Source organism: Populus nigra, chromosome 1, assembly GCF_951802175.1.
Source record: "Populus nigra chromosome 1, ddPopNigr1.1, whole genome shotgun sequence".
In the NCBI taxonomy this organism is placed as follows: Eukaryota; Viridiplantae; Streptophyta; class Magnoliopsida; order Malpighiales; family Salicaceae; genus Populus; species Populus nigra.
Window position 1 is genome coordinate 38671994 of NC_084852.1, and position 63537 is coordinate 38735530.

At 33.1% G+C, this 63537-nt stretch overlaps 7 protein-coding genes across 10 annotated transcripts in view; 5 read left to right on the forward strand and 2 right to left on the reverse strand.

Moving 5' to 3' along the window:
- The first annotated feature begins 4840 nt into the window (after nucleotides 1–4840).
- LOC133675166 (inactive poly [ADP-ribose] polymerase RCD1) lies at nucleotides 4841–13573 on the forward strand. 2 transcript variants are annotated; one of them, XM_062096459.1, is made up of 8 exons: nucleotides 4841–5209; nucleotides 6409–6527; nucleotides 8344–9605; nucleotides 10441–10682; nucleotides 11142–11302; nucleotides 11979–12164; nucleotides 12255–12350; nucleotides 13227–13573. In XM_062096459.1, exons 3-8 carry the CDS (start codon nucleotides 8470–8472, stop codon nucleotides 13272–13274), a joined length of 1869 nt encoding a protein of 622 aa, XP_061952443.1. In that variant the 5' UTR covers nucleotides 4841–5209; nucleotides 6409–6527; nucleotides 8344–8469; the 3' UTR covers nucleotides 13275–13573. The 2 variants fall into 2 exon arrangements, with proteins under 2 accessions (XP_061952443.1, XP_061952449.1); XM_062096465.1 differs by lacking the exon at nucleotides 6409–6527.
- Nucleotides 13574–15506: 1933 nt separating this feature from the next.
- Nucleotides 15507–19767, forward strand: LOC133675183 (uncharacterized). Its single transcript, XM_062096475.1, has 5 exons — nucleotides 15507–16590; nucleotides 16683–16807; nucleotides 17136–17755; nucleotides 18878–18995; nucleotides 19449–19767. Exons 1-5 carry the CDS (start codon nucleotides 16516–16518, stop codon nucleotides 19489–19491), a joined length of 981 nt encoding a protein of 326 aa, XP_061952459.1. The 5' UTR covers nucleotides 15507–16515; the 3' UTR covers nucleotides 19492–19767.
- A 549-nt stretch (nucleotides 19768–20316) lies between these two features.
- LOC133675191 (uncharacterized protein At1g32220, chloroplastic) lies at nucleotides 20317–23650 on the reverse strand. Of its 2 annotated transcripts, none has more exons than XM_062096492.1 (7): nucleotides 23407–23650; nucleotides 22988–23090; nucleotides 22809–22897; nucleotides 22568–22623; nucleotides 22182–22328; nucleotides 21331–21456; nucleotides 20317–20804 (listed from the first exon to the last, which is right to left on the reverse strand). In XM_062096492.1, the coding sequence occupies exons 1-7, from the start codon at nucleotides 23508–23510 to the stop codon at nucleotides 20524–20526; spliced, it is 906 nt and encodes a 301-aa protein (XP_061952476.1). In that variant the 5' UTR covers nucleotides 23511–23650; the 3' UTR covers nucleotides 20317–20523. The 2 variants fall into 2 exon arrangements, with proteins under 2 accessions (XP_061952476.1, XP_061952467.1); XM_062096483.1 differs by having other exon boundaries at nucleotides 22988–23096; nucleotides 23407–23648.
- Nucleotides 23651–23926: 276 nt separating this feature from the next.
- LOC133698471 (dolichyl-diphosphooligosaccharide--protein glycosyltransferase subunit DAD1) lies at nucleotides 23927–27008 on the forward strand. The gene is made up of 5 exons (XM_062121397.1): nucleotides 23927–24198; nucleotides 24281–24328; nucleotides 26017–26104; nucleotides 26185–26228; nucleotides 26611–27008. Exons 1-5 carry the CDS (start codon nucleotides 24115–24117, stop codon nucleotides 26692–26694), a joined length of 348 nt encoding a protein of 115 aa, XP_061977381.1. The 5' UTR covers nucleotides 23927–24114; the 3' UTR covers nucleotides 26695–27008.
- Nucleotides 27009–27409: 401 nt separating this feature from the next.
- LOC133681779 (uncharacterized) lies at nucleotides 27410–28449 on the reverse strand. The gene is made up of 3 exons (XM_062104918.1): nucleotides 27961–28449; nucleotides 27695–27835; nucleotides 27410–27604 (listed from the first exon to the last, which is right to left on the reverse strand). The coding sequence occupies exons 1-3, from the start codon at nucleotides 28447–28449 to the stop codon at nucleotides 27410–27412; spliced, it is 825 nt and encodes a 274-aa protein (XP_061960902.1).
- A 14704-nt stretch (nucleotides 28450–43153) lies between these two features.
- LOC133675202 (glycerol-3-phosphate acyltransferase, chloroplastic) lies at nucleotides 43154–50977 on the forward strand. 2 transcript variants are annotated; one of them, XM_062096513.1, is made up of 13 exons: nucleotides 43154–43732; nucleotides 44642–44739; nucleotides 45129–45215; nucleotides 45313–45410; nucleotides 45812–45869; nucleotides 46476–46577; nucleotides 46672–46733; nucleotides 46822–46932; nucleotides 48317–48395; nucleotides 48849–48968; nucleotides 49040–49153; nucleotides 49665–49823; nucleotides 50006–50379. In XM_062096513.1, exons 1-12 carry the CDS (start codon nucleotides 43435–43437, stop codon nucleotides 49797–49799), a joined length of 1362 nt encoding a protein of 453 aa, XP_061952497.1. In that variant the 5' UTR covers nucleotides 43154–43434; the 3' UTR covers nucleotides 49800–49823; nucleotides 50006–50379. The 2 variants fall into 2 exon arrangements, with proteins under 2 accessions (XP_061952497.1, XP_061952488.1); XM_062096504.1 differs by lacking the exon at nucleotides 50006–50379 and adding an exon at nucleotides 50529–50977 and having other exon boundaries at nucleotides 43155–43732.
- Nucleotides 50978–63038: 12061 nt separating this feature from the next.
- LOC133675237 (uncharacterized) overlaps nucleotides 63039–63537 on the forward strand; it is a 7024-nt gene continuing 6525 nt past the window's right edge. The window contains exon 1 of the mRNA XM_062096556.1: nucleotides 63039–63537. This exon is cut by the window's right edge and continues 257 nt beyond it. Coding sequence (XP_061952540.1) covers nucleotides 63469–63537 — 69 coding nt within the window. The 5' untranslated portion in view covers nucleotides 63039–63468.

Genomic DNA, 63537 nt, shown 5'->3' on the forward strand with positions numbered 1-63537 from the left:
TCGGGCTCCCCAGCCACCGACCACCCTCCCGGCCATCCTCCGGTCAGAAACCGCCACCAGCGCCACCCTAGAGCCACTACCAGCTGCTGCCTCCCTCCCTGTCATTGATAACAGCCCTGTACCGTGAGAAGAAGCAGAAGAAGCAACAGACAGAGGAAAAGCAGAAACAGAGGAGAAGCCGCCGCCTGGAACCACCGGAAGACCTCGTCGGCTGCCTCACCACCGCCATCAGCATCACTAGGAGTGTTCGCCGTCGTCTTCAACATTGTTTCCGCCACCAGGTTTGTCCCCTTTTCTCGTCTCTGTGCACAGACCATTTTCACGCATTTTACTGTTCAAGTGAAATATAATTCACTTGAACAGTGAAATGCTATTTCACTGTTCATATCAAATATAATTCACGTGAACAGTGAAATGCTATTTCACTGTTCACGTGAAATATAATTCGTGACCTGGTAAGGCCTGCTGGGTTTAGCCCAGCCACATGGGCCGAGCTGGGTCCGGCCCAAAAAAATAAAAAAAAATAAAAATTCTTCAAAAATTATTTCAAAGAATATGTGATTTTTCTGTAATTGTATTACTGTATTTTGATCAATATTGGTTTGTATTTTTATACTGTAAAGATACAAATCCGGTATTAAAATACCTGGTTTTCATCAAAACGTCAAAGATTTTCAAAATAAAAAATGTCTTTTGCTTTCAAAAATTTCCTAAATATTTTTAAAAATATTGTTTATTTTTTCTGCATATTTTTATCAAAGTGGATTAATATTTGGTGGTATTTTTATACCGTAAGGATACCAACCCAGTATTAAAATACCCGATTTGCGTCAAAAAATATACATAATTAAAAAATGTTTTGCTTTAAAAATACGGCCTAGTCTCTCCAATATATATATATAAATATTATAACAGCATATTTTCACACAACAAAGGAAATTTCAAAAATCAATATATGTATTAGCATGCATTTTGGCTTTAATAACCTGTTTATTCAAGCCATGAGAACTAGGCCAATATTTCAAAAATTCTAAAAAAATCTTTTTGTCTTCTTTTAGTATTTGGGATTAAGAATTTATACATAAAATGTATTCCTGATATTAAAAATATAGCTTTTTTACATAGACATTAGAACGGTTAGGTTTTACCCGATAAGATAAGGACCTCCTTATTGAGGAGGACTTTTCTTGAACCATGGACGACCCAACAACTAGGAAACACAACGAGACCTTGAATTTTATCAGACAAATAAACAATGCAGCTTACCTTAGGTAGGGCGTATTTGGGGTGCTAATACCTTCCCTTTACGCAACCAGTCCCCGTGCCCGATCTCTGAGACCAGTTAGGGTTCCTAGTGACCAAGATACTAGGTGGCGACTCCCACACCATTTTTCACTGCTAAGAGACAAAGAACTCCTTGTCTCACCATATTTACTAGATATATACCCCCCATCACAACACCTGAGGGAGGACGATCGCCGCGACGTCGCGCACCCCGCGACAAAGAATTTACCTCCCCGGCAACGGCGCCAAAAACTTGACACGACCAAAAGATTGATGTTTTTTCCCAAGTGCAGGAGTGTCGAAGTAATAAATAACCCGGCAAGACCGGGGTCGAACCACAGGGAGGTTAATTGTATAAATTATAGATAACAATAATACAAAAGTAACAATAACAACAACAACAATAATAATAATAGTGTTAATAATAATAGTGAAGAAGAAGAGGAAGAAGTCGATGAGAACTTTGAGATGGCAGATTAACGTAAGAATTAAACAATGATAACAACAAATGTCAAGGTTAGAGGATCCACTAATGGTATTTCAAACAAGTATAGTATAAACTCTTATTATTCAATTGGAAACCACACACAAGGAGGTTCCAATCAGATTATAAATTGTTAACATGATTATATTAGCTATCTTATTCGAATAATGCTAATACTTGTAAATGTTGTCAGGCATTCATGATTATAACTTATGTCAACAACAAATCAAGTTCCTTTCATAGCTCAGGTGTCGGTTATACCATACAGTATGGGCTATGAAAGTGCCAAGTATTTGTTGTACCAAGTGTTATACAACATAAATCTAGATTAACCATTTAACAAGCAAAGTATTAAAAGTGAACAAGATAACAAATATAAAGCATGTTAGTATCCAACATTAAGGTCCATGTTAAGTTTATATTATACTTATTCTTACACCATTAGTGTACCCTTTTCACCTTGACATAATTAACTTAGCTAGACATAATGAAAGAAAGAAACATAAATAAACAAGGAAAGGAAATGAAAAGCATAAGCAAGAGATTAATATAAGCAAAACTTAAGCATTACAAAATATAAAGAAAGAGCAAGAGCATGATCTTGATCTGAAAACCAAGATGCCTAAATACATGGCAAATGCCTCCTTTTATAGGCCAAAATTCGGAACTATTGATTTGTTGACTAATTGATGAGTGGGTGGCCACATCTTGACTTGGTGACAATTCTTATCTTCTTGTCTGCCAAAAACATCATTGATGACGTCATAATTTGAACAAACTTGAATCATGAAAGTTCTAGGAAATTGTCTCATCTTTCCAGGGTAAAAATTTGAGATCATTTGGACTTCTAGAACTCGAGATATGGGCTGAACACTGAACAGTGTCTGGGCTGCAGGACAGATTCGGACTTCTTCGTTGTTGCTACAATTTGGACTTGAAAACGGCCTTTTTAAATCTTGGGCTCCACATGAAAGTTGTAGGCCTATGTCTTATCTTTCCATCCATATAAAATGGACCTAAATCCAAGATCTACAGCTCCAGATATGACCCAATTACCGAACAGTGTTCCAGTTTGGACTGCACCAGCATCTCTTTTCTAAGTTTGGTCATCTCTTTGTCCTTTCAATTTCAGTACTTCAACTCATCAATCAATTCTTTCATTTATGTGATAGGCCTGCATTTAAGATGAACATTTACCATAAATTAAAGGTATCTTATATAATTAAATATGTTATTATAAAACATGCTTTAGTTAAGGAGTTATTGATACTTTAAGTGCAAAATGATGATATAAAACCTTGATAAAAATGTACTTTTAAGTACTAATCAGTAGGTTAGATTAAAAAAAAGAATAAATGTAAAAAATAAAATATAGGCATTGCTAATGTATTTCCAAGCATTGAAAAACTTTGATAAAAAAAAAAGATAAGATGATTAGGATATAAAAAATTAAAGGATAAAAAAAAATACTTTAAAATCCACAATTAGCTTACTTATGTTCGATCACGTGTCAGATCAAAAGCATGAGTTAGATTAAAAGTAAATCTTGATTGCAAAAATATATATTTGTTGTCAATATTAACATCATGATAAATTTCAAATAAAACTAAAGATCTATTAGATTGGGTACATTCTTAGTTTGAGTTTTAAATTATCAGGTTAAGTTGACCTTTATATGATTCGATTTACCAAGCAAATCATAGCGCGACACAATAAACCTAGTAAAAATTTGATTTTACTTTAAAAAATATCAATGATGATATTTTGTCGGTGTTTTTTAAATATTTAGATGATGATGTCCTGAATCAACTTGAGTTAACTTACTAAATACATGATTTAGCTGAAACAACTTTATTTCTTGAAATTAATTTTTATACAATTACACCAAAACAAAAATAGGTACGTGCAAGGAAACATAGAATTTACTTGCCTATATTTATATCAAAAAAAGAAAAAGGGAAGAAATATGCATAGAAAAAGGAAACTACATTGTTGTCTATTAGTTTTGGACCTGAATCTTTAGAAACCACCGTCTTTTGACCGCAATATTTCTTTTGTAATAAACTACATTGTTGTTGTCTATTAGTTTTGAACCAGATCTCTAGAAAGGTGCCTAACAATATATTATACAATCTAACACAAGTTAACACATTAAAACACACACTAACAATATAGTATACAATTTAGCATAAGTTGTCGTAAATATTTGAGATATACTACGTGATGATCTATTGGTACGATAATTATTATTTTTGTACGGTGTTATAAACCTAAAAAAATCTCAATATTTTAATAAATTCCATGCAAAATTACCCTCTAGTAATCCTATTTTTTATGAATTAACCGCGTTCAAACTTAAATCACATGACTATATACACACCAAAAAAAAAAATGAAAATGTTTTCAGTTGTTCAAAAGTTGTCCATCGAAGGGGCTGGATTTATGTTTAAATAAATATATTTCGAAAATAATAATCTCCATTTTTGTTCCGTTAAAAAGAAGACGAGCAGCTGATTTTGAAACTGGGTGTCAGGAGGAACCCCACCAACCGTTGTGCAAAGACCGTATCGGCACGTACCCCTTTCGTATTCCGATTAATAAGTTTATTTATTTATTATTTTATCGTTCCGTTGGCATCAAGAAAAGAAAGATTGACATGGAACACCTGGCAAAATTATCTTCTACGCCCGTGGGACCCACCTAGTATTCATTAAAATCCCAACACCGCCCTCTCCTTAATCTCGTATTACCGAAACTACCCTCATTAATAATTAAACTCCCCTTTCAACCCCAACATAACTACTGATCACATCTCACCCTTTCCTTAGTTTAAAATAAGCCGACGCGTACTTGAGGGCCTAGCTGCTGTGGTCAACCGTGTGACTTGTTCCGCCCCCGTTCCGGGTTCGACCCTCTATGTGCACGCCTGTCACCCCCGCGGTGCCTAACTTGCCCCTGGGCTTGCAGGATGTCCAATGGGCCGTGGGGAATAGTCGTGGTGCGCGCAAGCTGGCCCGGACACCCCACGTGAATCAAAAAAAAAAAAAAAAAAAGCCGACGCACACCAACTCCCAAACTCCACGTAGCCCTAACATTATCTCCAAGGAACGTTGGGGGGCATTTTGAGTGGTCTTTCTTGCTTTCCGCGCAAGGAAATTAAAGACACGCGCAGCAGGGCGGTGAGTTGATTCAATGCATTAGAGCGAGAGAGAACCACAGAAAACAAAAAGGACCGCCGACTTAAAAATATTACCCCGTCAACGCCAAGGTTTCTCTTAGACTCATCAACGGTGTCGTATAATTGCACTGTTCCTCTTCTAGTGAGTTAGGGTTTTCTCTCTGTCTGATAAGCGCACCGATCTCTCTCTTATGTCCTTACAGAAATTTAGAAAATCAAACCTCGCTAGATCAAAGTAATTAGTCTCTAGGTATCGTTGACAGGTAATATTGTTTCTATTTTCTCTCTCTCGTCCTTTTCTCTTGTTATGATTCTTTGATCTTGAGAGACAATTGAGTAGATCGGGTTTGATTTTCACTTTTATCTGTTTTTTCTAGTTTGTTTTGTTGATTGATGTGAGTTTTATGCGTTGATTTTGAGGAATTTTGTTGTTACCTGTGGAATTTATTTTTCACCTTGGATTAGGGTTTTGATTGTTTCGAGGTTGAAAGTTTTATTTTGTGAAAAATTGTGTGATCGAGGTAAGATCAAGGTCAAGAGTCTTAAAAAAGGTTAATATTATTTTTTTAAAAAAATTGAGATGATTTTGGGGTTATGATCTGTTTGTTTCTTTGGAGTTGAATTATTAATCCTTTAGATTTTTTTTGCCTTGCTTTGATTTAGTTTTTAATTCATAATACTCTAAAAATTAAGAGAAATTTTGACTAAAATATTGAAAAACATAGGGGCCGTGGCTGAAGTTTATGGACGATTTGGGTTCTGATTTGTTTGGTTACAAGAAGATGAATTGAATTTGTTTTCCTAAGAATTAATTGTGCTTTGCTTTGGTTATGTATTCCAAATAACTGAAAAGTTGAATTTTGTTGGTTGAGCAAGCAAATATACTGAATTAAATTAAGACTCCAAATAGAAGAATACACTTGTGTGCGCATGTAAGTGCGTATGCCCCTCTGTTGAAAAGCAAATTAGTTATTGGAATTTGAAGCAAAGGTTTTTGGTTTTCCTAAGAATTAATTGTGCCTTGCTTTGATTATGTATTCCAAATAACTGAAATGTTGAATTTTTTGGTTGAGCAAGCAAATATACTGAATTAAATACGTGATTATCTACTTAAATTAAGACTCCAAATAGAAGAATACGAGTGTGTGCGCATGTAAGTGCGAATGCCCCCCTGTTGAAAAGCAAATTAGTTATTGGAATTTGAAGCAAGGGTTTTGTGTTTTCCTAAGAATTAATTGTGCTTTGCTTTGATTATGTATTCCAAATAACTGAAAAGTTGAATTTTTCGGGTTGAGCAAGCAAATATACTGAATTAAATACATGATTATCTACTTAAATTGAGACTCCAAATATAAGAATACGAGTGTGTGCGCATGCAATTGCGTATTCCCCCTGTTGAAAAGCAAATTAGTTATTGGAATTTGAAGTAAGGGTTTTGTGCGCTGTTATTTCGATTGTATAGGAGCGGAGCTACTCAAGGCAGTAAAATAAATAACGAAGTGGCTACATCTGTAATTTCGATACGATTATATTGAAGGGGAACATGTACAAAATGAACATTAACAGCAGTATTATTATTAGGTATGTCTTTCTTTTTGCTTATTATGTACATTTAATTGTTCTCTTGATTCTTTGTCTGCACTTTGTAATTGAAATCTGAAATCTCTTTTTTATGCAAGCATTTTTTTTGGAATTATATTTCTTCTTGATGTGAGTAGTGGCAATATTTGCATGGAAAAGTTTTCTGCTATAGGTCTCACAATGTTTACCATGCATGTTTGTCAAAAATCTATTATGTAAGCATTTCTGCTGGCATTTTATGCTGTTTTCAGGGAACTTAGTGTTTTATACTTCTATGGCATATTCTTCATTCAGTATATTTTTTTATTAGGAACCCTTTGTGCCAGGCTTCTCTTATATATTTGAGAAACCATAATGAAGCCTGAAAAATCTGGAAGTTGTTCGTTTATTGACCATGTGAATGGAGATATTCTGACAACGTCCAAAATAGCAGCCTCAAAAATACCAAGTTAAAAGAAAGTGTCATGGTCAATGGAAATTTTTCCATGCAATTTTCTTACAGAAAGTTTTTAGCATGCTGTTCCTTGAACCAATGCATGTTAGAGAACAAATCTGCTGTAACATTTTCAGTCCTCTGCTCTACCAGCTGTGTGCAATCCCAAGCATTTGCGACACATCCAGCTCTTCATTTCTTTAAAACTCATTGGTTCATTTGCCTAAACCCTTTTGTTGGTGGATAGTCTTGACTCATATATGTGATTTAAGTTGTGATAAAGAAATAGGTAAAACTTGTTATGCTCAAAGCTATCAACATGTGTGGTTTGAGCTGTGATAAAAATAAAAAAAGGTGACTTTTTTTTCTCTCTTAGCTTTTCTTGCTTTTGTCTAATATTTTGGAGTACGAAAACCAAATATTTCTAGTCTTAAAAGTATCTGTTTGGTTGTTCAATTAGGCTTTCCAGTTCAGTGACTAGAACTTCTTCACTGCCTCTGAGTATACATCCAATTCTAGGAAACACTATCTTCAGTTATCTTTGTGGTAAGAGCTATGACCTCTTGTGCTGTTGGCCAGAAGAATAAAGCTGCCTGAAGGCATTGATTCTTTATTGAATTAGTTGATCCTAATTATTCTTTTCTATCCTCCTGTAGTCATCTTGTTTTGTAACTTTGAAGTGTGATTGTTTAATGAATCGATAATTCATTTGTTATAGGTGTGGAGGCAAGTTACTAGCAGATTTCTATATATATTAGGGAACAGTTACTGCAACTTCCATGCAGTTAGTCTTTGAGTGAAAGTTGTTTTAGGGTAGAAGACCGCATGCGGAGTCTCTCATTTGCTATAGGCATCAAAGCAGGTTACTATTACTTCGACATGTATTAGGAGTGGCTTGTACAACTTCCCTTTGGTTATTCTTCAAATGAAAATTGTTTCTGGTTAGGAGACTACATGGGAAAATTGTTTCTGGTTAGGCTATATGTTGCTTGAATGAAGATCGTTGTCATATTTATAAATTGATTATTGCTCCTCAAAGCAGATTGTACCTTTTTAAGGTAGATAACATAACATGCTCTCCTCTCCATTTCATCAATCACCATGGTTGTCCATTTAGTTAGACTATGATGTTGAACTGTTTTAAGCACTCTGGCTTCTGTTTTTCTGCTTCGAGATCCAAAACTATGTGCTTTTCCAGGTAAAGAGGACCGCAGTGATTTGCTACTTGCTTAACAATGTGGCATTTACTGGTACATGTATCACACTGGATTGATTGCATCCTTGTGCATGAATTGGTTTGTAGATTTGTATCTTTTGTGTATAATGTGGTGCTGTGTGGATTTTACATGTGATCAAATTTCCTGACAAATGTTTGTTATCCAGGATTTGCCAGTCATCTTCAATGGCATCATGTCTTTGAAACTGGTTGGAGGCTAGTTTTGTTGCTTCTTTTTAGCTTTGAACTTTTGGATTTAAAGCTCTTGATAAGGATTAATATAGTAGGTAGAAATGGAAGCCAGGATCGCAAAGGTGTTGGATAGTAGTCGTAGAGTTATGCTCGGGGTGAAGAGAAAACGAGCATCCCGCTATGCAGCATATTTTTCTGGTGCTTCTCATACGGTGTTGCCTGAGTGGCTCTCTCCGAATTCAATCCATAAGCCAGGGAAACGCAAGAAATTGGATGGAAGCCAGAGCAAGCCTTGGAGCTGTGGGCATCCTTCTAGACGGTCTTTACTTCGGTGCTACTCAAACTTCACGAGGACTGGGGTGCCACAGCGTCTGATGTGTTATCAGAATGAGGAATGGACTGATTTCCCTAAGGATCTTGTTACTTTGGTTAGGAAAGATCTTCAAGGGAAGAAGGCAGTTGTTGAGGTTGAGTTGGAGGGCCGCCGCTATGTTATCGACTTCTTGCATATGTTGCGAATGGACATGAAGACAGGTATTCAGCAACCAATTGCCTGGATTGATGAATCTGGTGGCTGCTTCTTTCCAGAAATCTATGCTGATGAAGATGAACCACATCTGTGCTGCCAGCATGATTGTGTGAAAGATCAAGGGTCCATTTTTCAGGAGCCTCCTGGGTCCCATGAGATCAAGCTGCAGCTTGAAATTGATATAAATGGAGGGGATCAGTCAAAGTTGGAGTGTAGTGGAGAGTCAAATGGTCTTGTCAAGCATATCCAAATTGCTCAAAAGCCTACGAGCGACCACCATCTTGTAGAAGTGGGGGATAGTTACAACAGGAAGACTGGTGAAAAAATTGTTGAATCTAATGACGAAAATCAACAGATTAAAGCAAATTTAGTCACTGGGACCGAATCTATTACGCAAATGTTGGATTCTGATACTGTGAAGAAGATCTTTGTTACAAGTATGAACCCTTTTGGTGGTGCAGACATAGTAGATATTTATCGCTGCTCTAGTACTTCAATGCCAGTTCGATTTGAGCTTTTCCAGAAGCAGATTGAACTAACAGGGAAATATCGTGGAGATGCAAATGTTCGATATGCTTGGCTTGCTTCTTCCAAAGGAGCACTCTCCACTATCATGACGTATGGGCTTGGACATTGTGGGCCATGCACAACAAAGTCCGAACATGGCATTGGCGTTCATCTCTCTGCAGCAAACTTTTGTCACACCAGGTTGGATGTTTTTCCTGTTTTATCATTTCATCTAATGTGGGAAAAGCCAGTTGTATTCTAACTATAACACCAGTAGATCATCATGTTAAACAGGGAATTAAGTTTTTTAAGGTAAAATGTTCACTTTCCTCTAGACAGTAGCTCTAGATTGGCTAGAAAATTGTCCTCTTCTTTTAAAAGAAGAGCTCCTTTTGCTTGTCAGTCTGATTTTGGAAAGTTAATTTGGAGATTGCTAAACTTTCCATGCTATTCACCAATGCTATAAAATTATATGTTGCTCGGAAATCTTTTATTGTTCAATACTGTTATCTTATTAGATTTAGCCAAATTACTTATAATAGGGTTGTTATCAGGAGCTGCCTATTAATCCTCTCTTTTGAAGACTCTAACATGAACACTGATAAAGCTTCATTTTTTAGTCTTCTCATTTGCTAAGTATGAAGATGCAAATGATTTTTTTGTATATAACCTCATGCATTTCACATATCATCCATCTATTAAATTGGTGTGGAGTTTCCTGGTTTGTGTTTTTCTTGTTAAAAATTTCTGAAAAGGAAGAGTTTGAGTTATTTATTCCTTAAACAGTTTAATCCAGATCAATGCCATGTGTTACCTTGAAATGCTTCTTCAAACCTTTTGTAGTAAGAATTACTAAAAAGATATTTCCATGTTTTGCTGCCTTTACAATGTGCCACCTGCACTTGAGAAGTGTTTGTGATGCTTTTTTATGATAGTTTTCTTATATGATTGGTTTTAACTTTGTTTTACTATTGAGGTTCCTTTTCTTTTTAATACTGTGCTATTGAGGTGGATTCAACTTTTGGTTTGTTTACAGTGCTAATTATTGTGATGTTGACGAAAATGGAGTGCGGCACTTGGTATTTTGTCGAGTAATAATGGGAAATATGGAGCTTCTTCAGCACGGGAGCCGACAGTTCCATCCCAGTAGTGAGAATTTTGATAGTGGAGTGGATGATCTTGAAAATCCAAGAGAGTATATAGTCTGGAATATGAATATGAACACCCACATTTATCCAGAGTTCGTTGTTAGTTTCAAGTTCACTCCCAACTCAGAAGGTGATATGCTACTTCTTCTAGAGGTGTCAGTTTTGGCACAAACAATTTCAACACACACACACATGCACGCATGTATGGCATATAAATATATAGATGTCTTCTAGGATTTGAATGAAATCCTTGCTCTTGTTGGATTTGTGCTCCTCAATCATTAGTGATTTGTTGGATGGAGCATGGCCAATGTATTCTGGTGGTTGGAAACAAGTGCCATTTCAACAGTCCAACCTCCTTTGATGCTGAAATTTAAAAGGATGCTAGTTTTAAGATGAGGTTTCATCCATGATGGGGAAATATCCTTTTGGCCGGGTTCTATTACATTCATGAGATCAATCAACATGTCAAGCATTGATTCAATGACTTTGTCAGCAGCCTTATCTGCAGATGCTGTATGGATACCTCTGATTTTCTTTTTGGAACTTTTTTAGCACTTTGCTATAGCACTTTGTGTTTTTTCTGCAGGGTTTTTGGTTGGGAGTGAGAGTAAGCATTCTGTTTCTGGTGTTACCACTTCTTCTAATGGAGGTCAGGGATGTTTACCAGTTGAGTCCCCTGCAGTTGATCTGAATGTACCTGTAGAGTCTTCTGCAGTTGATCTTAATGAGTCCCCTGCTGCTGATATGGTATGGGTACAGATATTGTTCTGGCACTATCCTTTTTTATGTATATTTGTTTGGGTTTCTTTATCCATTGTTTTCTATGCAATACATAGCAGGTGAAAATTTGATGTTGGTTCTGCTTGTTCTATTTGGGGAGACGCATGTTTCTTCATTTACCTGCAAAAGTATGGTCAATTTTAGACAAAAAACAACTGAACTTATGCAACAGAAAGCATAAAATATGAAATGAAAGTTGAATGGTTTAGAGTTAATACTTCTAAACTTGAGTCTAACATAGAGCTGCTTGTGCAATGAGAAGTTCTGGAAATAACGGCGACTGTTGCGGAGTAGTACATACCTTAAAAAGGAGTGTGACTGAGAAGGCTTTTACTCTTGGTAATTATAAGGGGTAGATGGTATTTGAAGAACCAAAAGCATATCGACTATACTTTTGGTTTTGAACTGTGCAAGCTAGAATGATAGATGAACTGTTTAAATATTAAAAGGCAATCAAACAGTTTCTTACATTGGAACGTGCAAGCTAGAGTATATGGATATGGTTGCCTGGACATTGTATGTCTTATTTGACAAGATTACTAATTCAGTATTGTTGACTAGTTTCACTTGGAGCTTTTGGCTCCTTATGTATGTTTATAACTGTGCCTGAGCTACTTAACGGTCAACATTTGTCATCTTCAAGGGAAGCGAAATTCAACCAGTTTCGGGTTCTGGGAGATCTCTTGGAAAATCACCAAGTCTGAGTTCAAGCAATACAAGAACCCCTAAATCTCCATGGATGCCTTTCCCTATGTTGTTTGCTGTGATTTCAAATAAAGTTCCAAGCAAAGACATGGAACTCATAACTAACCATTATGAACTGTTCAGGGTATGTAAAATGGCATGCTCTGCTGTTATCTTCTGTTCTAATTCAAATGTTTATTATGATTAGGTGATCACCTTTTGTTTTCCTTTTCAGGAGAAGAAGATAAGCAGGGAGAATTTTGTCAAGAAGTTGAGGTTGATTGTTGGAGATGCTTTACTGAAGTCGACAATAACAAGTCTTCAAGGCAAGGTATGTTATAATTTGTGTTCATGTTTTGCCGTATATTGGAACATCCAGTGCTAGTCTTCTGGTGGTATGATTATCAGGTGCATCTTAACTTGCTTAGCTGAAAATTCCTTAGTTTGTTCAGGGGCAGATTTGAAGAGAGCCCCAGCTAAACTATTGGCTACTAAAAATCTAGAACTTCTATTGATGCAGTTTATTCATTGATAGGTTCATTTCCATTTGATTTCAGTTAGAAGTGGAACTTTTGAAACTGATGAACATATGACAGACTTATTCTGCTGCTGCTTATTTATCTAGTTTGTCCCAATGCTACTGTCCTGTTTGTTATGGGAATGTCTTCTGCAACTGTCAGAATTTTAAGTTTAATGGTCTGAATGTGGTTTTGATATTGTGAAAACATATTCCATAATTCATGAACATAATCTTTTTAAAGCTATCCTTTCCTTGTATGTCTCTATGAAATGGACTGCTATGAGGAGTATAGCATTGCTCATTTACTTCATCTTCAATATTTTGGTATTCTCTATGTGCTTTGTTTTGGGTTGGGGAACAGAATTGCTTTCATCTTCAATCAGTAACCTAAGCTGCCTTAGGTTGCATACCAAGTACATAAATACTGACCTGTGGCTACAGTAAAAATTTCTAAGTTAAGGTGTAAAAATTAAAAAAACTACAGAAAAAGAATGGTGCTGGTAAGCCATCCCTGTCATATAATATTTATATTGGCAATTCATACAGAATATATATAGTATGGGAATATCTATTTGCAGGATTAATATTTCTCCATAAATCCGTGTTCTGTCAGAATTAGGAGACTGTCCATTGTGTGAGGGAATCTTGATTTTAATCACCTGACACAGCTTTTCTGGCTTTATGCAGTTGCCATCGAAGTGTGAAGTCGCTGTGGCTAAACCAGCTGAAGGGTAAGTGGTGTTTTGAGCACAGCCAAAGCACCCTTAATGCTGCTGTTTGTCGGAAATTGAGGTGAAGTTTGTTTGATGCTTGCTTGCTAGAATACGTCGACATGAATTTGTGAATATCCTGTCAAAGGACTGTAGGTCTTAGTTTATCTAGAAACTGCTAGGTTATTTCGTTAGTCACCCTTTTGTTAGTGATGGATTACTTGACTTGCTAATGACTCTACTTATTTGTCTTGTATTGCTGATCATGTCCCAGCTTGGTTAATAAACATTTGGATTGTTTTGGTGTGGTGGGGTTTTCCTTAATTGGTGGTCTGAAGCTACTTTTCAAAAGAAACCGCGCATATTATTCTTGAAGAAACTATCTAACAAATCTTGAACTGGGTGGTGGTTGGTGAGAGGTCTGGGTAGCAGGATTGAAGCACAAGATGTGATCCTAAAAAATAGAGAAAAAAATAGCATGGTCCAAGAAAAAGCAAGCCTACACACGCTTAGACTTGGAGGTAGCTCGGAATCGAGTTACAAACAATGATTTACTAAATTTTTGATATTTAAATTAAGTTTTTTCTATATGCTTATATATTAATAGTAATATAAATATATTTTTGATGGGTTGATATTAAAAATAATATTTTTAAATAAAAAAATATTTTTTAATATATTTTTAAGTAATTTTTTTTAAATAATTAATATAATGTAGCTCCTGTTTTTTCAATAATTTAAAAAATAATTAAGACATTGTTTTGGGTTATAATGCCTTTTTTGTAAGTATATAAAAATTTGCTATCAGCATCATCAACCAGCTCTTACTCTGACACATGGATGACATGAATGCCCATGGCAAAGAATTTTCGTTGATTTTTAATGAAGATAGAAAAAAAAAACTCCAGAGTAGAAAAATAGCTCTTCTTTCTTATGCAAGGGTTATGAAATTATTGATGATTTTGAAACTGGTTTCTTTAATTAATTAAAATGTTTCTAACCTCTATTCTTTCTTTATTAACCACGATATTGTTTTCTCGGCTTAAAAACCATATTAGATGATATTATTATTATTTATTTAGGCTTTGATTTTTAAATTATTTATTTTATTAAAAAAATCAATATGATTTGCCAAGATTAAAAATAAAAGAGTGCAAGCTTTAATTACGTCCCTTTCAATCCTGCTATTCACTTTAAAATCCCGCGATGAAGAAAAATTTAGAAGCCAGAGAACAAACTCCATAAAATAAATTTGGGTGTTATACTAACCTTTTCAACATTTGTTATAAAAAATGTTATAGTAAACTATAAATAGTTATGAGGACACACATTATGCAAAATGCATCAGAAAAACGTTATAAAGTTTCGTACAGGAATTAATTTTAGAGAATTAAAATATTAAAACAAAAATGAATATATTAAAAACACACACACAAAAAAGAATGCGTTAGGCCTAGGTGGTGGGTTGCTTGGCCCATACTTGTGCCCCTAGGCGGGGGGGAGAACGCGTCATCCACCAGTGAATGAATGACACATTGCTTCTTGTAATAACTCTGATGTCCTTTTGACCATTGAAAGATCAAGGGTTGTTGGTTTTGGTCCCCATAATCCATTTTGTTTCATTTTTCACGCCAAATATCCATAAATCATCTAGAAACTTCTATATACTCATCTCTAACCTTGAAATACATTTTAATCAACCAAAATTACTAAATAAATAAATAAAAATTTGTTTTATCGAGCACGATCTACTCTTACCTACCGTGTCAGAACCTATAAACACCATCGATAAAACTCTCCTTGTTAGGGCAAATCCATCGACGTTAATTTCGGCGAGCTTTTGTGGATGGAATGTAACTGGACGTTGTTTTCCCTCTCCTTCATATCCTCTGCCGCTTGTTTCTTCTATCTTAATATTCATGAACTGTATTGTAAGACAAATAAAGTTTAGGTATTAGGCCACACAAGCCTCGAAACCCAAGAATCAAAGCGAAATAATGAGCTTTGACACTTTTTGGTTTTTTATTTTAAGATTTTCTTGGTTTGATATCTAGATTCGGTTTTTGCAGTTAAATTTATGTGTGGTTTAATTTAATTTAATTTAATTATTATTATTATTATTAATGCGGCTACTCGATTAAAGGGGTAGAATTTGTCACTACTTTTATTCTTCATTTACAAATGGTGAAGGTAGGACCGCAATTGTAAAGAGAGTGAGCAGAGTCACAGAGACCATGGCGTCAAGTTAAGCTTTTGATGGGAATCTTCCTTCTTTGCTCTACTCTGAGCAATTTCATAGTGAAAACGCAGTCACTCAAAGCGCATGCCTAGAAATGAAAGTGCCTCTACATACTCTTAAGGGTGATAAAACAACAGTGTATACCAATCATTAAAGCAACTCCTGTGATACGCCTTATCAGGAAGGGGACACGTATCTTTGTCCCAATTCTTCAAGGGTGGACTTTGTCGGTTAGCTTCCTCCACAATCTTATGGAATTCAACTGGCCCACCTGGTGGCATTCTTATCAATCTCAGAGGATGCTTCCCTCGAACTCTTCTTTTGCTACTGATTTCCATGACAACACGATCAGGCACCACGAATGAAATCCCAAACCTTCTTGGCTGAGCTCGAATTGCCCACAAGTTAACTTGCCTCCTTGTTTTTTGTTTTGCTACACCCACAGGTTGCATGATACATATATCAGTGATATCCAATAAATCAAAAGGAAGGTAATTAAGATCATAGGCTAGATTTGATGGCCTTGATTTGGTGTTGGATGATGATTAAAGAAATTTGCAGAGTTGGGTTTTGGTTTTGGATGAACTTGCACAGCTTTTGGGTGGGACTTTTATAAGCATACCGCGTGTTAAATCTGGTTCTACAAAACATTAAAAAACCAGGGATGCAAGTTCATTTCTGATAGCTTGTTCACTGGTTTTGCTAATGGTTTTATAGCAAAAACAGGCACACTAATCACTATGGCTGGCGCTTGCCCTGTAAGTTTCGACAACTGACCGTGCGCCAAAGTCCAATGGTCGAAGTAGTTGGGGATGAGGAATATATGGGCCCCCCAATAGATTGTTTCAATGGGCTGACAATGCACAAACGGTCACACTTTGGGCCTAAATGGGCTGAATTTCTTTGAGATGGTCTCCTAGGGTGGAGTTCACAACTTACATGACTCCGCATGCAGGTAGGGAGTAGGGAGCAGGGAATTAAAGAGGTAGGGTAATTGAGAACTGGGAAGAGAGAGAGGGGAAAGTAAATGGGGAAGGAAGGGGAATTGTGGGATGATTCAGCTCTCATCAACGCCTTCGACGATGCCATGTCTAAGTACAAGGTCCCCTCTCCTTCTCTATATACTTTTCACTTCTTCTTCTTCTCTTTGAGTTTTATTCCTTGTTATTAATTTTTACTTTTCTAATTTTGCAGAAAATGCATGGAAAGAAAAGAATCCACGATAAATCAACTGATGGAGGGAAATTTGGTGGCGGCACAGAGGATGAAAATGCCTCTGCTATTACTAGGGTCGATGAAAGTCTGGATGGGACTGTTAAGTAAGTACTGTGTACCTATAATATAAGATAGCTTAAATCCCTTTTGGTCCTGCAGAGCTTTATTTTTTTCTCCTTGTATTTGTTTTTGAGTTTTTGAAGAATAAGATATGAGAATAACATTTAGAAAGTTGATATTTGAGAAAATGGGCATGAATTTACTTGCAACATTTTCCTATTCGGTATTGATATGAAGCTTAAGTTGAATTTTATATAAAATATAATTTGAGTTCTTGATTGAGAGTGCTTATTCACCTACATGATTCTTTCATTTTTATGGTATGTGGTTTTCTGGGATCTGTTTTCATTTCTTGTGATTTTTAAAATGTAGGGAGGCAGATGAGAACAGCAATGTTATATCGAATACTGTCACAGAATTGGAAGAGACTGAAAACCTTGCACCGGCCAAATTAAATAATTGTGTAGATTCACTTGGACCTGAGCCATATGTAGATCCATCAAATGGTGGTGTTCACGCACAAACTCTCAGTGGTTTGTATTCACATGGTGCAGAAGATTATAACCAGTTACTCGGCCAGTACTATGAGCTTGAGGAGAAGAGGCAAAGGATTCTACAGCAACTTAATCTGCATGGTGGTTATAACTACCAATATCCTGCTGAAGGTTCAGGTTCTGGTGGTTATTGGGGAACCTGTTCTGCTTCTCAAAATCAGTCGGTTGCTGCAACCCAAGCTTCACTCTCCCCTCTCATCTGTTCTTGTTGCCCTTATGCTTGTCATTGTTCAGTGGCTCCATGCTCTTCATTCTCATCTTGTACTTTTGGTGGGACATCTATTGGTAAAGCATGTACTGATTCTTCTGCCATGATGAACCCTGGAAAGTCTTTCCCTCCCATAGATGATGACATTGTGAAAACAGCAATGGATGCTGCAGAAAGAGCAATGTCATCCATGACAATGAATGCTCATGTTGTCAACTCCGATATACAAGGTAAACATGGTTTTTTGAAAATGATAAAAATGTCAATCAAGAAAAGAAATGTTTTAGAATTTAATCAGAACTTTGTGGATAATATGACAGTATTAAGCAGTCGGCTTTGAAATGGAATGTCATTTAGGTTTTATTTCAAGTAACTGGAATAGCGGGCATGGCCGAAACAAATCCTCAGATAGTGAAATGTGTTTTATTTAAATTTTGAAGCATATTTTTACACCTAAAGTACCCCAACCTCTCTTTCTAGATACATACATGCATATATTCGAATTTCTATACATGATGAACTTGCAGTTTAGTTTCTTTAGTTAGGTTGTTCATGAATTTAGTTTCTTCAGTTAACTAGTTGTTTTGTTATGTAATAAACTGTTAGTCTAGAAAAACCGTGCTTGCTTCCCAGTTTTCAAGTGATTTAAGTTGTAAGATGGAGTTTTCTGGTTACTTATATAGTATAAATTGACTTAATTATGAAGGTCTCCGATCCTCATCTTGCTACATGAAAATATAGAAAGCAAGAAAGTGAGAGAAGCAATCACTTACCGTATATGAGTTATTTTAAATTTGTGCATCAGTTTGTAAAGGAGAATACTTCACTGTGACAGTTGTTCTTTTTTATGTTACTTATATAGTCTTTAATTTGAGAGTTTTGGTTCTCATAAAGGAACCATTTACTTTTACTGGAAGACTTTGGCCGGTTGATCTTGAGCTTCATAGGACCTTCTCTGACACCTAGTATTAGCCTTCCAATTTCCATTCAACTCTGAAAAGATTTAAATAATAGTTTCGCTCTTAGAAGAAAAGTTTCTGTTTTCAAAAACTTAAATAAGTGGACATCCTTTTTCTTTCACCGTCCGTTTTCAAAATTTTTTACTTATTTTTTCAATAGATTTCGGCCCATGTAATTCAGAGGAACTGAAACTACAAATAAAATCGTAAATCTGGGGAGAAACTCTAAGTCAATACTTTGAAACTGAAGTGGCAGATGATCTTTAATTTTTTTAACAGAACTAGCTTATATGAATGGTTGAGAGAGATACATTTGAATATGCTCAAGAAATGAAGCGCCCGTTGGATGTGCCTTTGTTTCACTATTGTATTTTTTTTCCCACTATTTTGCAGGCAATAAAGCTGAGAAAAGGAAAGATAATGAAGGAGAAATAACTCAAAATACAAGCTCTGAAACAGATCTGACAGTTGTATTAAACGCTTGGTATTCTGCAGGCTTCTACACTGGGAAGTAAGCAATTTTTTCATGTTTGTTTTTATGAATAAATTGCTTTCTGAATATCATGGTCTATATTGGAAAATCTAGTTCCAACAGAATGCTTGTCAGGTAGCATGTAAATGGAAAAAATTGATCCACAAAAATTCATGTGATCCAATAATAGCTTAATTTGTCGAGGGGAAGCAGAGGAAGCAGAGTGGATCTGCATGTGGCTAGCCATCAAGGGTTCTGGCACTCTGCTAAGAAAAATCTGTATAAAAGAGCAACGTTGATCATGAATTGACTGACTTGAATCCTTGGTGTCTGCTCACCAAAGAAATTTTTGAATCCAACTGATTAGATTCTCTGGTATCAACAAGTATGGCGACAAGTGATGGTGACCTTGAAGTTTTAACTGATGGTGACAAGTGATTATACAATGTTATGTCCTTTAACTTATTGAAACTTTGGTGTTCTCTGATATAGGTATCTTACGGAGCGATCCATTGCAAAGAAATGGCATGGCTAAGTATTCTTTATCCATGCAGAGCAGAGGAAAAGTGGTTTTGCAACAAAATTTTGGTCCAATATGGAACACTAGTTTGTAATTCCTTAGTCTAGATTCTGATGTATCACTGATTTATAGTTACCAAAATCGAGCTCAAAAGAAGCAACTTTTGTGTTATAGCTACAGTCGCATAAGTTGGGGTTTTATAACACTTTTCTGTACTCATTACTTCCAGTCAGGAGAAATTATATGGCTCAACTACATGTGAGGGTAGTCCCCTCACAAGTAGATTCACAATTATGCTTGAAAAAAAAAAAACAAGATTCACTAGGAAAATGCCTCTGTAAGGGCATCCAAATCCCAAAATATTATGACATGACCAATTGGTAGTTTGCTTTGATCAATTGTGACTACATTCCCTTTTTGGAGAGATCCACGGTGGTTAATTCTGAGGGAAATTCCTGTTTCAAGTCGGCACTTTAGCCTTGATTTACTGAAAATTTTGTGTAGGCCTTCTCGTTAGTTAATTTGCAGTTTACTCCTGCTAGCGAGCGACCTTGCCTGATTCCCCGAATTCAGAGATATCCATCGTCCAACATGATGCCAAGGTCATTTTCTCCCATGCTTGTACCATGTACTAGAAACCCTTCTGTTAATTGAACACTTCTATTTTCGATTTCAATCAATGGAGTATAATTTATCTAAATTAAACGGTGTGAATAAAATTAAAAGGAAAGTTGATAATAATGAATCATATAATAAATTGAAAAAACACATTCCATTTTGACGAATTATTGAAAACACGAGATGCAGATAAAAATTGCCCTACGCTATTGGAAATCTGTAGAATTCAGAATTGTTTGTGTATTCACTTGTGCTTGTGGAGGAAATTTGAGCATATCATTACAGCTAATCCATCCATGGAAAATATCACATTTGTGGATAACACTTGGTTTTGTATATATTTAATTCAGGCAAAGTTGAGGTAAAAGGCATTTGTTAGTAGATGTGTTGGTTTTGAATAATCTTCTCTTTCTTGCTCTGGAAATCAATTCACACTTTCACCTTTGCTGCAGCTTCCTTGATTTGTTCAATTGTGAATACACCGAAGAAGTCATCATCTGTCACTGCATTTACTACAGCAAGCGCAAGATCATCAACATTAACAGGTGGTGCCAACAGGAGATCCGATGCTGGAAGGGAACTTAAGGGTTTGGTGAAGTTCTCAATAGCACTGAGAATTCTCTCTGCTGGTTGCCCAATCAAATCCAGAGGAATCTCAAAACCATCAACCCTCCTTTTTCCATAGATGAAACCAGGTCTTAACACTACACCTGAGGAAATTCAAATTCAAGATAAATGAGAAGCAATACAGAGGTCAAAAGAATTGCTCGGAACCATGAGTGGAAAAAATGGATTAGCTAGAAGGCAACCCCTTCAATAAGGAGGGGATGAATTTTAATACAATCCCTCTAAGTTAAAAAAAAAAGTCAGTATGATGATAGCATTGATCATGCTCCCATTTTTTTGCTGAAAACTCAGCAGCAATCAACTACTTCACATTAAGTGCAGTAGCAAGTGCATTAAAAACATTCTATTGATCAGCATGCAGCAAACATGAGCACGCTCAATGTTCACTAATCATTCGCTTAATGATTTCTTTGTGCTCATTGATCTCGTAGTTAGTTGATCTTAAGATGCAAATGACTAGCTTAGACAAAATGCTTTCCAAACAAATTTCTACTTTCTCACTTGCTTTTCACACAAAACCAGTAACCTAATACTACAATGTACACATTACAGCATTATAAAAATTTTGGAAACACGACTACAGTTGGAAAAGGCCCATTATGAACTTACCCGAATTAGGATATTTGGAGAGAACCTCTGACTCTGCCTTCCTCTTTCCTGTGAAGTATCCAGTTGACAGTACAAATGATGGTAGATTGTAATCATGCACTGAGATGAAGATAAACTTGGGAATTCCTGCAAAAAGAGAGAATTAAGGTTGTAAGTAATCTGCAGGAATAAAATTCTAGATTAACAGAGGTTTATGGCATCTAACCAAGAAATCTTAACAGACAACTATGTTTTAATCAAATGCTGGCATTTTTTATTGGTGCCATTATTAAAATAAATTAATCCAGATTGGTAGAATGTTCTCAGTCCACAATGATTTTGTTACTTATAGTCCTCGGGAAAGGAATATAAATGCCTGCTTTAGTTTCTTTCTAGCATATTTCATTTCTGTAATGTTCATTACAGGGTCTAAAACATTGAAACTTAAGAAGCCAGTCAGTGTTAAGTAAGAATTGCTATTCCTGCTCTCAGATTTGTGCCCTGGAGGCCATAATTGAAATAGAAAAATCCATGAAAACACAGCCACCATTTCAATCTCAATGCTGCTATCAACTTCTCTTCTATCATTTCTTCTCTTTTCTCTAAGATATAAATACACAAAGTTGTGTCTTTGTTTAAAACTTCCACCGCCTTTTTTCTCCATCTCCTTTTCTGTTAAGTCGAAATCTATCCGTACATATACTTGAACCTAATGTTTTCTTGCAACCAGCACAGATTTTAAGCAAGTCCCCTCCTGGCCCTTCTTAAGGGGTTGGTCACAAAAGTCAACAGGCAAGTCATTAACTGGGAATAACTGATTGTTTTGCAAATTAAGACAAAGATTTAAGTTCACCAGAACTGACAATTCTTACCAAATTCTTTGGCAGCATTGACAGAAACAATGTTAGCCTCGCCATTAATTCTTTGCATCTGCTCCTCGCTACCAAAACCTCCAATTGTTGAAACAACTGCAGTGGCCCCAAATAGTATCTCATCCCAGTTTGTATAGAAAACATCTCCTGCATGATATGAAAACAAATGCATGAGATAAAACTAAGCAAAGTGTAGACTCCTAATCAGATCAAATTTAAGATAGTAAGAGCACACAACCAATTCAGAATTATGCCGAAATCTTAAAAAAAATTCCAGAACTGATCTAAAAATCTGCTTAAGGAACAAAGGGCTCGTTGATTATGATCCTATAAGCTGATTCACCACACATCAACCTATTATAGACTGGGTAAATTATAGAACATGCCTGGTATCCAAGTAACCTGATCTATCCATGAACCAGGGTAAGTAGGGCGCCCTGACCTGTAGAATGAATCAGAGTTTCAGACATGAAAAAACTAAACATGATAAAGAAAACAACAAAACTGTAAACAAGTTTGTTTACAGGTAGCCAATGTTTTGACATGGGTAGCAGTTACATAACAAAGAAATCCACATAACCCCAAAAGAAACATGTACGCATCAGTTATGAGGAGAAGATCCCTCACCTGCTTAAGCTTATAACTTCTATGCCCTTGGACACAGCAGCCTTGCATATGGCAGAACCCACAAAACCACTACCTCCTAGGACTACAACCTACTAGGAAAAGCACAGCAGTGGGTAAGTAAAAGAGACCAAATGTGAGCTAAAAAGAAAATAATACAAGCAAATAGAAGAAAATTTTACCCTTTCGGTCTTTACATCAGCCACAACATCAATTGTTGTGGATCTGAAGTCATCTTCTACGCCCGCTTCTGCATAGCTGCACTTTACAATAGACTTGCACAAACTGGAACTAGAGAGTCACGATGCTTAGTTATTTTCAGTCTTAAAATCATAAGAAATCCACACCCAAAAATAATTAGTGTATATATATATATATGCATGCAACGATATTTAGGCTTCAATTTCACTAAAATGCAAGCTAATTGTTATGATAATCTGTCCACTAATTCGACTTAGAATTTAATAATACGCTCTCACTTACACAACCGAATTAATGGGGAAAAAAAAGAGCAAATAAAATTCACAGCATAGACAATAAATTTCATTTCAAAATTTAGCCTTCATGAAAAATATAAAATAAAAAGCAAGAGAGAGATTACCGGTGGTTAAGAGAAAGCGAACTTAGCCGAGAAGGAAAGAAAGCTCGAGAGGAGGAGGAGGAGCCAAGGGTGGGAATGGTAGAGAAGGATAAAATGGACGCCATTTTTTATAATTAGTTTTTGGAACCTGGAGGAGTTTTATAAGTCGGGCAGTTCAGATGAACAACAACACACAGAAAAAAGTAGTACAAAATCTAAAATAAGGTTAGGAGATTGTTTGGCTTGTCTTGGAACTTGGTTCAGCGTGTTTTTGAATAATTTAATTTATTTTTTAAAAATTAGTATTTTTTTTGTGCTTTTTATTATTATTTTAATTAAAAATAAATTTTAAAAAATAAAAAAATATTATTTTAATAAATTTCTTAATAAAAAAAACACTTTGCCGTCCTTCCGAATAGACCTAAATCAAGGAAATACATACGTTAAAAAAAAGACCACGTGTACAGTTTACTTGAATGACCACACACGAGTGACCTGATGGACACACACGCTTAGGACTCGAGAAAATAACTGTACTTACGCGGCAATCCCTGCTCGGCCTCTTTCTTTCGACTCACAAACGGCGTCGGTTTTTTGTTCCACTGCTACTACGAATTTTACAATTCCCTGCATTTGCGTAGACAGACTCCCATAATAAAACAAAGAAAAAGTTGGAAGCTTTTTTCGCGGCAGTTATAGTCTCTGTGTGTGGACTGTGTGAGATTGAAAATGGGGAGAACTACCAGCAAAGACGCACAAGCACTCATCCATTCCCTTCGTTCTGCTTATGCTGCCACTCCTACTAGCCTTAAGGTTTCTTTCGCTTTCGCTCTCTTTTTATCCCTTTTTTCTTTTACCATGAAGTTCTAAAATTGACTTCTTTTTTGGTGTCCAGATCATCGATCTGTATGTGAGTTTTGCAGTTTTCGCTGCTATAATTCAGGTACAACTCGTTCTGATGCGGTGATTTTGAGTTTTAGTATCTGTTTATTGTTTCAATGCCGTGGCAATGTTAGGATTTTGATCTTTGACAGTTCGATTGGATCAGTGGATGATGAATTTGATACAGAATAATAATATGGGATTCATTCGGAAACTTTAGGGTTTATTAGAAAGAATAGAATAAACTAATATGTGCGGTAAAATGTCCTTGTATGAAATGTTTTGTTAACTGATGGTGTGAGTCCATCAGTCAATTGCGTTTCTTTTTTATGTTTCTAACAAGGTGTAATGTTGACTTTTTTTCCTGTTTCCCAACTGTTGAACAGAGCCTAGTAGCGTTGGTAATTTTCCCTAATTGTGTGAATACCGGAGTGTTTTTTTGTGTTTTTATAAAGTTTAGGGTTGGATTGTGGAAAAACGAGGGAGAAAGGCTTGGAGAGCCAAAAAGTTGATGATTTAGGTCGTGATACACGCAACTATTGGTTATATTCATGTTCATAATGTCCTCTCTATTATTTTTATCCTATTGGTCAATGGAGCTGTCTTTTGTTAGCTCGTATGAATTTCTGCTACACGTTGCATCACTTTGTTTTCATTTGGTGCGCACTTCCTTGTGTTCCAGTTTAGCATTGGATAGTTAGAGCCAATAAATTGGATGTGTCATGGGAAAGAGGGAGGAAGAAAGTCTTAAACAAGAATAACCAATGAGCACTGCAACATGCTTGATGACTTCCAAATGCTGTCATTTTTCCCCATCAAAGAGCTCATTTTTGCCAGATTTAAATTTAACTGGAATTTAGCAGCATGCCCTTTGGTATTAGATTTTTTCTTTTTTTTTAAAGACTGAAGAACTCAACGAATGATGTATGAAGAAGTCTTAGAGTGGATAGAAGGGAATAAAAAGGAGAACAAAATTCTTTGAGATCACTATCATTCCTTTAATTATTAAGCAAATAAAAAGGTAACAACCAAATGCAGTTTTAGGTTCAAAAATTATAGATGGATCGCTAATCTGTCAAACAAGTTGGGACACCAACAAGATTTTATGTACTGTGTATACGCACTGTATGCACATTAAACTGCATATATACCCCCTCCAAACAGCATTAAAGTTCCTCTTAATGGAGGTTACCTCGAATCATCCATGTACATGATTAGATGTATGGTGCCCTGTTCATGGAAATATTGTAAGAGTGAAAACTAAGGACAATAGTGCACAAAGGTCATCCATGCTAACCTCACACCCTTCCTCTGGTTGCTGCCTTCCAAAAGCTTCATTTCCCAGTTTCTACTGGGGGAAGTGATGCAATTTCCAAACTTGCTGGTTCAACATTTTCAATTTCTCTGAGCCCCTTTGTGAATGATTTTTTTTCTTGTTGAGTTGGAAGAGCGTAAGTAATCTAATCCGGTTACTCTTCCTAGAATTACATGTGTTTTTTGGTATCAAAGATGAACTGCTTGTTTGAATTCAATGAGACTCCCATTGACCGATTTAGGGTGATTTTATATAGAATTTATCTATTGTGCTGCTAGCACATACTTTGAGCCATCAAAAATATACCCCCCTTCCCCTCTCTATTTTTGGCTATGTTATGATTATGATCCACCTTTTGATTTGTTCAATGTAAAGTTTGGTTAGTATGTTGTCCAGCTTGGAAGCATTTTAAACTTGTTTTTGGTGATCAACAGGTAGTTTACATGGCCATTGTTGGGTCATTTCCGTTCAACTCTTTTCTCTCTGGAGTACTTTCTTGTATTGGGACTGCAGTCCTTGCTGGTAAGTAATTATTGCATAGTAGGGAGGGAATCATTGTCACATTTCACAATAGAGAGATTAATTTGTTTCACTTGTCACAGTTTGTCTCCGTATCCAAGTGAACAAGGAAAACAAGGAATTCAAGGTAACTATTCTGTTCATTTTTCATCTTGTGGTTTTAATCCTTTTCTTAGAGTTTTGTAGAGCTGTGCTACTCTCTTTGGTTCATGCTTTTAAACACTTGCTCACTTAAGGTGTCCACTTCACCACCATTTTTCTTACTCCAACGGATAACTGGTCATTGATTTGGAAAAGATACAACAAACTGAAAAAAGTTGATTTGGCATTTGGCCTAAACTTTCTATTTTCTAAAGGCAGTTACCAGTTTGAGTTGAGTATAACAAGGAGTCATTATGCGGATAGTTTAAATGAGTGAGTGTTTAAAAGGAAGTAATGAACTGAGTTGATGGCATTCCTCATTTTTGTATTACAAACAGATAGTTGATGTTTCTTTCAACCATTTACAGGATTTACCACCAGAGCGTGCCTTCGCTGATTTTGTTTTGTGCAATTTGGTGCTCCATTTGGTGATTATGAATTTCCTAGGTTAAGATCAAGCCCTTCTGGTCTGCAGGATCCATGTTTCGTTGGGCTGTAACTGTGAAACATGTTTACAGAGTAATTCCATCTATTCAGCAAATTTTTCTTAGGACATGGCTTATTCTTGAATTGCTGACTTGCAATTGATATTTTTGTTATTTATTTGTTTGCAATGATGAGAAGTTTGCATTGCTAGTAAGAAAATGCAATTTGAGCATACTGAAAAATTGCAGTGATCAAACCTTTGTAATAGATCCTTAGCTAGGAAAGTTTGTCCTTAAAACTGCTCCTTCTCCCTTTGAATAAATGTTATGATTGTGAGGCATGGTTAGTGTTCGCTTGGATTAAAACAGAAAATTTGTGTTTTTGGCTAAAAGGCCATATAGTCTGGCTTGACTCAGTGTTCAAGGGAAGAAGTCAATAGTTGTTGGCATTTCAGAACTCATCTTGAATTCATTGATTGCTTACACGTGTATAGAGGAGATGGTTAAACCGGAGCCCTATCATCCCATGTGGTCTAGTTGTCGAGATGAACCCAGGGAAATAAATGAAAAAAAACTGAACTTTTAAGTGGCATAAGTAACTCTTTAACAATATTAAAATTTTCAATGTTAGCAAATGCTATATAGTATGATATGCAAATTCATTCTATTGGTTTCATCTAGCAACTTTAGTCAGATAGAATACTATAGATGAACATTCCAGTGTTAAGGAGCTTGAATTCTATCATTCTTCTTCGAATATTGTGGCTAGAAGTGCCCGCATGGCATCACCATCACCATGTGTTCCTTTTTCTTGGTGCTTATGAAGTATAATATCAGTCGTCTTAACTTCAGTTTCTTCTTCAAAAACTTCGCCGGGCTTTGCAAATCTCCCGCGAACACGAGGTCTCCCCTCAGCTATGGTTTTTCTGCAAGCATACTGTAGCAAGGATCAGTGTCGATTAATAAATGCACAGTTTCTGAATATAGGGCTAAACACATGCATAGATAGTACGGAATATACAATAACCTTAACGTTGTTGTTATACGTCCTTCGGTTTTTCTTCTTCAGATACCTTAGAATTCTCTCTTTCCTCTCTTCTGCTGTATACCGGACAACACTTTTTGTCTCGGAGTTTTTAGTTGACGCCGTTTGATCGTATTCAACTTCCTAAATAACAATTTATAAACCATGAGCGCCAAAAAGAAAATCTATATGCAAGGAAATTGAGCACAAAAAACATCTTGTATCAAAATCCTATATACCAGCACGCATAGGAGCATATACTTGCATACCCATTTTTCTCCGGAAAGAGGGCAAACGGGCGTAAAATTTGGCATAACCTCACCAAAATCCTCCCTATACCCACAAGCATCCGGCAATCGGAACCCGGCATCGAAATTCTGAATTTTAGCAATGTCGGCCCTATGCCCCCCCATTTTATAATCCATTAATTTGGGTAGTACATCTATATCCAAAATGCCAGTGGGTTGAGGCAATGAATTGGTTACTGGAATCGGGGACATGATCTCAGATTCCCCCAGAAAAATATCAAGTGCATCCTCATTTCTATGATCATACAACACTGGAAAGTTGCCATGATCTTGATGATCGCCTAACACTGCACACCTAAAATTAGAAATTGCGCAGCTTGACATATATGTGCTAGAAAATGAATCAGTTCTAACATAACTTTGATCTTCCTCAGCCATTATTGATGTAATCTCTGAAAAATCATCTGGAGAAAATTGATAGTCGGAAAAGAAATCAGGAATGGAAGCCATATGGAAGTTGTTCTATCATGCTAGGGAGTGGGCTTTTTACCTTGTCCATCGCCAATATTTATACAAGTGTGGAAAATGGAAGGGCTCTAGGGAAGTTGTTCTTCCCGGAACTGTCCGGTAAGGACATGGGCTTAGCTTGAGACACAGTTGGTTAACAATGGCATCTGGCTAACAAACTGAACTGACACTGTTTGTAATTAGCCAGCTAAGCTGTTTTATCAAAGCTGTAACAGTGTGTTGATTAAGCTGTAAGCGCGTAAATTTTGCAAATCATAACGAACAAATTTCTAATTCGCTTTGTTTGATTTGTCCTTAGCCATAAGGTAATTACCCCCCTGTGTTTAACCACATGTTCAAGAGAAATTTCATGTTTTTTTCTTTCTTTTTTGGGCTGGCTTGCCAACACATTTTGGGTTTTGATGGTTTTTGGTTCAGTGGATGCCCCTCAAAAAACTTGACTTGATAAGCCAACAAGATCTATTAATTATACATCTTAGGTTTAGATTCAAAACCATTAATTAATTATTTGTACGGTCATTAAATCTGTTTTAAACTTCCTATCGATCAATTTATATAGTGAAAAACAGCCTTATGGGTGATGACTCGTGCTATAATACAGGGCATAGAATTATACTAGTCGGCACGCTGGTTGAATAATTTTTTTTAACGGAAAAAAATAAATGTGTAGATATTATTTAAATAAAAAAAAACATATATATAAAAAAGAGTATTAATTAAATAAAAATATAGAAAACAAATAAAAGAGACCAGTGTTATTAGATCCGGAAAACTAAAGCATGTGCGTGCCTCATTTTAAAAAGTGCAGGCGATGCGTCGACTGCCTTTTCAGTTTTCGATAATTAGAGGGGTGGCCAAAACATTAGGAAGGGTGTTTTTTCATTCAAAAAATATAATTTTCAACTAATTTTTACACTAAAACACTTAAAAAATCCATGTGATGTAAATAAACTAAAAATATCAACAAAAAACACATTAAAACTCGCTAAAAATACAAATCCAAACTAAGAACAAAATCCCCTTCTAGACTTAATCTCGTTTGTTTCAACAATTTCAAGGGAAAACACCTTAATAAAACTCCCTCATCAAATAAATCTTATTATACCAAAATCGATTATTTTTATAATTAAAATTGGTGTTAATTGATATTTTCTCTCTCTACCACCATAATTAAACAACTCTCTCTCCTCTCAAACTAGGGATTAAAAATAAAAAAATAAAATTGTGGATAAAAACTAGAATGTGGGTAAACTGAAGGGACCAAAAATTCATTATTTGAAAAGTAGAAGGACCAGAGTGAACTTTTCACCCTAATTTTAAAACTACCACCCATTTTCTCCACATTTTTCACCTTGATTATCTGTCATTGAATCTTTCCCTTTCGCAACAATTTTTTTTTTTATTTTGTTATTGATTTGGCTCTATAAAAGCTAAATAAAAAAAAGTTAAAGGGATAAAAAAAGATAAAGTATTGTAATAATCCATAGTGCTTTGTATCTTGGTCGACAATTTATGTTGTTACATTGTTTTTTCTACACGAAGTAGAGTTTTTTGTAATATTTTTTTATAATATGAATTTTTCAGTTTAATGTTATTCTATTTTACATTCTCAAATGTTTTTTACTAAGTGGATTGTTTGTCTTTAGACAAGCTAAGTTGAATGATTTATATTAAGACAACTCCCACATGATTTAATTTTAAATCCAGGCTAGATAAAAGTTGGCCATAAGTTTTTTTTCCTAGTTGGTGGATCAATCAAGTCGACTAGATCATATTATAAAAATTTTCACACGGTTTAATTTTAAACTCATGCTAGGTAATGCGTTAGATCTGAAGGTTTCAAAGTTGATCCACTAGATCAAGTTTAAAAATAATATCAAATAATTATTTATAGCCTAAATTTTTTTTTTATGTTCAAGATATTTTTTGACTTGATAAAAAATGTAAAGCAAGAATGTAAACCAGAATAAAACTAGTTTCGTGACTCAAGCTCCGTTGCGGGTCATATATTTTTATTTTCTATAAAATAATTGTATATGCATGTTTTTTTCAACGCATTTTTGTAATTTAAAAAACCTAAGTTCAAATGAAAAATTTTATGCATGCATGTAATCAAATAAATCAAGAACTACATGTGCGAATAAAATAAATAAAAAGTCATTAACGATGTCTAAAAATAAAACTTGAAAAATCTAGAAACAGGTGTAGATCAAGATATTTAATCTCAAAAAACGAAACATTTACCCGGTTATGTTTGCGAAATTTGTTTATTAAAATAATTTTTTTATTTAAACAAACAATAATAGAAATAGAGATACAAATTAAATTGATCGAATAAAATAAAAGGAGAAAAAAACATCATGCAATACTACAAATATTAGAAATATTATCCAAAAATAAAAAAAAATAAAAAATAAAGTTCATCCATACAAAAGATAAAAAAATATATATATGAATAAAAAAAACTCGTCAAATTTAAATGCATAACTAAAAAATAATCGTCAGTTAAAAGAGATTCTCCAAACAAAATGAAATAGAGAAAGGGTACTAATTTAAATATAAATTAAAAAAAATAGAGAGAAAACTATAAAAATAATCATTAATTAAAAAAAAAAGCAAAGACGAGGCGCTGCTAGGCCTGACCCATTTTGTTAGGGCCCATGTGCTTGTTCGGAATCCGATGATCTCTCTCTACCACTGGAATTCAGTGATCTCTCTCTCTCTCTCTCTCTCTCTCATCTCTCATTTCTCAACTAGAAACTAAAAAATAACAAAAATAATTTTTTGTACCAAGATTGAATTGGAAAATATTGAGATACTGAAATTGTATAATTTGCATGATTTTTAAAGTTCAAGGATCAAAGTATATTTTTTAAGAAATTTATGGCATGTCATCCATGTTTGGTGCTTTTTTTATTTTGATCAATTTTCTTCGTATCCCATTTTTTTCATAAAAAATCAAAATCAATTTGTTTTTTATTAGGACTAAATCGTTAAAAAAAAAATTTAAGATCAAATTTAAAAAATATAATATTTTACACAGAGAGGATGAACAATGAAGTTTTAGTAAAAAGCACATGCTTTTAGAGTAATCCTTAATTATATAATTAGTAGGTATCCAGTTCATTTAAAGTATGAACTAACTTTGTATGCGTTGATTAGTTGGGGTAGTAGATTCCAATAAACTAACATTAGAGGGAAGCGGGTAAAATAAAATTATCCTTCCCTATTGGAACAACTAAGAAGGGAAATGTAGGAAAATAAATCAACTTTGTTTGAATAGGAAATCTTATCCACTAGGTCTGATGAGTGTTAATCAGTACCCTTGGTCTCTCAGCTTGATTTGTGATCTCTTCAATCTTTGGATGGATTCCCACGTATACAGGAATGGCCACAGATTGTTTTCTTTATTATTATTATTATTATTATTATTATTATTATTATTATGATATTATCTTCTGGGTTGACGATGGATGTTCTCTTCCCTGGATTCATTATTAATTTCTAACGAGTCCTTCCGTTTCTATGCTTTACGTTTGTTAATGTTGCCCTCAAGCTCATTACCGAGTGCCTTGCTAGATTTCTTTTTGCTGCTTTTGCTTTTTTACCTGGATCATACTGTTTATTTGGTCGCTGGGTTCCGATAATATTTTGATGCTCAAAGATCCGGCCACCACGGTTTCTGGTTTTTCATTCATCTGGGGCTGTCTGGAGTTGCTGACCCTATTGTTAATGCCCATGATAACTTCTTAACGGCTGTTCGGTTCTGTGATCGAGCCTGATCTGGTCACTTGTTCTTAGCTGCTCGCATTGACAGAACCAGAAATGGTTCTGATGGCTTTCTAAAAAGTCTTCTCTCTTCAACGGAACAAGTTCACCAGTGACTATTCTGCAGCCGCGAACCAGACAGCGGTGGTCTGGTTATGAGCTTTGATGGATGCCTAAATCCTATCAATTACGTTGTGATAGATTCTTGTGCCAAAAAGGAGATGAATAATTGTATGTTTGTCACAGGTCCCTACCAAATACAGGGAATCTATCCATTCATTAAAAAAATATTTTTTTTCAATTAAAAAAAAATTCATGGAGATGATTTTTTTTAACAAAAATAAGAATTATATAAACAATACATCTATTTTAAAAAATAAAATAAAATCATAATTTATATATTTTTGATAATCTAATTGTATAATATTAATTTTATTTTATTTTATTAAAAATAAAAATTATTATAAAACAGTTACATTGTTAACTAAAAATATTTTATTTTATTTTTCATATGAAAACAGTGGAAAACTTAGAGAAAATGTGTGAAGAATCTTTAAGATATATTTTTTAAATTCAATATAAATTTAGAAATTTAGAAAACTAGTTTTTTTAAATTTCTAGATATAAAAATATCATATTTAAACATAATTGTTTTTTTTAATTATAACTATAATTGTTTTAAAAATTAAAATATTTTTCTAGTCCGTAAAAGTTCCCCGAACACCACATAAAAGTTGAGGCGCTACGTTACAAATTCTGTGGCAGTGGGCTAGGACTCAGTTTCAAAAAGGCTTTTTCCTTTTTTTTTTTCGGTCCAATGAAAGAGTGAGATAAACATGTACAAAAGGGCAAGTGGCAAGCGGCAAGCGGACAAGGAGATGTTTGACCAACACATTCTATCGTTTGTTGAAAAGATAGTGATTAAGGCAATAAAGCAAGTGACATGTGAAATGCCTATGAATTATATGAAATGCATTGATGCCTAATGTGTTGGAGGAAATGCTTGGTTTACTATGCAAATTGGATAAATAAAACTGTTATTGCTTGCGGAGAATCGTCACTCCTATGACATTAGGTTGAGTTTTGATAAAGTCATGAAAAGATTTGACATAGAAAAACTAATTATTTCGAATGTCGACCCAAGTTAATGAGTGGTTCCTATAAAATCGATATCATGTTGGGATAAAAGATACTCTAATTTTTAAGTTAGTATTTGTATGTGTAAAGAAACTAATGGATGAGGAGAAAATAATGTAAAAGGTGCAAGGGAACGTATTTAGACATTACAAGATTATGGACCTAGTATGCCAGAAAGATTATCTCTTATTGGTCTGGTAACTAGGTTTATTTATATAATCAAGCTTGTAATTTTTTCATTGAGGAGGGAATCGTATCATTAGCTAATCAAGGTGGCTCGCTCATATGTTGATGTGATATTGTGTCATGGGTTTTATGCTTGGTACAAGATTTGAGGGGAAGTTGACATGCCACATCTGTGTGGTAGAGCATATTTATTGTCATTGGTGTTCATTTGTGCTAGTAAACGTAGCAGAAATGTAGCTATTTGTGATTTTAAAAAAAAATGTATGTCTTGCAAAAAGTTATATGTGTTGTGCATTAAAAATGTCAATATCATGAAAAATAAATGTGAAAAAAAAGGAAGAGAAAAGGAAAAAAATGTAGAGAAAAAGATGAAGATCGTATTAGTCGTTGGGTCAAGCCTTGTCACTAAAGCCTAATAGGCAATAAGTAGGTTTGGTGTTTGGGCGCTAGTACCTAGTCACCCAAGTCTGGCCAAAGAGGAAGAAGAGAAATAGGAAAACTTGCTTGATTTATACAAATATTACTTGTATGTTTGCGTGAAAATATTATTATGGTTGAGTTTACATGAAAGATTAATGCTCGCACCTTTATGTTATGCATACTGGCTTTTGCTAATGTTTTAGAAAACAGATGCTTAAGCTTTTTAGAGACAAGTGGTCTTGAAGACATGAAGAATGATCCTTGATCCTTTTGGAGAGATAGGAGGCAAGTTTAAAGACATGAAGATCTCACCGTGTAGATTTTCATAGAGATATGTTTGGAGACATAAAGGTCTCGTTATGAAGATTTTTCATTAAGATATATAACAGAGATTTTAATAGAGACATGAAAAAATATTGTTGTCTTTTATTTGAAAAATTAAAAAGATAAAAATACAATTCCTAGAGCAAATTTGATTATTATTTAATCTTAGATAGATCATCAAATGCGCATTCCTTCCTTTCATGCTCAGTTTTTTTTTCATGAACTGGTGAAGATAACCTTTGGTGATCAATTGTTTTTTTTTTTTCTCATGGCATGGCATTCTTTAGTGTCATGCCTATAATCATGGTGAAAAAGGATAGAATTTGTTATGGTTCCTCGTGTTACAACACTTTTTATGGAAGGTAGATATTGCATAAATTTTCTCTCTTATATCAGCTAGCATCTCTCAGCTTGTGTGGTGGTTAAAAGTGTAGTCCTAGAATCGAGAAATATGAAGCGATCATAGATGTGCACCTTGATTTTTATTTTTTTTTGGATGTTCTTGTGGGAGACTGATGGCATTGTGAAGACTCTACTCATAAATAAAAATAAAATGTGTCATTTTCTGGTCGTGTTGGCTTCTTTCACATTGATATAATATTTCATTGCGCGTTTGATGCTGAGGAGATTCGGGTCAGGGAAAGTATACAACCTTTCCCATAAAAAATAGTTTTAGAATCCATTAATTAAGTTTTTTTATGGTAATAAGCTCAAAGAGTCTTTTCGTACCGAGCATCTCTTCATTGAATATTTGGAGATAGGTTATGATGCTCTAATCTTCTTGTTATGTGATGGTAAAGAGCTCTATTATATATATTTTATTATTTGAAATGTTTTTTTTAGGCAAGAGATGAGTTTGAAGTTGAGATCACAAAAACAGATAATAGAGTCAGACTCTAAAATATGGTACCATTCTTGTGCAGATTTATGGAGCATTATTGGAAGAACTTTGTAAATAGCATTATTATCTTGTGTGACAAGTACTGAGATGCTTCTTATAATTTGTATATGCTCTCAGAGGTTTGGAAGTCCTTCATAGTTATTTAAATGATTGAGTGTACAATATTCTATAACAAAGTAATGATTCTCTTATTTGATGGGAGTTGTATTCTTGCTTGTAAACTTGTAAAGTCATGGAGCTTATATCACACCTTGGTCTTTTTCAAGTACGTAGGTGAGACTCAGATGGAGATCGATGGCAAATGGGTTGTTTGGTGCGTCTCGTATGCAAACGATGTGTGTAGCTCTTTCTAAGTGTAGGATTGCAAGCATTACTCATTTATATGTCATTTTATCATGTTTCTTTAAGGAACTATGTCATCATTGTACACTTAGTTGGAATCCATGTGATAGAAAGATCAATTACTTTAGAGGTGATCATTTTCAGTTTAGTTCGGTTTTCACTTAAATAAATAGCCAAAACAATTTTTTTAATTAAAAATCCAAACCGATTCAAACTAAATGATTTCAATTTAGTATGGTTCGGTTTATGCTGTTAAAAAACTAGAAAAACCAAAAAAATTGACTTATGAGACATCTAAGAACAACAAAAGCTAGTTCTCAGCATCTGAATAAATAAAGTCTTTTTAAACATCAAACAAATGGAAGGTCTTGTTCAAACATTTGAATGAATCTTCAGAAATAACATTCATATTGTAAAGAGAATTAGCCAACTTCATTACTTGAGCTTTTGATCTAGAGAAACAAATACCTTCAATCAACAGTGTAAGTAGTTTTATTTGGCTAGCAACTATTTTCAATCATTGTTGTTAGCACTTCAATAACATCATTAATTCTATGTGCTTTGCATAACCTACGAAGAACAATTTTATAGCTTCATATTTGGCTGAAACTTTCCACTTATCATGTCTTCCAAGAACCCAATAGCTTCATCCACCATTCCATCTCTACACAAACATGAAATATGTGACTATATTTAGATGATGAGAACTACTTTTGGGTTCGATCTAAGTTTAGTACTTGGGAGAGATGAGAGGCGGAGAGAAAGTTATGGGGTGGGGAAAGCGACTATTTTGGTTTAGGTTGGGGTTGGGAAGAAAATTGAGTATTTATACTTTTTTTTTAAGTGTTGGTTTAACTGATTTAGTTTGGTCTAGTTCATTCGGTTTTAGACATTTAAAATCGAAATTGAACTGAACTGAAATTCTTTTAGGGTTTTCTAATTGGTTAATTCATTATTTTTTCTCGGTTAGGTTTTTTGGTTTATTTTTTTTATTTTCTCAATTTAATAGGTTTTTCAGGTTTTTTGCTCACTCCGAAGTTATTCTTCCTTGTCCTAAAGTTTTGTCAACCATGAAAAGTGTTTTTGATGAAGAGTAAAGAGGAATATGCTAGCATATTATTTTGTTTGCCATAGATAATTTCATTGATGAAGTCATGAATAAACTTCACATAGAAAACTTAATTTTCTTTATTGACAAATCAGGGTGATGAGTTGTTCCCATAAAACCATACCCCTATTAGGTCAGGGAATACTCTTAAAATAATATGTGTGACGAAGTATATTTACTTTCACTGGAATTCATATGGGCTAATAAGCATAACAAAAATATTGTTATCGGTGATAGGTGTTTGTCCTGTAAAAATTTTATGTACACAAGACAACAAAATTATATGTGATACACATTATAATAATCAATGCATGGGAAAATAAATGAGAGAGGAAAAGACAAAGAGAGAAGAAAAAATTAGAGAGAGAAAATGAAAACTATGTTGATCGTTGGGCCTAACAGGTAACTAATAGGTATGGTTGCCTAAGCCAAGCCCGAGTGGCAACTTCTGGTAGCTCAGGTCAGGCCTAGGGCAACCAATAAAGTTAGAGTAACATGCCTACTTTGCATGTCATTTTGTCTTATTCCTTTTTAGAATTGAAATTTTTTTATGCATTTGATGTAAGTAATTGAACCATGTGTTGTACTTCTTGTTGATGGAATGAAAGAGCGTGAAACTATTGTTTTATGGCTTGAACAACATTATTTAGCACTTGCATTTGATTTAAGAGTTGATGGAAATCTAGAAGAGTTCCTATAATAGGGATATTAGTTATTCTTCCTTGTCTTGGAGTTTTGTCAGTCATAAAAAGAATTTTTAATGAAAAGGAATGAGCTAGATTTTGTTCAGTTTTTCATAGATGGCACCACTGATAAAGTTGTGAAAAACTTCAGACAAAAATTGAGGTTTTTACAATTGTGATCTTAGGTTGGCCCATGATTTTTTCAACAAAACAAGTTTCATATGAGTATAGGAGATATTCTGATGCTTAAGCTAGTAAATTATAGAAAAGGAAAACAATGTATGACAAATGAAAAAGTAGCAGGAGAATTTAAGAGAAATTGTATATTCTATGAATTGTTAAATGGTTGTTTATGATTCTAAGAATTGTGTTGTTAAATGATTGTTGGTGATTATTTGTGGTTCCAGGAGTTGTTGAATGATTGTTGAGAGATTAATGATCATGTTTGAGATTGCATGACCAGGCTTTAATGATTGAGTGTAGAGTCCAAGACCTAGGACTCTTCTTCCCATTTCTTACTTGTGGCTACATGTATTTATACATTTAGTCCTTGAACTTTTCATTGAGAAGAAAAATATTTTTCAAAAAACTTAGGTCATGGGTTGTTATGCCATGCACATCATTGATAGAGATGTTGACTAATTATAACAATAGAAAATAATCATTGGCTAGAAAAATAATATTTACAATGTATAGAAAAAATATCACGTGCATGACTTTTGAGAACTTAAAAAAAATACATAGAGATGTGTGTTAAGACAAAGTTGAACAAACCAAGGTTAGTTGGGATGAAGTCATGCTCAAAACAGCTAAGATTTCTAGTTGTTTAGCTGTGGACTTTAACAACTAAAATTGCTTGTTGTTTGGGCCATGCGCAAATAACTAGGCTGGGATGCTAGCTATTTGAGTCAAGGCTAAACGACCAGCATGTCTGGCATGTGAAATACACATGCTAGATTTTTTTTTATCATTAAAATGAGTGGTACCACTCTTGTATGTCTTTTCTGACTTTTTTTGCAAGATTAATATTAAGCTTTAAAATTAAAAATCTAGCATGTGTATGTCTTTTCTGACTTTTTTTGCAAGGTTAATATCAAGCTTTAAAATTAAAAATTTCTATTTAACTTTTAATTTCGGATATATTAATGCAAACATGTAGATTATTAAACACTTTTTTCTTCAATAACAACTATATAACTAAGGTCTATCCCTGAACATAAATTTAAACTGGTTCTTAGCTTAAAAAAAAAGAGTTTTTTTTTAAAAAAAGAAAAACATAAAATGAAATAAATTGGCCAATAGATGCAAGGAATAGTAATGACAATGTGAGTGTGATATATATACACACACACGAAACATTAAAAAAACATATATGTGATTTTATAAAACATTTTAATTTAGAATCCAAAACGTGAACTGTAATCAATTTTTAGGTTCAATAAATATCTCATTAAGGTAAAATAATAGTATCTATCTTTAACCTCCCTTTATAAGATCCAAAGACACAACAAAAATCCTAAATTTTTAAATTTAAAATTTTGAGCACCTATAAAGCTTTGCTAATGTACGCATTACAAATAAAAAATGATTATATTCACTGTATGATTTTAGCAATATATAATGGAGTATTAGTATGTTTCATAACAATATATCCATGTAATATTATGAAATTAAAATCAATACATCAATGTATTTCTTCATACTGGATCAACAAACATGTATATCTTAAATGCTTCTTTAGTATTGTAGTGATAATTATTTTTCAAAGTATTTTTTATTTATAAATATATTTAAATAATTTTTTTATTTTTTAAAATTAATTTTTAATACCAATACATTAAAACAATCTAAAATTAAAAAAAAAATATTATTTAAAACGCACAAACAACCAACCTTATTCTATTCCGGAACACAGATGACATTGTTTGTTTTGGTTGGATAGTAAAAGCTATTTTTAAGTAATTATAAAAAATCAAGAAAGTGTATAATATTGATAAATATAGTGATCATCAATGAACCTCGCCGCAATCTGGGGGGGTGTTACAATGCACAGCTTTTCACCACCATACAATTTTAAATGAAAACTTACGAGAGGGGTTAATATGGGAATTTCGAACAAATTCGATGACATCCACGTATGCTTCGTCATACAAATTATCTTAATGATTCTTTTTTGTAGCGGATAAAATAACAATGAGGTCCCCACCCACGTGTCCAGATAACCCCCAGCAGTGCCTCGCCTGTCCAAATCCCTCAACGTCATTGTCATCGCATCGTTTCTTTTCGGCAGCTCCTGGCGATGTATAAATCACGTACGGCACCCACGGCGTGCCTATCCACTGTCGCAGGATTTCCATCCACCTCAAAAACCGTGGATTTTTGTAAAATTAGCGTATTAAATTAAAATTTTTAATAAAATAGTATTTTTTTAAAAAAAATGATGAAATAATACACTTATAACTTGCAGTTCTTCTAAAACATTATATTTCCTAAATATCATTATTTCTAAATAGTTATTGTATTTTTGAACAACAACATTTAAAGTTTTAAAATATTATTATTAACACAGTAGTTTTTACATGTAATTCTGAACAATCAGGTATAACTTTGTCATAATTATATAAAGATTTACTCTAAATAAATTACATGAATAGCTTAACAAATATATTTATAAACAAATAAGATATGTACAGGTGCATGAGGAGATTTGATCACATTAAATTAAAATAATAACTTAAAAATTATAATTTTCAATCTAGTTGTTGTCACAAACGAGAAACTAACTTGATTTTGATATTATCCAAGTAATTTTAATGTAGAGATATTGTTCCTCTTCCCTTCCACTTGATCATTTTACCTTGCATTTGTGGTTATATTGTATGTTTTTTATCCACGCTATATTTTTCATTTCACATTTTTTAGTGCTAATATTGTAGGTTTTTCTTCTTGTTCTTTGATAGTTGTTGGTATATATTATTTTTGTATAATTATAATCTAAATCAATTATTATTTTTATTTTTTTCCCAATATTTTTTTTAAGTTATAAATTTTATAATTAATACTTAATTGAAAAAATATTTACAAACTCTTAACGACTGAACAAATATAACACTGTCTTATTTTTAATGTAACTTTTTCTTGAATCATTACTTCATAACCACTATTTCAATAATATTGTCTTGTTATTAGAGATTAGATTCTAGATTTGTTTTTTTAGAAATTATTGATACAAGTCCTACAAGCTTTAAAATCATTAGAAACTTATATGATTATTATTTTAAGTGTACATAAAATTAATCAAGATACACATAAACTGATTCAAACACCAAGTTGATCAAAAATAAAAAAAATTATCTTGCCACCATTTGTTGTGTTTGAGAAATGAATGCATACTATATTTGTTCAACGGATCAATACATTGTTTCCAAAATAACACCTAATTTGTTTAATTTAGATGGGTTGGCTTGGTACCCTCCTTTTTCAATTAAAATTTACTTGGCCACTGTTTTTTTTTTTTATTAGAGTTTACTTTGTTAAAACTATACAGTATTGACAAAAGTTAATTGTAGAGGGAAAATCATTGTTTATTACAAGATGATTCATTGTTTATTGAAATATTGTAATTATCATTCTACTCTTCCATTTGTTATATATATATATATATATATATATATATATATATATATATATATATATAATGACTATGGGAGATAATATAGTTTTTCTATAAGTTTCATAAGTTACTATCCAATTGATCAAGGACAACCACATCTTTTTACATTTTAAAGTACAATAAAATTGCTAAATCATCTTTAAAAGCATGTTTTTGTTTAACTAGCATTTATGAACCTTTTAATATTTTCATTCTGGTTTTTTAATTATTATCAAGATAACTAAAACAAATTGATATTTTGATAAATATAAAATATAACTAAAAAACTTTGAACAAGCCGGTGCAAGAATGTGTTTATTTTTGTGGTTAAGGCTGATATTGAGATTGAGTATAATTCAATTATGTATAAAACTCAATTATAAAAACTAATTTTTCTTACTTTTTCTAGCTTTTTTTAGTGGGCTTCATGCACATAACTAACATCAAAACCCGGCGTACCTATCCACCATCGCTGGATTTACAACCACCTCAAAACCCACATAGTTTTATTTTAAATTAGCATATTAAATTAAAAAATTTAACAAAATAATATTTTTGAAAAAGATGATGAAATAATATACTTATATCTTATAGCGCTTCTAAAATGTGATATTCACTAAATATTATTATTTTCAAGTGCGACAAGATAGTTGTTGCGCTTTTAAATAACAACTTTTAAACATTTAAAATTGTAAAAAGCTATTATTCACACAGTAGTTCTCACGGGTGATTTTGTAAAGTCAAGTATAGATTTGTAATAACTAGACAAATATTTATTTAAAATAGATTACGCGGATGACTTAGCAGATGCATTTATGAATCAATGAAACATGTCTAAACCTAAATATTTATTTTAAATAGATTACATGGATGACCTAGCGGATGTATTTATGAATCAATGAGACATGTCTAAACCTAAAAAGAGATTTGGTCGCACCAAACAAAAATAACGATTAAAAAATACCATAACTTTTAATCTAATTATTGTATCGTGTTCAAATTTTTATAAGAGTTTCTCGATACCATTCTTTTTGGAGTAGCATAAAATCGCTACTTCAATTGTCGGATCTTTAGATTTTAAAAATCTCGCATATAAGTTCTAGTTTTTTAAAAATACTAATCCATATTTGTTAGGCCTGATTTATTTGTTGAGAAATAGCTTTTTTTTAGGAAATAATTTCCTCAAAAATAAATTAGTTTTTTTATATTTGATGATGTCATGGATTTTAAGTCTCCAGTGCATAATTTTATGACTTTTATCCTTGTTTATAGTGTAATAACTTCCACTTTTTTGTTTTCTGAAGTTAAAATAACAGGAAGGGTATTAATATTAAAGAGTCGAAGTACTTAAATTTGGCTCAATATGTCCCTTCCTTAAATATATCTTTTTGGCTCCATATGTCCATCGACTGAGTAAACAATAGACCAAGATTAGTTTAGGACACGTGACATATTTTTATAAGCTAACACGTATCCAAAATTTAATTTAGAAGTAGAATTTTTTTCAATAAAAGAACAAATTATAAATAAATAAATTTTTTAAAATAAAAAACAAAAAGAATGAGTTTTAAAAAAATTCTATAAAAACATTACATTACAGGAAAATTTATTTTAAGTTTTTTACGAAAATTATAAATATAAAAATTTTCTTTCAAACTATAAATACTGAAAAATGTAAAAAACTCCTTTTAAAACTTTAAGAAAAACCATAAATTTAAAATAAAATTTCATAAAAAAATTCAGAATAAATTTAAATCAAAACCTATTAATTTTATTGAAAAAAATTCACAAATAAATAATCTTAAAATATATATTTTGTTTACTGAAAAACTTATTTTTAATTTTATTTTTTTTCTTTGTTTGCAACATGTTCTTTAACTAAAAAAAACATATTTTGAATAGGTGCTAGTTTATAAGTATGTCAAATATTTTAAATTAATTATTATTTTCTATTTTAACCGAGGAACATATTTAATTAAAAAATATAATTAAAGATCTATAATATAATATAAAAGAAGATTAAGGTCATTATTGAGAGTTTAATCAAAGTTATTTTTGAAGTATTTTTTATTTTAAAATACAAAAATAAAAATACAGTTGAATAGAAATGACAATGACAGTAGAGGCCTTATCGAAATATGATGCGTTAATTCTAGGAACCAGGATCGAGTGCGGGTGATTGGGTGAGGAGTGAAGAGGCTGATTTTAGAGGTTTTGAGAGAGTGGCAGTCTGCAGAGAATAGGAATCCGACCATATCCTCCAAAACCCGCGCTGGACTCAGTCACCGCCAATCATCAATCAGCTACCCATCAACACCAGAAATCCCCGTCCTTTTGATTTCCACCACATAAAAATAGCACACTGCTCCTCCTTCACTCCATTCCTATCTTAATAATAATAATAATAATAATAATAAAGCTCAACTCTTCTCTTCTAAGTCAAGACATGATCCTTTCGACTCCTGCTCCTTCGTCGGCATTCTTCACAACTACTAAACCGTCTTCACCTTTTCCTAGGGTTTCTAAACTCTGCTTCTTAACCCCCTCTTATTCTCTTTCCCTTCGTTTTAGATCCACTGCTCGACGCTCCACTTCTTTTCCTTGTGTCCTCTCTTCTCTCAACCTTCACGCAATGGCTGAACTCGTTCAGGATAAAGAAGTCTTCGCTTCAGCTGAAGTTGATTACAGCAAGAAGAAAAACAGGACTCGTTCTCGCTCGTTTCTTGATGCAACAACTGAACAAGGTATCTCATACTTTTTTTTTCCTATTGTTTGTTTGGTTGCTGAGAAAATGGAAGAAAATTAATCTTTACATTCGTTTAGATAGGTATGATTTTAGCAGAGAAGTGTTAAGGCTTGCTTCTTCTGCTTGTCCTGTTTTAATATTATTGCATTACTTGCGATTTCTTGGAGTTTTCTTTTTTTGGTTTGTTTGTGTGGCTGCTGAGAAAATGCAAGGAAAAGGAATATTAACCTCTATTTAGCAGTTCCTCCTATGCTTATTTCTTCTTTATATTCTTAATTTCAATCCTTTTTTCCCCTATTTTTCTCAATTTGTTACTTTTTCTTTCGTTTTCTTTAATGATATGATTAAAAAAATCTTTTGATGATAGGAATTATTTGGTAGCATATAATTGTTTAAAGTCCGTTTAAGAAATTCAATTTCAAAAAAAAAAAAAAAGAAAGGGAAGAAAAGGGAAGCAAATACACCCTGCATATTTTACTCCACAGTATACAAGGCTTGTTTAGTTTCTCCTCTAATATGTGTGGTTGAATAGCACATAATATATTCATATGTATATTTCTATTTAGTCATAAAGTAACTTTTTATTATCTAATTCTCTCACCTACTAAGCTTGTATATTTTCTGCTCCAAGGTTGAGTGAAGGCAATAGAATAAATTATCTCATGAAAAAGAAAAACAAATAGCTGTTGACTTGAATAGCGCTTTGATTTCTTTAGCAGAAGAGGTTGAGGATATTCTATCAGCCATTTTTTATGTAATGCATGATATAGCGTGTCTTGAAATTTAAACAGGTTGGAGAATTAGTTTTAGTTGAAAGGATTTCTTTTGAAACTTCACATGTGGTTCACTGTTAGTTGGGCTAGGCGGAGGATTGGTTTTCTTGTCTTACAATGAATGTGCTCTGCAGAGTTACTGTCGGGAATCAGGAAGGAATCAGAAGCAGGAAAACTTCCTTCAAATGTTGCTGCAGGAATGAAAGATCTGTATCAGAACTACAAAACCGCAGTAAACATATAAACTCAAATCATGCTTCAGTGCGCATATTTATGTTCTAGTCATTCAATTTCCATGTCTTTTTCAATTGATTTTTATTCTAGGGCATGACATTCCATATGTATCCGTATTTCAACTATCTTTCATGAATCCCATCTGTTGTCTTTGTCTCTGTCTCTCCAAATTCAAAGGAAAAATTTATGCCGTGTGATTAGAGTTTAGCAGGTCCCCAAAGTTAATTCAGGATTCTTTTGCAGATGTCCTTTATGAGGATTGAGGAAAAAATATTTTTGCTCATCTAGGGTGTTGTCTTGCTTTCTAATATCAGCGAGTTCATGCTTATGTTTTCTGGGAATGCCTCTATCTTCCAAAAAGTTTATTTTCATGTCTTTGCTTCTCAGGTTTTGCAAAGTGGAATCCCCAACGCACATGAGATTGTATTGGAAAATATGGCTGCTGCATTGGATCTTATATTCTTGGATGTTGAGGTGATTTGGCCCTCATGTACCCACCATCAAGATGCTTTTTTGTCAGAATTGTTGGCTTATATGAACCTCTCATGTGAAATGCACAGTAATTTTTCAGGACCCGTTTATCTTCTCACCTTATCACAAAGCTTTGAGAAAGCCATATGACTACTATGAATTTGGTCAAAAGTATATCCGTCCATTGATTGATTTTAGGTGAGTACACAACTTCTATATTTTCCCTCTTTCATTGTATCAATATCACACATTCATTCAGTGTACATAAAGCTTCCTGAAAATTTGAGATGTGACAGGCACACACAAATATACACCTCTCTTCTTCATTTGATGCTCCGACGATAGCTCTATATCTACCCTTTCTGTAGTGATGTTGGAAATGATTGGGGCATTGCAGTTTCTGAGATATTCCACTGATTCAAATTTCTGTTCTTCTTCTTATTAAGAAATACATAGTGGAGCAACTCATATCCTTAAACAAAGTGGTAACAAGAGGGTGACGTGTGAATTATAATTATGCTGCTTCAGTTTCATTTGCTCAGATTAAGCCTTGTATTTCACCCTGCTGCTGATCTTACTATTGACCTTATTTATTGCAGAAATTCATATGTTGGCAATGTTTCCATTTTCAATGAAATTCAAGAGAAGCTTCGGCAGGTGCTTTTTTTTTTTTTAATAGTGGTATTCATTCGCTAGATATAAACTTCAGTGAATTTTGTTCAATTGCCTTTACTCTGTAATTTTGGATGGGTTTTCCTCTTCCTTTTCTCCTTCTAAAGACATTTTTAAGCATTCTTTCTCTGCTGATTATTTAATACTTCGCAGCATGTTTCATAAAGCATTGGGTAGTTGCTCTGTTGTTTCAGGCATTGTAATTTCACATGCTCATGGGTGAATCTGCTACACTAAGATGTGTATACGATAGTAATGGGAAAATAGAACTATGTGTCTGCTTTAGCCTTAAGACATTTATGAACTCCAGCAGATAAAATAAATTCCGTGGATGGAGATTAGAGAAGTCAAGTAAATAATCTAAGGCTTGTGCTCATTAAAAGCAGTAGAATCCCTCTCCTGGCACTAATTTCATGACCAAAAATGGCAATTTGGTCTCCCTTTTTCCCCTGTGTAATCCTTTCCGTGCTTCCAACATCTCTACCACTATTCAACTTAAACTCCTAAAATTATCTAAATTGCTTTTTTTTTTCTGGGTTAAATAGTAACCAGTACATAGATTGCTTACAAAATGTTTTTTCATGGTGGCAGGGTCACAATATTGTCTTGATATCAAACCACCAAACTGAAGCAGATCCAGCTGTCATTGCACTGTTGCTTGAAACATCAAGCCCTCACGTTGCTGAAAACTTGGTGAACTTGATACTGTCTATCCTAGCCTGCTGGAAAGAGCTATTTTGTGTGTTTGAAATGCTTCCATAACCAAATTCTACATGTTCCATTGCAGATCTATGTTGCTGGGGATAGAGTTGTCACAGATCCTCTTTGCAAGCCATTCAGCATGGGAAGGTACTTATGACTTAGACAACAATGCTTTTTCTCTATTATGCCTTTTTAATGATTAGTTGCACCATTTCAAACTCCACACATTTGCCAGGAATCTTATATGTGTATACTCAAAAAAGCACATGAATGATGACCCTGAACATTCAGAGGAGAAGAGAAAAGCAAATATCCGAAGTTTGAAAGAGATGGCTTTGCTTTTAAGGTACCCAAACTACCTTTTTTCTTTATTGCCTGACCAAAAGCTTGGGTGCGACAAAATAATTTTTGAAACTTGGTTCGGGATCTATTTATCATTGTTGATTTTTGTCATTTATAATGTGGTTGCTCCCTCAAGAATTAGGTTGTTTGGACTGTCAATTAATACTGCTTATAGCTATATTTTCTGCCATCATTTCTTTCTGTTTCCTTTTTCATGTAATAGAAGCACAATAAGAGGGTGGCCAATTAAATTATTTAGAGATTTTTTTTTTTTTTTTTTGGGGGGGGGGGGGTTATGTGAAGTTGTATTGATATAGAGGTTGTACTATTATGTAGTTTCAAAACCAATTGGCAGAGTCTTTTTCATAGTCCGGTTTGGATTTATTTTGTTTCAACAAGTTTGTATATTTCTGCTTCATACATCTCTTATAACTTGTGCATGGATTTGTTCTATAACCAATACCAATACTGTTAATACCTATTCCAAAATGGTAAAAAAGACTGCTAGTTGATAATTCAAGTCGAAAAGAGCTTCCCCTCTTTGGTTTTGACCCAGATGTTCCTTTTGTATTCTAGCACATTCATCTGGGGCATTGTTTTCACCCTGATTTTACTGACAAAGGAGCCAAAATGAACAAATCTTTATAGGATCCGACGAGGATGGTTTGAATGATTGATAGAATGAGGGTAATATCCAAGTGGATGAGTGTCTGTGAATAAGTCCATTCAAAACATCAGACCATCATACCCTGTTGAATCATTTTACCGTCCTCTGAAACTGTAATTTCTATTAGCAGTTAATTCCTACATCTTAACTGACTAATAAACAGTGATAATATATGGAATCTTGTAAAATGGCTTAAGCATCATTGATGATCATCATCCAGTGTTTGATATCGTTGGTACTTGGTATTTTACTTGTATTTGTAAGCAATAGCATCTTGTATTCTGTAATCTCCCTGAATTTCTGTCATATAACATCCACATTGGCAATTATGGGTAAGAGGGTCAATGCAAGAATTTTCCTCTTATCAGTGCCCAGCCAAGCATCCCTTAAGACTACACTTCTCCATTTGACCCTAAAACCTTATGTTATTGTTTGATTATTCTTGTCCAACAAACTTTAAATTTACTTCAACCAGCCATCAATTTGCGTTAACTTGTACCCTGAGCTTGCTTTGTCATTAATCTGCCAGGAATGTATAAAAAACATGTAATATGGGTTCAGCTCGCAACTCTCAAAGTGTAATATGATCCTTCTCACATGCATGATTTTCACATATTATATGTGTAGTTTCTTTCAATGGGAAGTCTGTGTTTTCTTATGTGCTTAAATAAACATGCTGTTATTCTATATATGCAACCTTTGAAAGTATTTCTGACTGTAGGGGTGGCTCACAAATAGTCTGGATTGCACCAAGTGGTGGCAGGGACCGTCCAGATCCCTTGTCAGGAGAGTGGTATCCGGTAAGTTTTTCTTTTGTTGACTTTGTTTTTCGGGGAAAGAAAATAGAAATACAGAGAAGCTCGACTTTTTCTATTTCCTTTTTATGATCTTATATAGAATTTGGATTAGTTCATCCTTGCTCAAAGATTTTGACATTGATTCATTGTTTGAAATTATTCAATATTTGCTTGTGTGGAATCTCTTTATGGTTTATACTAATGCAGAAGCATTTTTTATATCTTAAATTCTTAGATAGGGCCCATAGCTGATCTAGCATTAATTAGATGAGTTTCCTTTGTGATAGCAATTTCTTAAGACCAGTTCAATTTTCTTTCCTTCAACACTGATATCTTATTATGACACTAGGAAGATGTTTTCATCTTCCTTGTCCTGCCAAAAAGACGATGATAATCTTTGGTACATTTATTTTTGTGATGCTTTCATAGTCATTCATACTGATTTAAGGTTGGCAGGCACACTTTGATGCTTCTTCAGTAGACAACATGAGAAGGCTTGCTGAACATTCTGGAGCTCCAGGACATGTTTATCCTCTGGCACTATTATGCCATGACATCATGCCCCCTCCGCCTCAGGTATGCCTTTGTTTGATTTGTAGTTTTTGGAATATTATTTCTCTTTGCTCAACTCCTTTGGAAATCTTCAGGTGGAAAAGGAAATTGGAGAGAGAAGAGTTATTTCATTTCATGGAGCTGGATTATCAGTTGCACCAGAAATCAGCTTCTCTGAAGTTACAGCCGCATATGAAAATCCTGAAGAGGTTGGTTACACATGATACACTGGCTGTGCACCTTGAGCCTTGTACAAATTAAAATGTTTTCTTCCAAAGTAGCATAAATATCATTCTCACAGAATTCTTTGCTCTCCTTCTACAACCAGGAAGTAATAAATTGAGGAAACACTATGTCTGCCTGTAGCATTCTACTCACTGTAGAGCTGCAGATGACTATGGTCATGCATCAGCATTCTTTAGTTTCCTTCCTGTCACTATGAATTTTGGTTATCCATGAATTCATTGACAATTGTTTTAATCTGTAGTTACTTGTTTTAGTGTACATCAGTGACTAGTAGTGCATTTGCTGATTAAGGTGGTGCTTTTAGCTGAAATGATTGTAATTATCTATTGACAAACTTATGATAAATATCAAGAAAGTTTCATGGATATGATAGTATGAACTCTATAAACACTCAATTGTTTCTTGGGAACTGTTGGCGCCTGCATATTGTCCCCTGGATGTTTTGTATCTAATGAGCTGGCTTTGCTGTAACAGGCTAAGGAGGTATATACAGAGGCTCTTTATAAGTCTGTGACTGAGCAATACAATGTGCTTAAATCTGCTGTACATGGAAAACAAGGGCTAGGGGCGTCCATTCCAACTGTTTCTTTGTCGCAGCCATGGAATTAGTCAACGTTTTCTATACTTGATTAGGTATTTGCGTATCCCTTTATATTATCAGTAAATTAGGTTCACAATCAATGATTTTTCTGGTATAGAAATTAGAATCTTTATTGTAAGTAGAATTATGCAAACCATGGTATTCACAGGCAAAAGACATCTATTTTCCTGCTTGTATTTGGTTGTACTCATTCTAATAGAGTTGCTGAAAACAGACTTACGAGGAGGTGCGTACACTTCAAGCAGTTGTGAACAACTTTCTAGGGCACATTTTGATTTACCTTAGATATTGTATCCGTCCGAAGATGCAGACAAGCTGCTAATACACATTACACAGCACATATTTTACTAGCTTGGTTGAAAGAGATCTGCTTTTAATACATGAAGAACCAATTGATGAACTTGAGTTGTAATGTTGATGCTTAGAAAACTCCAGTGCAACGAATCCTTTCAAGAATTCTCAATAGTCCAATATTGATCTGTTTACAGTATATCTCTCATTGGTGTTTTATTTGGAATACATCTTGCTATTCTGAATTTTAATCGTGCAAGAGGTTCTTATATGACCTATAGCAAACATATTTTCTCAGCTGGAAGCCTAAAACGGGTTCTCATTTTCAGTACTTTGATGTAAAATTGTAGCTTAGTATTAAATGAACTGCCTTGTAAAATATTACTAGCTAACCTCTCATAGAACTCTCATATCATATTTTACTAAACTTGAGTTGTAAATTGCAGGCCAATAGTTTTGTTATATAGTTCTGCAACTCCTGGACCACAATTCTAGCGGTCCTTCTAGTCAAGTATGTGCCAGGAGAAGCTTCTCTCTCCATGATGATATGGATGGCTTTTTCTGTTGATGCAATCTAAGCTACAAGTTTTTGCTGTGCTTACATTCTATCAAAGCCAAATCTCACACAATATCTTGAAGCCAAATTCATCTGAAATGCGAGCTGTTCCAGAGGTTCAATTTCAGGCGTGCAGATAACAGTTCCTAGTAAACACAAGAGCTAGTCGTCTGAGGCGATATACATGTATATTTTCTCAATTTTTTGGTGGCCGATCATATTCTTTTTACACCAATTCCTCAATTGCTACTCATTTTTCTCCCTCGTTCGCCTTCAATAACTATCAGTTTTCATGCTATAACACTTGCACACAGAAGTAATATGAACAGAGTTGGAGCACATTTGGCCTCATGACTAAACAAGACTTGTTTTTAGCTGCCACACCAAACTTTTTAAATGATGCAATTATGGTAGTCGTTTTCTCTTGTTTTGGTTACAACCCAAACCAGCTATAGTTGCTACAGCCAATCGAGAGTGGTGCATGTTTGTTTTGTTGTTTTTTATTTGTCCTCAGTTATAGTAACCATGTTCAACTGAACTATGCATCTCTTAGGACCACCTGTTAAGCCCCGTGATCTAACCATGTTTTCGATTTTATTTTTTTTGGCGTTTGGTTTATTTAAACGCAGCAGCTTTGACCCAAGTTAAAACAAAAAAATCTATTAAAAAAATTGTAGGAAAAATAAAAAAACTGATACATGAAACATAGAGTGGTGTGAAATTTCAAAATGGTTGAAGGGGGCGATGACATGCATTCATCATACTTATTATTGAGATATGAAGTTAGAACAACGAAAGAAAGATTTTCGCTTTTGTTCGTTTATTTTATTCTCTTGTGGTTTTTTATTTTTTATTTCTTAAGACATGAAACTTGTCTTGATAATGAATTTAGTAACACTCATTTCTTTTTCCTTAAATTGAGATGTTTGTTTTCAGTAGGTGCTAATCTCGAACTTGGATTCATAATCCGATACTGATTTCTCTGGTTATTAATCGACGGTAGCGTCTAGGTTGAGGGAGGGGAGTGCATGTGTCCGTAGCCAAGGTTACTAGTGGGACCACACGTGCTGTCTGGAGAGACAAGAACTGTTACTTTGGATCAATTACGCATATTTTGAGACCTCTACACGTGTTGTTTAAATAATATCCTGAAAGCCTGCCCTTGCTTGCTGTTTGGTCGTGGTGGGAGGGGAAGATCGCAAGCACCTCCCCCACTGCATCTTTCATTTTCTGAACAAAAAGAAAGGGACACGCTTTCAAGTATAATATATATATGGCTCTGTTTGTTCCTTGTATAGATTACAGGAAGAGTTTGCCTGAAAATGAATTTAAAAAACCAGAGACTTGCTACAAGCACCAGCCCCCATGCAAGGTCTGATAAGGCTCCTTGTCAAGGCATGGTTTGTTTATTACTCCATGTACTTGATGGTAATTTGAATTTAGCAATTATATTATTTGATTGGCGTTTGCATGCACGAGGGTTTCGAATAATCTCACATTATAGTAATATTTAATCGAAAGTTTAAGATACCAACATACCTGGGATATCACAATTCAGTGAGGAGTGTGCCATGGGACTGCTCTACCGATGCCGAGCTTCCACTTGCTGCTCGAAAAGGTATGGCTTCTTCTATCACCGCTAATTGTGGGATTTTATCGGCGAACAACATTATAGCATTGTAATCAGCTGTTTTTATAATTTGTTTTCCAAGAAAATTCATATTTGCTTGTCCTATCTATATTACTCTTTCCCGTGTATTTTAAGGATTGCTATTTAAGTGGGGTTTTTTTTTTAATAGTTTTTCTCTTTTGTAAAACATTTTATAATTGCAACCTACCTTTTGTTGTTTTACCGTTATTGTAAATCATGATTAGATATTAATGAAATTATGATTATAAGAGTGTAAAATAGGGTACTCTAAATCTTCTATTAAAAATAAAATATTAAATCACGTAATTAAATTTAATTATACTATTTGAAATACCTGAAGAAATGAATTGAATTACCAATAATTTAGAAATCATTTTTGTTATAGAAATTATTGGTTATTCTCGTTAAAAAAAAAGAAGAGCCATGATCCATGCATAATCAACCGAGAAAAACAAAGAAAAAGGAAAATTTTGGGTAAAAACCAAAAACAATTAAAGGAAAGGAAAGATTAATAGCATACTTGCGAGGAATAAGAATATCTTGATGATCATTGGTGACAAGTAAAGAAAGAAATAAATGATAGTGTGCTACCGAGGGTTTTGGAAAGGAAAAATAGATTCCTATTTTGTGATTTGTGTTGATTATTTTTATTATTTGTTAATCAACCTAGAATGATGTGGTGTGATATTAGAACTTGATCTTCAAATGTTGATTAATAAATAATATTGTTAATTAGTACATTATCTTTTTTATATTTATGTAATTGAAAATTTATTTTTATATATTAATTGTTTCTATTATTTGTTGCTTATTCTAATATGGTATAATTTAATAACAGACCCTATCATTAGAATGTTGTTAAGTAGATAACGAGATCTATTAGCACATGATGTTTTTTTCTTTTATATGTGATTGAAAATTTGTTTTTATATGATAATAGTTTTTATTATTTGTTAGTCAATTTAATATGATATAATCTGATATCGGATCCTATCATTAGAATATTTTTTGGTAAATAATGAGGTCAATTAGTACATGATCTTCTTTCTTTTATATGTGATTAAGAATTTGTTTTTATATGTTAATTGTTTTTATTATTTGTTAGTCAATCCAATATGGTATAGTCTGATATCAAGTCTTATCATTAAGATGTTGTTTAGTAGATAATTAGATCAATTAGTATATAATCCTTTTTAATATGTGATTTAAAACTTGTTTTATAAGTTAATTATTTTGATTATTCGCCGAACAACCCAATATGGTAAAGTTCAATATCAGGTTTTGTCTTTTATATGTTATTTAGAGGGCAATAGAAGCAATTAATACATTACTCTTTATTTGATAAACGATGATGATGATAAAATAAATAAATAAATAAATAATAAAGATTTTTTCTTTTGTCTTATGTGAATATAGATATATAGGTTTATGAACGCCTCCAAGAATATTTTTATAAGCTATTCTTCGAACTATCTAATCAGTCGTCTTTAAGAGGCAAAGCCATCTGTGGTCACATTATTATTTTTTAAATTATAAAAATATAAATATTTGTAAGAATTGTAGCATTAATTTTAATTGTACATTGATTATTTTTAATGCGTGAGCGATGGCCTATAAACCTATTCTAATTAATATAATATTGAATTGATTCATGCTTATCAATTGCTCACTATCCTCTTGGGTTCAATGTTCATGCTATAAAAGTGAAGATTGAGTCTTACTGCAAAGTTCAGGTCCCAAATAATTGTATTAGATCACAATAGTATTTTACTCTTAATAACAAATACATATATATCAGTTTAGGCAAACCTTAGAATGTAAGAACATTAAATAAATTTATCACTAAAAACAAGCAACAATGTATATTATCATAAGTAGGATGTATATAGTGATTGTTATCTTTCACATTATATAACTAGCCCTTTACCCATAACATTTGAAGACCAATTAGGGTTTATAATTACCATAAAACTAGATGACAATTTTTTTCTTTTTATTTCTACTTTTTTTTATGCATAGTTCACCTTGATTTCCCTAGTAACAATACTTTCAAAATAGTTTCAAACACAAGAATTTATTTAACAATGTGAAATGAATTCAATTCATAGTGATCTGACACATGCTATTAAAAACGAATTCATAAACACTAAAATCAAAGTAATTGGTAATTGAAATCTAACCATCCAATAGTTTTCTCTCTCCTAAACTTTCTTGTGTCGTTCTCTTCCTTATCTTAATTTATAAGAACTAAAATATAACAAACATAAATTTTAGAGTCAAAATATAACAATCTAAAATAACAGGGATGAAAAATAAATAAATTTGAGGGATCAAATGGAACTTTTACACATTTTTTATGGAATTTATTTTTTTATTTATGTGAATTTCGGTTTTCTATCTCTCAAATTGTTTTTTTTTAGAAGAAGCAAAAACTCTATTAAAATTGGTTGCTAATATAACACCAAGACATTTACCAACACATTAGATTAGTTAGAAAAAACAAATCAAAATATATTTAAGCATATAAAATCATGAAAACATGACTTGAAATGATGAAATTGATAAGAAATAAAGTTTAGTGGATGAATTGTAGACCAACCAAGATACAGGGACTAAAATGTAAAAAAGGCAAAAAAGCATTGTGAAAGAACAATTTTTTTAATGAGTGGATGGACGGTGTTTTTTTTTTTTTACGGTAAAAAGAGATGTGATTTTAGTTTTGTTTGTTAATGTTAATTGCGATTCCTAGTTCGTGCTTTTACTCATTTTGTTGCAAATGCAATCTTGTATGAAAAGCACGTAAATATTCCTTCTTCATTGCTACTGATTATTTCCTTACATGGGAAAGAACTTATTGTGTCCTCCACTTGCACCTTTTCTCTGTTCTTCTACCCAATGATCATTCATTATTCATATTTTGTTCGGTACAAATTAATAGGTCAATATTCTTCCCCTTGAGATCATGATTTCTCAGCTCTAATTCCCCCCCCCCCACCCTTTTTTTTAACTCTTTCTTGCCAAAAAGAACGTTAACAGCCCCTGCACAAGTGTTTATGATCATCGGAGAAGCTGGCATTGGATTGATCATGACTGCAACGAATTCCTCAGGTCGTCAAGTACACGGCACAGATGCCGTTAGATAAGAAGGATGCAATGGAGTAGTTTGTAATCTTATGTATTTGCACAATTGCATTGCGGGGATAACATGTATTTATCAGTAATTCGAGCTTTTATTGAGATTTAAATATTTTATTTTTATTGTGATGTTTTCTAAGTGTTTTTTTTTATTAAAAAATATATCAATTGAATGTCCGGAAATATTTTAAAAAAGCACTTCAACCCATATTATTATTATTATTAAAAACATTAAAAGATTTGAGTGAAAAAGGTAAATAGTTAATCACCTCAAACTTTTTTTATTTGCATTTTTTTATTGGATCATTCAATATTTTATATTTTTTCACCTGCATTTCTTTTTTTTTTAATCGGATGTTTTTGCTTCTCATTTAATTACCACAGTTTGGTTTTGCAAAATTAACATTCACTAAATCATGAAATTGTATTTAAAATTATGAACACTGGAGACAACGTGAAATAAAAAAATATTAAAAATTTAACATAAAAAACAATCTATTATAGGTTGTAATAATTACCCATAATATTTTTTTTTAATTTTTTTAATTCTGAAATTAATCTGTTCATTGAGATGAGTTGGGATAGAGTTTAATATTCTCTTTTAATTGGTTTTATAATGTTTAATTTTAAAAAATAAAATTTAATTTTATTGATTTAAACTAGTTAAAATTTTAAGGATTCAAACATAAAAAAATATATTACTTATAAAAAAAAAGTAAAATAACATTTTTATCTTAACTTCTCAATTTAATATTTAATTAAAATTAATAATTCCATTATTATAATACAGGGAATCAAGCTAGGACACACAGGAAATGCAGGCGCTCCAAATTAACCGAACTTTCTACACTTTTAAACAGAGACCATTGCATTCGAAACAAGAGTTTTATCCTCGTTCCGCTTCTCTCTTAAATTTCGTGGTTTGGCTTTTATTATGTCCTCGAAAAATATTGCTGGGCATCCCTGATCCTACACGTGGCATCCATACACCGACAGGGATGCAAGTAGGGACATGAGAGCCGTCGGATATACAAAATCAAAGAGAAGTGATCTGATGAGTCAGCACCATCTGTCATCTGATAAGCCCTGTGGGGCCATTTGAATGAAATGAGTCAAATAACAAATCAAAATGGCGATGGACCCCTTAAACAATGAATACCAACTATTACCTGATGACGTTACAAGTGGGATGTGAGGCCCACGCGCCACCCCCATTTGCCTCTCAACAAGGAAACAACTGCTGCTTTCAGGCGGAGCTGTAGACACAGCTGGTCCTTACTTGGTGGAGAGAGTTTGGGGCCCACTTTTAGATTGCTTTTGTCAAGGGAAATGGGTCCTCCTCTTCGATGATACTCCGCTGCTCTAGCTGAGCAGATAGCCTGGTAAGATAAGGTAGAAATAGGCTCCGGTTGTTTTTATATTTTAAAAATATATTTAAAAAAATTTTATTTTATTTTATTTTTTTACTTTAAATTAATATGTTTTTATATTATTTTGATACATTAATATTAAAATTAATTTTTAAAAAATAAAAAAAATATTATTTTAATATATTTCTAAATGAAAATCATTTTAAAAAACAACTATAACCATACTTTTAAACAGACAGATAATTATGAATTATATGCATGCTACTAGATGATAATTTAAATATTTAATTAGTGTTTATAAATGTTTTATAATTTATCGGTTTATATATTTTTAAAATATTATCTTTCAATTAAATAATTTAATGATACTGTAAAACATATTCAAACACACTCTTCTAAAATATATTAGAAACTAAATTACAATCCTTCTCGTACCATGATACACGTGGCCCTTGTACATTGGTCAATGTAGAATAAATATATATTCATGCATGATAACATTCCCGAATGGTCGTAATTTTGATTCAAAACGTGATGCCGATTTGACGTCGAAAGATATCATACTCAAGTAACATAAAATTCTGTCCGATTGCATCTTTAATTTGAAATCTTATTACAGGACATTTTCTATTCGAATAATATCTTAAAGTACAAGCTAAACAACCTAAACAATAGTCATGTGTCTATCTTGAAGAAAGAGAAAATTCACAATAAATAATTATAAAGTTATTATAGAGATTCTTAAATTAAATATGCAAAATAAAATTACCAAGTATAGTATTTGGTTTATTAGATTAAACAGCAAAAAAAAATTATAAAAAATATATTTTTATAAACTAAATAAAAATAACCAAGAAAACAAATAATTTCCCCTTACAATCATGCATCAATCTCCTCTGTTAAAGAAAATTACTTGTTAGGTTCAAATTATTCTTGTCTTGATCTTGTAAATATCCAATTAAGACTATCCAATCCTTTTTTTCTTCATTTTAGGTTTATATTAATTTTAAATATAAATTTCACTCGTTCCATGTTAAAATCTACACAAGAAATAATAATTGACAAATTATTTATCTTTAATTGAATTTTGAAGTAATGACTTGTAAACCTAAAACTTATTTTATCAACATGTGTTGTATCCATAATATCCTCGAACAAATCTACTTTTTTTATAATAGTAAACTTGTAATCAAAATAATCAACATAGCCTAAATCAATATTTTTCTTTTGTCAAGCACCTTTCATATTCTCTTTACACTCGACCACTTACTTATCAATAAGAATAGTATTGATGATATTATCACTACCATTATTATCATCTACCATTATTATCATCGTTTATGATTATTATCAACCTAATCATCAAGAAAATAAATTGTTAGCCAAGAGATCATTATGTATGTATGAGTTATTTGTTTTGATGATAACAACATATCAAGTGCATTTAATATTAATGTCAAAATAATATTGTTATAGCAAGTTTTTCTACACCAAAATAGAGTTATGGACTCCTTAGATACAAACTTGACTTGAAGATTCTTAAACTTTTATCTTTATGTAATCAGGTCTTTATCGAATTCAATTTAGCATCGCAAAATGAATTTCATTTAAAATATTTTCATTGTTAAATTTTAATTCAAAAATATTTTTATTGTCAAAGTTCATTATGAAAATATGTTTCCATTATCAAAATTAAATCATAGTAAAAAATATCTTATGAAATATTTTTTTTAATCACATGTCTCGGTATTATCGCTAAACTTCTCTTATGAAAATCATATTTTACTAACATGCAAGAGCTATCTTTTTATCACAAACATATTTTTATAAGGTGGCAAAATTGTATTTTTAAAAGAAGTGTATTTAACCCTCTAATCCCAAATTGTCTAGTCATTTTACCTCTCTTGTTTTAGCAACAACTTTTTTTCTCTTGAGAAACCAGTTGTTTGTTAATGATAGAAGAACTCGCAAATTGGAAAAAATTTTAATCTAATCTTTTCTATGTGAGTAACGACTAGTTTATGGCTTTTCTTTATAAATACCCAATTAATTTTAATGCAAGACCCCTCTCACACTTTTTAACAATTCTACAATTCTTACATTTGATGCTTTAATATTCCAAAAGCTTTATTTTTCATTCAATTCTGTTAAAGCTTCAAACCTTAAAGCACATCAATTTTATCTTTCACATTCTTGAGCTCGATTACATTCTTTAAAGACTTAAGCTTATTATTATTGTAATTGTAACTTCTTGTAAAAAGTGATTATTCTTTTATGAGAGACAAATCAAGTTGTGGAAGTGTTAGTAACACTTGAACCACTTGGGTTTATCCTCTGAGTGTGAGTCAAAAAGAGGTTTTCAATCTTAATCTTTGAAAAAAATTACACAATTTTCTATTCTCTAGCCTATAAAAAAGATTCAATGATAAGTTTGTTTCATAGTTTGTAAAAAGATCAGGTTCAGTCTTCAGCCTATTATAAGATTTTGTAAGGTTATCTAATCTCTAGCCCATGAAAAGATTATGTGATAGGTTTGATCTTAAACTTGTAAAAAAAACCAAGTTTTATCTTGAGCTCGTAAGAGGATTGAGTTTAATCTTGAGTTCAAAATATATATATATATATATATATATATATATATATATAATGTAATTAATTTGATCTTACTTGTGGAGAATATTGTGCATGATAGTGAATACTTGAACTGAGGTTCAAAAAATGAAGTAGATGATTGTTCAAACCATTATAAAAATTGATGTCTATTTCGCTATCCTTTTCTCTTTATTTTTGTGCTCATTGATATTGTTGTGATTTTCAGTATACTTTGAGATATTGGGAATTAACTTTTAAAGTGCTATAATTTTTAGTAAAGCCTAATTCATCCCCCTCATGGGTCTTTCATAAACATTATAAATTGGTAGAGAATATAAATTCACATATATCTCACCATAAACAAGATCACTAAAATCTCCATAATATTCATCTAGATTAAGAAGCTGCCTCTTCTGTTTTTATCTTTGTAACAAATTTTCAAAGTTGGTTATAGGTCTGTAATCACTTTGCACATGATCCCTCGGGTTCCCCGCCTTCATCAATGATAGGTAAATTTTGCAATTTGTCTTTACATGTCTTATATTACAAATTCCATAACATCTCTTTCTCAAGGAGAAACCTTCTCATCCTCTTCTACACGAGCACGTCCTGTTCAACAGTATCTTCTAATCATGACTATTCAACAACATATAACAATTAACCAATTAACCACAAAAAATTGTTAGGCTCTGATATCAACTAATGTAGATGAAAACATCGTGAAAAAGACAACAAAGTACACGTAACACAAGTTGTTTCTGAATAGTATTACCACATAAAAACTCTAACTTAAAATTTTGTTTTTGATTATTTCTTCTTCAAATAATATAGAAAAATATAAGTTAAACAACCCTACTTATATCAATCTTAGGTATATCTTAAAGAAAAAAAAGTCCTAATAAACAATTACAGAGTATTCTAAAGATTCCAAAACTAATTAGGAAAAATAAAATTATCAGGTACAACATTTGATTTTTTTTAAAAATTAAGTAGAAAAATTAAAACACTATAAAGGAAACAAATGTCCCTAAATTAAATAGAAAAAAAATAACTAATTTTTTTTTTAATTAAAAATCCTTCTACATCACAAATTTGAAAAAGAGAAATCAGAAATGCACGATAGAATTTTGATTCAAAATATTTAGAAGAAAGGAAAAATCATAGAAATGTAAATGCATTTTATTGCTACTATATATATAGACCAATAGTTCAGGCACTCCATTAAACATGCAATCAAATAAAAGAGCTAAAAAAAAGAGAGTTTTTAGAACCTTAGCACAATAAAAAAAGCAGTAAAATAGAACAAGCTAAAAAATAATTAGAAATGTAACACAATCTCATTAGTTACAAATTATTATATGCAACTCGCATGTTGCAAATAACATATACGACTTATAACTCGTATACAATATTTGCGACTCAATCAATAAACATTTCAAAGAGCAATTTTTCCAACCTCTAACTCCCTAGAAAAACCATAACTCATATTATAAAACATAAATTTACCAACTATAATTTATTAGGCTTCTAGACATGATTCAATCCCAACCAATATAATTAAACATTAAATATAACTACATCCATATCATATAATTTAATTAACACAATTTAGTCCTAATTAATTCTTATATATAATGTGATTACATCTAAAAATCAAGCCAACTTATGAATGGATATGGAGTGTTCATGGACGGGCATATACCACCACTCCGACTTATCTAATTAGATAATGGGTATGTAGTATCCATGTAAGGGTTAACATCAATATCACCCCAGCTTGTAGACTGGTTTGAGACGCTAGTGGATGGTTTAACATCCCCAACATTCTTATGATAAATGATCTCGTTTTCCGTTAATACCACTTTGAGATGCTTAGCCTCCCCAACATCCTAAAGTCCACCACAACACAAATTAAGTGCAATATTGGTCAAAACATGTCTCATATTATCAATGGTGATTGATACCATGCAACTTATTACTAATGCAACATAATTTGGTATGTGTTATGAAATACAAAAATGTTTCATTATCCTACCAGGGCAACGTATCTCAACTATATTGAAGCAATGCAGTGAGACATGTGATAACCAGATCTTAAATCCCTTAAGACACATCAACAAAGTTGAAAGTATCAAATCTCCTGTATATGACATTCATATAACCTATCAAAACATATAAAAGACTTGTATTAGATAACAAGTCGAAACTTAAAAATTGATGTCCAAACAACAAAAATACAATAAATTTATAACCCTTACTTGATAGTAGATTTAAGTGTGTTTCGTGATGAGAAGAGAAAGAGTTATTGCACGCGGTAAAGTAGAGAAGGGTGAAAGATATGGGGAGAAAAGTCAAATAAAAGGAGAAATGAAAAGAAAAAGGGTCTAATGATTTAAAATTGATTGGAGTTGCAAGATGTATCTGTGACTTGGTAATAGCAGATGAGACATGTGATTATCGAATTGTAAATATGACTTGCAACTCGTCAAACTATATTATATTTTTAAATATTTTACTCATCATGATATCTTCCTAAAACTTGTTTACTATGCTAAAAAAACAACTAGAAAACAAATTAGGCAAGGTAGTAATTTCAAGGATCTATGAAGGGCTTGTGACTGGACTGTCACACCACCACCAACTAAAAATGTTGGACTCTTGTAAGCTGCAAGGTGTGTCTTTCTTCCTAGCGCAAGCAAGCACCGTTCAAAGGAGTAAATGTATATTATACAGTAGGCCATGGCAAGATGTACTTTCCCACAAATCATCAAGACCTATAATAATTGTAGGATGGAAATATGATTTTGGCGTTCCATAACGTGCCAAAATGGACCATCATGATCAGATTTATCACTCAAACTGCATGCAGGTCACTTTTAGCCTAACTCTAGCAAAATAGAAGGCAAGATATTAAATTAAAAAAAAAAGCTACGATAATTTCATATTTTATGCACAAACTAGGGTTCTGAACCTTGACTGATAAGGAAAGATCACTACTTCTTCTTCTTCTTCGCTGAAGCATCCACAAACTCGTCAAGTTTTTCCATGGTGTTTGCATCTGATGACAAAATTACATTTCCTAAATATTCCTCCACGAATTTATAAAGATCATTTGAAGTCAATAATCATGATTATGTCCATCTCAAAACGCCAATTAGGAAAAAAGAGACCCCAAGATAGTGATGACATCTTAGAAACCAAGGCAAACAATAATAAAAGCACGCCTGAGATTGTCAAAAAAAATACACGACGACTGTCCTTATAATTAAATGTCTCCATCAATATGTAAGAAAAAAAGAAAGGGAGAGATCTCATTATAGTACTAGCTTAGCTAGCCAGTAAAAGGCAGGGATGCATATGCATATAGCCCCATATATATATATATATATATATATATATATATATATAGTAACAGTACCAGCAAGTAAAAAAGAAAGGGAGCAACATGTCAAAAAGGATGAGAGAGTAGACACAAATTTAGAGTGGAGAGAGTATGCATGAGAACAGAAGAAAATGGACAAAAAAAAAAAAAAGGGTCATTACCAGAGAGATTTGCGTTGGTCTGTACATTGACTCCATCTGTACAACTGACAGACAATGAAGTCATGCAGATATATTGAACTGAACTCGGTTTCGAAGTTAAGGCACTGCTCCAGCCCACCAGTGCCTCTCTTTCTCTCTCATGCATTGAAAAAAAGACTCTCTCTGCCACCGCCAGTCACCATACGCAAAATACACCACCACCTGCTCAACTCTCTCTCTCTCCTTCCTTGAAATATGCAAGATTAATTAACCCCGTTAAAACTCTGAAGATGGTAACACGCAAAGAATTAGCTAGACAAGCACTACCAAGAACCCTAGAAACCTTTCTTCTATTAGCATCATCACGCTTTCTTTCTCTCTCCTTTTAGCAAACACAAGTTACTTCAAAAAAGCAACTAGTTTCTCCATTTTACACAAAACCCACAGACTTTTCCTTTGCATTTAATTCTTGTTCTTTTTCTCTACACATGAACTCGCCAAGGTTGTTCATGGTTCAATGACTCATGTTTTTTAATTTAAAAATCTTGTCGGAGGGGTGAATGGGGTGCATGTTCTCTCAACTAGCTGCACAGTTCGCTTTCTTTCCTCCATCTCCACCTACATACCAG

Excerpts from the sequence above, each read along its gene's own strand:
- LOC133675191 (XM_062096483.1), bottom strand. The coding sequence starts at position 23,510 with ATGGCGTCCATTTTATCCTTCTCTACCATTCCCACCCTTGGCTCCTCC. Across the intron at positions 21,457-22,181 it reads CAATGCTGCCAAAGAATTTG|GAATTCCCAAGTTTATCTTC; the intron begins GTAAGAATTGTC and ends CTCTTTTTGCAG. Across the intron at positions 20,805-21,330 it reads CTCCAAATATCCTAATTCGG|GTGTAGTGTTAAGACCTGGT; the intron begins GTAAGTTCATAA and ends GAATTTCCTCAG.
- LOC133675202 (XM_062096513.1), top strand. The coding sequence starts at position 43,435 with ATGATCCTTTCGACTCCTGCTCCTTCGTCGGCATTCTTCACAACTACT. Across the intron at positions 44,740-45,128 it reads ATCAGAACTACAAAACCGCA|GTTTTGCAAAGTGGAATCCC; the intron begins GTAAACATATAA and ends TTTGCTTCTCAG. Across the intron at positions 45,870-46,475 it reads TTCAAGAGAAGCTTCGGCAG|GGTCACAATATTGTCTTGAT; the intron begins GTGCTTTTTTTT and ends TCATGGTGGCAG.
- LOC133681779 (XM_062104918.1), bottom strand. The coding sequence starts at position 28,449 with ATGGCTTCCATTCCTGATTTCTTTTCCGACTATCAATTTTCTCCAGAT. Across the intron at positions 27,836-27,960 it reads CTCTTTCCGGAGAAAAATGG|GAAGTTGAATACGATCAAAC; the intron begins GTATGCAAGTAT and ends ATTGTTATTTAG. Across the intron at positions 27,605-27,694 it reads CGTATAACAACAACGTTAAG|TATGCTTGCAGAAAAACCAT; the intron begins GTTATTGTATAT and ends TCCTTGCTACAG.
- LOC133698471 (XM_062121397.1), top strand. The coding sequence starts at position 24,115 with ATGGGGAGAACTACCAGCAAAGACGCACAAGCACTCATCCATTCCCTT. Across the intron at positions 26,105-26,184 it reads TGGGACTGCAGTCCTTGCTG|TTTGTCTCCGTATCCAAGTG; the intron begins GTAAGTAATTAT and ends CACTTGTCACAG. Across the intron at positions 26,229-26,610 it reads AGGAAAACAAGGAATTCAAG|GATTTACCACCAGAGCGTGC; the intron begins GTAACTATTCTG and ends AACCATTTACAG.
- LOC133675166 (XM_062096459.1), top strand. The coding sequence starts at position 8,470 with ATGGAAGCCAGGATCGCAAAGGTGTTGGATAGTAGTCGTAGAGTTATG. Across the intron at positions 12,165-12,254 it reads ACCATTATGAACTGTTCAGG|GAGAAGAAGATAAGCAGGGA; the intron begins GTATGTAAAATG and ends TTTCCTTTTCAG. Across the intron at positions 12,351-13,226 it reads TAACAAGTCTTCAAGGCAAG|TTGCCATCGAAGTGTGAAGT; the intron begins GTATGTTATAAT and ends GGCTTTATGCAG.
- LOC133675183 (XM_062096475.1), top strand. The coding sequence starts at position 16,516 with ATGGGGAAGGAAGGGGAATTGTGGGATGATTCAGCTCTCATCAACGCC. Across the intron at positions 16,591-16,682 it reads ATGCCATGTCTAAGTACAAG|AAAATGCATGGAAAGAAAAG; the intron begins GTCCCCTCTCCT and ends CTAATTTTGCAG. Across the intron at positions 17,756-18,877 it reads TGTCAACTCCGATATACAAG|GCAATAAAGCTGAGAAAAGG; the intron begins GTAAACATGGTT and ends ACTATTTTGCAG.